This window comes from Miscanthus floridulus, chromosome 8 (assembly GCF_019320115.1).
Source record: "Miscanthus floridulus cultivar M001 chromosome 8, ASM1932011v1, whole genome shotgun sequence".
NCBI classification, from domain to species: domain Eukaryota; kingdom Viridiplantae; phylum Streptophyta; class Magnoliopsida; order Poales; family Poaceae; genus Miscanthus; species Miscanthus floridulus.
Genome location: NC_089587.1, coordinates 78,864,012 through 78,934,321, shown reverse-complemented (window position 1 = coordinate 78,934,321; position 70,310 = coordinate 78,864,012). Strand labels below are relative to the sequence as shown.

The 70,310-nt window shown below is 46.5% G+C and overlaps 5 protein-coding genes and 1 pseudogene across 8 annotated transcripts; 3 read left to right on the top strand and 3 right to left on the bottom strand.

The window, feature by feature from the left end:
• LOC136476778 (uncharacterized) overlaps nucleotides 1–1,409 on the top strand; it is a 2,055-nt pseudogene extending 646 nt beyond the window's left edge.
• A 133-nt stretch (nucleotides 1,410–1,542) lies between these two features.
• Nucleotides 1,543–6,143, bottom strand: LOC136476777 (uncharacterized). Of its 3 annotated transcripts, none has more exons than XM_066474727.1 (6): nucleotides 5,243–6,143; nucleotides 4,186–4,300; nucleotides 3,929–4,100; nucleotides 3,644–3,840; nucleotides 2,288–2,422; nucleotides 1,543–1,989 (listed from the first exon to the last, which is right to left on the bottom strand). In XM_066474727.1, the coding sequence occupies exons 1-5, from the start codon at nucleotides 5,890–5,892 to the stop codon at nucleotides 2,291–2,293; spliced, it is 1,266 nt and encodes a 421-aa protein (XP_066330824.1). In that variant the 5' UTR covers nucleotides 5,893–6,143; the 3' UTR covers nucleotides 1,543–1,989; nucleotides 2,288–2,290. The 3 variants fall into 3 exon arrangements, with proteins under 3 accessions (XP_066330824.1, XP_066330825.1, XP_066330823.1); XM_066474728.1 differs by having other exon boundaries at nucleotides 1,543–1,976; nucleotides 4,186–4,297; XM_066474726.1 differs by having other exon boundaries at nucleotides 1,543–1,976; nucleotides 5,243–6,142.
• A 10,420-nt stretch (nucleotides 6,144–16,563) lies between these two features.
• LOC136469450 (serine--glyoxylate aminotransferase-like) lies at nucleotides 16,564–20,961 on the top strand. The gene is made up of 4 exons (XM_066467641.1): nucleotides 16,564–16,686; nucleotides 20,080–20,162; nucleotides 20,250–20,460; nucleotides 20,530–20,961. Exons 1-4 carry the CDS (start codon nucleotides 16,564–16,566, stop codon nucleotides 20,665–20,667), a joined length of 555 nt encoding a protein of 184 aa, XP_066323738.1. The 3' UTR covers nucleotides 20,668–20,961.
• Nucleotides 20,962–20,990: 29 nt separating this feature from the next.
• Nucleotides 20,991–21,739, bottom strand: LOC136472695 (uncharacterized). Its single transcript, XM_066470397.1, has one exon. It carries the CDS (start codon nucleotides 21,673–21,675, stop codon nucleotides 21,253–21,255), a length of 423 nt encoding a protein of 140 aa, XP_066326494.1. The 5' UTR covers nucleotides 21,676–21,739; the 3' UTR covers nucleotides 20,991–21,252.
• Nucleotides 21,740–38,741: 17,002 nt separating this feature from the next.
• On the bottom strand, nucleotides 38,742–45,489 carry LOC136476776 (wall-associated receptor kinase 3-like). The gene is made up of 4 exons (XM_066474724.1): nucleotides 44,425–45,489; nucleotides 43,566–44,093; nucleotides 40,223–40,375; nucleotides 38,742–40,154 (listed from the first exon to the last, which is right to left on the bottom strand). Exons 1-4 carry the CDS (start codon nucleotides 45,356–45,358, stop codon nucleotides 38,908–38,910), a joined length of 2,862 nt encoding a protein of 953 aa, XP_066330821.1. The 5' UTR covers nucleotides 45,359–45,489; the 3' UTR covers nucleotides 38,742–38,907.
• An 18,252-nt stretch (nucleotides 45,490–63,741) lies between these two features.
• LOC136476775 (serine--glyoxylate aminotransferase-like) lies at nucleotides 63,742–66,412 on the top strand. 2 transcript variants are annotated; one of them, XM_066474722.1, is made up of 4 exons: nucleotides 63,742–63,895; nucleotides 64,747–65,628; nucleotides 65,716–65,926; nucleotides 65,996–66,412. In XM_066474722.1, the coding sequence occupies exons 2-4, from the start codon at nucleotides 64,769–64,771 to the stop codon at nucleotides 66,131–66,133; spliced, it is 1,209 nt and encodes a 402-aa protein (XP_066330819.1). In that variant the 5' UTR covers nucleotides 63,742–63,895; nucleotides 64,747–64,768; the 3' UTR covers nucleotides 66,134–66,412. The 2 variants fall into 2 exon arrangements, with proteins under 2 accessions (XP_066330819.1, XP_066330820.1); XM_066474723.1 differs by lacking the exon at nucleotides 63,742–63,895 and adding an exon at nucleotides 64,199–64,642.
• The last annotated feature ends 3,898 nt before the right edge of the window (nucleotides 66,413–70,310 follow it).

The following is a 70,310-nucleotide window of genomic DNA, read 5'->3' as shown; positions in this document are numbered from 1 at the left end:
CGCCCAAGGGCTGTTCGGCGACGGCGGCGGCGGAGACGGGCTCCGGACCGTGATGAGGATGGTGAAGCTCAACTCGGCCATCCAGAACCGGAGCGTACGGGAGCTCCTCGAGCTGCTCGGCGACGAGTGCCTCTACTTCTTCGGTAACCTCCGCTCCGTTGATGTTCCGCAGCTGGGCAAGGTAAAACGAGCTGAGATTTTTGTTTGAGGTTTTCCAACAGCTCAATCAAAAGTCCTGCTAAGCGAAGCTAAAACCAAGCCAAAATCAATGAAGCCGAAACCATTTCGTCTAGAAGACGAAGCCACAAAAACATGGTTTTCTGGCTTCAGTATTTTTAGAGAAGTCTAAGCCCTGCCAAAGAGGATCTAAACTTGTAATCCTGAACGATATAGCATGCCTGCAATCCTGCATTTTTTGACCCGGCCGTGACGACGTTGTTGCAGGACATGTTCCTGCTTCTCCACGCGCTGATGGTCCGGCACCACGTGTCGTTCGTGCTCAAACCGTCGCCGGACGAAGCAGGCTTCGACCTGGGCCTAAAATGGTCTCTAGGTCAGTCAAAACAACACTTGGTCAGTTCTCAGTTTGAGCATGACAGCATGGGCTAGGAAACTGAACCGTTTGCTCTCTGCAGAATGGAAGGGGAAGAAGCTGCCTTGGGACCTCGACTGCAACGTCTCCACTAGCCACGTCTACCGGGGCCTCCTGCTCATCAGGTAACAAAATTCCTAGCGTCTGGTTTAACTGAAACCCTGGGTAAGTTTACTGGTGTTTACCGTCTATTTTGTCCCGTAAAGACCATATGTTTCGCATACTTGCATATGCAGCAATGTCACGTCTAGGGATTAGGGTAGTTGCAGGGTCAAAGAATCGATTGAATCGCGTTTGTTTTCCTGCTGGTGCAGCCAAGTGAACAAGACCTGCGTGCCACTGCTTCAGAGGATTCTTGGGACCATCCAGCAGGCAAGCATCATGCGTGCATGGCAAACAGATAACAGATTCTGAAACAAAGTTACCACTGATGTACTCCCCCTGTCCTAAAATTGTTGATACTTTAGCTATGATGAACCTGAACAAATGTCTGTCCAGACCCATAACTAAAGTGTCAACTATTTTGGGACTGAGGGAGTAGCAATGACAAACTTGTTTCCAAAAGGCTAAACAGTTTTTGATTTTTATCATGACTGCAGAATCTGGACGCTGTAATTTTGACCATCGTGCACAAGGTCCTGCCAGAAGGTACACTTGACGAGAAGAAGAGCAGCACGATCGTTTTCTGCGTCATCATCGGCCTCCTGGTCATGATACTGTTCTACGCATTGTTCAACAACTTGTAGGGTTCATCATCATCACCAGGAGAACAAGAAACAAGCATCATCTAGCGTTGTACAGTTGCAGGATCTTGTAAATGGTCTGCATCATTGCAGAAACAGAAATACCAAATTCTGGAACATGGCCAGCCACGATGCACAGTAGTTGTTTGTTGTAAACAACTACTGTCCATAAGATGGATATGATGATACAGGGTTGAAGAAAAAGGATGAACATTCAGGATAACGATCTAAACTGTATAAGTTAGGTATCACCTACAACATAACATTGGGGGGTACAGATGTCTTGAGTCAACTTAGGACACTAGCAATGCAAGAGGCTTCCAGGTTAGCTAACGAGAAAGCGACTTCTTACCAGAAAACGCACCTAAGGTTGCTGAATTTACATCAGGCAAAGTACATCAGCTCTCGCTGTCCTTTTAAACTTCGCATCCAAGCTGCTCCCTATTTAACAAACTAGAAAGTCAGATGGACTACTATGTCTCACTAGATAATATGCCACAACTGCCATTCCCTTTTCCTTGCTACTGTAAATCAGTCTTGACCAATATGGAAGATACAACACTTTGAGCGGATTTCTTGTCTCCTTTCATCAGTGCCTACTACCAGGATGTTAGCCCAACTGAATCCAGAAAATGTATCACCTGCAGCCAACAGCTAAACAATCACATATTCCTGCATTACCATATGACATCGAAACTTCATAATGTAAGAGATCTACAGAGTAAAAATAAAATGACTAAATTTTGTTAAGTCAAAACTTTACAGTACCAATTTGACTGCTGTCAGTAGACTCCTTTTACTAGTGCAACATATTTAAAAGGGGGCAAACCAGGACCCAAAAGCAAACAACTGAAAGAGGATGGATGTTCTCCAACAAGTACTACTAGGCAGGGAAACATATTTGACTTAATATTACATAAGCATGCTATTAAGAGAGAGTCTGATAACTGACCAGTCAGATCTTAGTAGATTGCTTGTAAAGGTGGTCTGAAAGCAACTCAAAGACACCATGAGCAATAAGACTATCACATCCAAAGAGTTGTTTAAGTTTCGAGTCGCATAGTATCACTGTAGGATTCTCTGGATCCTGTAACCATAACAAGAGAAGAAAACCAATCAGACTACAAACCTGTTTGCGCTTATGCAGACACCAGACGGTTATACAAGTACCTATAATCTGTTTTTACAGAAAATATACAACAACAACAACATAGCCTTTCAGTCCCAAGCAAGTTGGGGTAGGCTAGAGTTGAAACCCACCAAGATCCCCAAGTCATGGTTCAGGCACTTCAATAGCTGTTTTCCAAGTAGTACTATTCAAACATAGATATCTAGGTATTTTACAGAAAATATACCCCAGAAAAATAGTTAACTAATGAAGCAAACCACAAATATGAATGGAGGCAATTCACATGGCAGCAAAACAAAAAAGGAAAACAGAAAAGGCAGGCGAAAATAGAAGGATGCATTATACTACACCATAGACAAAAGTAGATTTCTGCAGTACAGTAGACAATAATACAAATCACCTATTGCTTATGTTCAGATTTATCATTACTGAAATGTTAGGTGGCAAAATCATTGCTGGTAAATTACGTATGAAAACACCAAAGGAAAAGATGGGCTTATATGGAACATGCTTTGCTTATGCTTCACTCTTGTCATAGGTCAAAAGGGTAGGCAAAAAAACAACTTGCAAAAATAACGATTCCCATATATCGTCATGGTGTTATAGTATATTGAAAAGTACACTGACCCCATTTAATAGTTCAAGTTCAAAACTTAAACCACATGTGAAATATATACACTCGGTAACATGTATCTAGAAACAACCACTGTACGCATCTAGTTGATCAACCAACAACTACCATGCCACCAACCAAACTCAAATCTGATAGAAAATAGAAAGCAAGAGATCTACCAAGTAAGAAAAACAGATATTGACCAAGCAGGGTGTCCAACAGTTCAACTAACAAAAATTGTCATGAATTAGACAAGTTTTCATGTATGACATCAGTTTAAAGCGCAGGGAATGCAGTTACAGGTTACCAATATTGATGCATTTACATTTTCATCCCAAAAGAAATAGTAAGCCAACTTTCTGAATTCAAACATTATGCCCCTTTTTTCTACACAGATATTCTGGTACTATAAAACAGAGATAGACGTTTCTTTTGGCCTTCTTTAGTTTCCCAAGGTTGGACAAATTACTTGCAAAGCCCACTTGGAGTTTAATACTTTAGTATTGGACCCAACATTTCAAAAAGGAATAGTAGCACATAACAGTTCTGATAGTAATCATCCAAACCTCTAAATTATTGCTTTTAATGTGATCCCAGACACGCTTAACAGCCTCAGAATGGGCCATTTCTCTTTCTCCCGTACCAAAAAAGGTTGCAAGAGCATCAGAAACCGTAAGGGGAAGTTGGTTAACATCAGTTTCAACCGAAGGAATTGGTTCACCACCCTCTGGCTTCAATTTCTTTGCTGCTCGTTTCGAATCATCTGCAAGAATTTGGACCACAGGTTCAGTACACAAGATATGATTGTTTTGTAAAAGAAGTAGATATGGTGTGTCAGGAGAAACACCTACTTTTACTCTCCAGGGGACGTATATGCTTAGATAGAAGCTTATTCATCTGGAACATGTCTGTGCTATCAGTCTCAAAAACTAATCGGAGCTCATCATTGCATATAATCTTTCTCTTATTGTTAGGATCCTGCAAATTGTTCCTGCGAATGTACGCCCAAAGCTGCTTAACAATCTGCATTGATTAACAGTGTCAGGTTCCCTGCCATAATGTAGACATATAGACAAGGCATTAGAAAGATGTGCTAGAAAGACTGGACCTCAGTTCTAGCCATGGCTGGTTCACCAACGATAGCTTGCAGCTCTGGAGACACACCACAGACTTTGTTTAACCCTCCAGGACCACCTCTTCGTTTTGCTCCAGCACTAGCACTGCTACATTGCCACAACAAGAACAGCGAGTTCAGTGAACAGGCTCAACTCAACAAATGACAGCCGACGGTGACAATTGAGAACAGGGGACATATCCATATCTTATTCCAACAGAGTGAAGTGAGGGTCGAGATTTTTATCAGGAACATTGTCACATGCAGAAGAGTTTGGTGTTTGCAGAATAGTAATACGGATTTAGTACATAAAAAGTGCCATAAATTCCTTTCAAGTGAATCGACATAGCAAACAGAAAGGTTCCTTTCTAGTTCGTTGTACCTAAACGTAGAGCCCACTCTGCAAATCAAATTGGCAGTTATGGATAAGCTTCTTTGTTTGAAGCCGGTTGCTTGAAAAGCAAACATTTTGATGGGATTGAGTGAATCCATTTCAATGTTAATGACCTCATGGGATTTAATTCTGCATGAATGGTTGACATGACTACGGGAGCATTCAAAGGTTTTCACAGGTACACTCGCAAGATGATTGCCTCCCCTAAGCTTGGAACCACGGGGCATTAAATGTCTAGTACAAGCAGAAATGGCACCACAAAATTTCTCAAATGAACCAACTGGAGCGCTTGAAAACAAGTTCCTTCCACTTCACCCAACCCCACTAACCATATCCTGATATAAAATATTTCTGTCCACCAGAAACAATCAAGCCCAAATCCGTACCACTACAAACCGTGTGACCACCAAAAAAACATGTAAGCTTTTCCAGTTAATCCCACCTCAAATCACCAAACAAATCTAGAAAGGGGGAAATTTTCGATCCTAGAGGGGAAAATTTTCGATCCTAGAGGTTTAGGAGCTTCGCTTCGCGTAGAAGCTACTCTACCTAACTGAATGTAACCGCACGAAACACACGCATCTAGCATCTAAGTGGATACTCCAAACCCTAACTCGAAGGGGGGAATGAAGGGGAACTAAGTGCAGGAAGTGTCACCTGTCCTTCTTGGAGCCAGCCGGCGCCGGTGCCGGCGCCCGCGCACGGGGGCTCTCCGCCGGAGTGGGTGCCGCTGCAGCCGCTGCTCTCGCCGCTGCGGCCAACTGCTGTTGCTGTAGCTGGACGAGCCTCTGCAGCTGCGCCTGGTCGGCCTGCGGGAAGGGCTGGTGCCCGTAGCGGTACGACGCGGGGACGTCGAACGGCGAGGGAGGCGCGCCGGAACGTTGGTGCTGCTGGTACTGCTGCGGGGCGGAGAGGAAAGACTGCATCTGGTGCTGGTGCTGCTGAGGGAAGAAGTGGGGAACGGCGGTCGACGGGGCGGGGGCCGACGACGCGACGGCGGAGGTGGAGAAGGGCAGCTGCTGCCCAGGAGCCTCGGCGCGGGCCCCGCCGCCGCCGGCACCGGCGGCGGTTGCGGGGTCGAAAGGGTCCTTCCGCGAGGCCGCGTGGTCCGGCGCCGGAGCGGCGGCGGGGCCGAGGAGCGCGACGAGGACGCTGCGGATGAGCTGCGCCTTGGGGGAGAGGTCGACGCCGAGCTGCGCCCCGAGCTGGCGCACCACGGCATCCGCCGATATCCCGGTGCCGCCCTGCGCGGCGGTGTGCTGGACGAGGGACTCCACGTACTGGGCCAGCTCCTGGTCGGACAACATCGGGGCTGGCTCGGGGCGGGGAGGAGGGGAAGGCCTGGCGTTTCCTCCCTCGTCGGTGGCGGCGGCGGCGGAGGCGGCGCCTCCACGCCCTTTTGAAAATTGAAACGGGTAGCGGGGGGATGCGGGATCCCTCGCTGCGGAAGGAGGCGCGTTTGGGTTTCGTGGGGTGGTGGTGGGCGGGGGCTCGCGGTGGTTCGGGCGCCTTCACGCTCGGCTTGGTGGTTTTGTGGTTTTCCGCCGCTGGGCTTGCGGCTTCCGGTCCTGGTGGAGGATGGGGATAGACGAAACGAGGGGCGCTTTTGCGATCCAGCACCTCGGATCTTTTATGGCTCCAAGATTGGGTGCCCGTGTACCTGTTGGAAATTTTGGGTTTTAGGGAGAGAATAACCTAGTAGTGGACTGGACTTTTTTTTTAATGCAAAGTGGACTGGACTTTGATATAACCTCAAACATATAGAAATCATTGAGACTCTTATTTATATCCACTGGTTTACAATAAACTAAGAGTTGACTTGAATATAACTTCTAATCATTAAGGCTCCAATTGTATCCACTAGTTTAGAATAACCTAGGAGTGGACTTGAGTATAGCCTCAAATGAAAAATCAACGAGACTCCGGTGTGTATCCACAAGTTTGGAATAGCGTAAGAGTGAACTTGCGTATAACCTCAAATGACAAGTCAGTGATACTCCAGTGTTTATCCACTAATTTAGTTTTACGTAGTGGGTTCTGTCTTGTCCATGGTAAAATTAACTCATGATTAAATTCATAAAGCGTCTAAGAAGTATTTGTGTCGTTTCGAGGGTTAGAAATCAGCAAGTAGATATAGATATATTGATTTAATTTGGAGGGGAGTATGCAGTCGAGGAAGGATGGATATCGCATGGTGGAGGTGGATAGGTAAAGAGGATAGGGAAGGCGGGACGTTGCATGGCTTGTAAGTCATGCTGAAACGGTTGCCATGCACAAAGTAACGCCAACGATGCACAGAGGGACATCATACTTGCACTAACAAAAAAAGTTTTTTTTTCAGAAACAGTCGCGTTACGTTTCATTGTTATCTGAGACTGTAACACGATTTAAGGATGGTTACTTTAGCACATAATCAATTAAAATCCGGACATCAAAATGGTAAAAATGACCGTTGTGATTTCTTGAGAATCACCAATGCGTGCCTTGTCGAGACAGGAGCGAAGCCAGCACATAACTATTTATATTATTGATATCGTTCATTGTATTATTTAAAAAGTAATATGATATGGCACTAAAGCTTGACATATAAACTTAAAAATAGTATGTGATACGATATGGCACTAAAACTTAATGTATATAAGCTTGCATGCCATGGTTCGAAATGTAACTAAGGGCGTGTTTGGTACGCGGCCAGAAGCCAGCCACAGCCGGGCCGAAAACGGTGCAAGGCTCCTTGTTTGGTTCCCTGTACCAAGCGGACCAGGCCCAACGCAGATTGTGTTTGATTTCACATAAGGGAGTCAGTCCCAAGGCCCACTACCTCAACTGCCATTTCAAGATCCTGTTTGATCCCCGGCCAGGCCCAGCAATCATGGAGAATAACACAGAAATGAACAACAGATAGGAGATATGTAAGAGTAATCCAACATCATCAAACCAACCGGCCTCAGACAAATTAGGTAATTAGCCATGGAGTCATAGCTGCTCTAACTTTACAAAAGTACCAATGAAGCAAGGTAAAATAACAACATCAACAACTTAATCAGTAAGCAGCAGTCCTTGAACAACACATAGGAGATAGGTAACAGAAATGGATGACAGAAATTAGTAAGACACAACAGCAGCTCATCCATCATCTAGTTGTAGTCATCATATGCCTAAGTGGGGCAGTCGTACCAGCCAATATTGCCCTCCTTCATCCATAGTCCAAACAGAAAGATAACAAGTGAGGTGATTAACACCTTCTTCCGCCAGTCAGCCTTAACATTACCATCAGAAAGGAGCAATGATTGGAGCAAAAGCATCATCAGGAACCAAATCATAGGGGAGGGGAGCTGCTGCTCCATGAGATAGATTGACATCTCTCATTGCTGCCTGAAAATCTCTAACAGCCTGTTCATAGTTGATATACTTCTTGTATATAGCATTTCTGACCCCAAGAACTTGCTTACTGCACTCATGCAAGTCAGGTAAATCCCTAGAGGCTTCCCATAGAAAACCACATAACAAGTTGACATTTATGTGAAAATAAATAGTGTTTTAGCCTCAGTCAAATGTAATGCATGAAACTAGCCATGAGTGTGAAACTTGAAGATCTACGGTTTGTTACGAAACAAATCGTTGATCTCGAGTCCCTCACTGATGACTAGCATCATCAGGTTCAAATCAACAAGTATGACATCACAAGCATTGTTACAAAAGATTGGCCCCAACTTTAGAATCTGGTGGTGTAATTCAATGTCTATATCATTGGTAGCTGCCATACAAATAAAAAACCAGAAGAATAGTAAGTTACAAATTGCAGGTAATAGAACAACCAAACAAATGCAAATCCAAGGTCATGGCTGCCATAGAACCCTATTGTGCACATCCACTCACTGCCATCAGCACAAGAAAGAAGGGCTATTGTTAAGGGAATGTATGTGCACACATAGGGTTTGATGACAATCATGAAAAACATCAAAGACCAGGTAAACAAGACAACGACCTCATGTATATATTGTTTGCATCATAGGCCTTATAGATTTCTCGCAGTTCACCAATCAAAAGAAACAAAACCAACAGTTCATAAGAGAATAAGGAACAACTGATCTCAAATAAATTAGCCAACAGAGGACATGGCAGTGCCTTACAACATGATTGTTCTGCCCAACAGTTCTGGGCCCAACAGTAGGAGATTAACATCAGAATCATGAATAGACATAAGCTTTGGCCATGGGACACAGCCATCCAACAGCAGCATCATAATTCATCTATGTTGCTACCACTATATGGCTGAGTTTCATGGCCAAAGACTAGGTAACAGGCTGGGTATCAGGCTCATGCGCAGGCTGGGTATCCCTGCCACATTGCATTACATATCCCATCTCTTCTAGTGGACATGGCAGTGGAGTCTTGAGACAGTAGCTCATGTACAGGTTGGATATCAGGCTGGTTTGGTGGCAACCAGTCCTCTGGTGGCACAGCTTGGTCAAGGCCACAACCTAGGATTCAGTTGTGAAGAATGCAATGGGCTATAACAAGCTTGACCTATGTCTTGTAAGGGTGGAATGGCTTGTTGTCTAAAATACAAAACATGTTCTTCAAAGCACCAAAAGCCCTCTCAACTGCGACCCTAAGTGAGGAGTGTCTCAGGTTGAAAAATTCCCTTGCATTGGTTGGGTAGTTTCTACTGTCATACTCAGACAGATGGTACCTCACCCCCTGTAGGGAGCAAGGAAGCCACTGCGGGAAGCATATCTTGCATCTACAAGGTAAAATTTACCTACAAGTGCACCAGAGATGCTCTTGGTGAATGTCTATGACATGGTAAGGACAAAAGTGTAGTGGACAGTTGGTTTCAGTTACCTTCAGGCACAATGAACCCATCATTTCTTTCAATGGCATCAGCAAGGATGAGGGCATCATGTATTGAGCCCTCCCAGCCAGCCAGTACATATGTGAACTTGAGGTCAAAGTCCACAACAACCATCACATTCTATGTGGGGTTTGATTTCATACCCCTGAAATCCCACTGCATGTGTCTAGACACCCTTGCCAACACATGGGTGCCATCAATGGCACCAATGCAGTCCTAAAAAATTATGTACGTGGGATAAGTGCATTGGTTGATACTTAGAGTGAGTTATGGTTTAACACTTAAAGTGACAGTTACCTGCATGTAAGGGTTCCATCTATGGCTTCCAAGGATCTTTGGATGAATGCTAGGTGTAGGAGGCTTAATCATTTTACTTCTAAGCTCACCAACAACATACAAAACTTTATGAAAAGTGCCTATGGACAGTCTCAATTGATCTCCTAAAGGCCTGGTGAACTACCATAAACCTTTGGTTGTGTCCAACAACATGAAGGAACATTGCTACTTGCTCCTCAATTGTGCACCCAGCCTTTTCAAGTACAAGACCCCTATCTCTAAAAAGGTTACAAAGAGCAAAAAAGGAGCTTTGGTCATCCTTATCATGGATAGGCATGTAACAGAACCGACCAATTATACGAAATTAAGTAAGAAAATCATCCACCGGAGCAGACGATTGAGCAAACTTAAGCCCGTATAACCTGGTAGTCCGTGAAATCATGAAGGATTTCAAACCAACTCGTGTCCCAGCCATGATCGTAATAAGTTTAGCGGTCACCAATCACATATTACATAAAAGTTTGCATACAGATACATCAGAGTTTAAATATAGTTATTACAAAACAAGTTCGAATAAAAAGTAGCGGAAGTCATTTGTTTAAAACCACACACACTCACACGGAGTTCAAATATAGTGCCAGCGAATGATCATCTCCAACAAAAGCATCAGATGAGACGTAAGGAATGACCATGCCCATGGTCCTAAGCATCACCCATCGCAGGATACAGGCAGTTGATACAGTAGCCATAGTACATCTGCCCATCTGCAACAAGTGGGAATAAAACCCTGAGTACGAGAAGGTACTCAGCCAGACTTACCCGACATAACCGAAAATAAATGACACCAAGGATTATGAAGGGCTTTATAGTAGGGTAGCTGACTCATTTGCAAAAGAAGCATTTTAGCATTTCAAGAACCTTTCTAAAAGCATTATTGCCAAGTTAATTATTATTAACCTGTCAACTAGGTTTGCACCTATACTAGAGTAAACATGTGATTAAGCAGACAATGATAACCAATGATCATTAAGCAACTTCCATACCGTCATATTCATTATAACTGTCCAAGTGTTCCATAACATTTACTACGATGAAGTCACTCAAGTCAAGTGCTCACTATCCAGGAGCGATGGCGATTCGAATCGATTCCTAACCAGCTGGTGATTTATTCCTTACACAAATCTCACTCACCCGCTAAAGTGAGATATTGATCACCGAGCCAACTTTCCAGGTATCTCGAGTTTGCCAGGAACCACATGTACCCGGGGGCCGACCGACTGCACTTTGGTCTTATCATCCCGCCCCCGTTTCCTACCACACCTGCTTCGGCACAGTGCGCTGCGGGCAATCTACTCGGCCCGAAAAATCTCCCAGCTTCGCGGTCGGAAGGTACTTTATCCGGCCAGCTAAATGTAAGGCATGCGTTCAACATGACTCGAGGCCCAACAACGGTCGGTCCTTAATCGACACAGACAGAAACACTACAGTTCAAAACTCTGCAAGTCTCCGTCCGGTCTCAACTTCATTTAACACTTAGTTATACCATGACTTCATAGTCATCCAAGCAGATCCAGGTAACCACCTATAGCTCGCAGGTGACAGGAAATCACCCGACTTCTACCGGTCTAAGCCAGCTAAGCATTGACTCGACTGCGGATACCAGGGTAACAAGGATATAGTATAACAAAGGTAAGCAAGGTATAATGCAGCAACGGTTGCAAACAACTCCTGAACGTAATGCATCAACTTAAAGTAAAGCATTTAATTAATTAATTGCAAACCAGGAGAAAAATGCTCCGGGGCTTGCCTCTCTCGAAGGAGCTCGGACGGTGATCGGGGCACTCCGGAAGTTCCTCAACGTCCTCCTCGTCGGCTTCTGGCACTTCCTGCTGCTGCGCCTCGAACTGCTCCTCGGGCTCCTCGGGTATGACGACTGGGTTCTCGGTCTGCGATCCTGTATGATGCAATGCGCGTAAGTGATTATGCAAACGGTGCATCGAAGGAGATGAATGCGATGGATATGTTTAATGCAAGGTAGTCAACATCATTCAAGAAACTATACTACAAGCACATGTCATCTACTGCATTCTCTTCTACTACTAATATGTTAAGTTAACATATCTTATGAAATGCTTCAAAGATACACCAAAGCTTTACAAATTTCTTAATCACACTTAAAGCAACACTTGCTTAAACCCTAATTAATAATAGGTTTGAATAGCAACATATATTTCTGATGCTCCTAAAAATCTGAGAAAATTACAGTAACATAATACTACTCTAAGTAGACTACCATAAAAATTTCATGGCATTTGGATAAGTAAACTATCCTACACAAAAATGACAAGCTATAGCATAAAAATGAGCATGAAATTACTTTGTACTATGAAAAGTGTCAAACAACAGAATTAGTATTTTTCCTAGGTTCTTAATAGCATATAATGACTGTACAAAAATTACCACATGCATGTTTTATACAAGGTTTGCTCTCTAGCAAAAATAACAAAAATCAGTTATAAAAGGAGCTTGAACTACACCTCTAAATTTTCCCACAGCACATGTATGAAACATATTTTTCCTAAGAAGTACATGACACAAGAAGATTAACAAACTTGGAATCGTATTTTTCTGAAGCCTATATATTTTTCTACATATTTTTCAAGTTATCAGCAATATTCAAGATTAAATAAAATCCTATAGAAAAGTATCCCAAAAATGACATGCAATAATTTTCCCTAGTAGATCTGGTGATAAGGAACCTAGCAAATTTTGTTTCAACAAATTTGGAGCAAATTTGACCATCCAAACATTTTTCAAACCATTTTTGGTTTCAAATAACAAATAATAAATAGAAATCAATTCATTTCAGAATGCTGGGCCGGCCCGAAGGAACAGCTGGCCCATGGCCATCACCGGCCTGCGCGGCCCAAGCGCGAGGGAGGGGGAAGTCGGCCTGGCTCGGGGCTCGGCCCACGGCCACTTGGCCTGGCCGGCCTGGCTGAGGCAGGGCCATGCCGGCGCTTGCGCTGGCACGGCGGCGCGGCTCGGCCACGAGGCCGGCGGCCATCTCCGGCCGAGGCAAGGCGGGCTAGCGGGCGCATGCGACGCGCGAGAAGATGGTGAGTGCGGTAGGGTAGCTAGGCGGGGCTGGAGAAGAGGAGGAAGGCGACTCCCATGGCGGCCGAGCACGGCGGCGCCATGGCCGTCGGTGGCGAGACTGAGGCGGCTCTACCTGAGCTCGGAAGGCGGCGCAAATGCGAGCACAGCTTGAAGGAGGGCGAGGCGGAGCTGCGGGCGCGGGATTGCCAGCCGAGGTGGGGAAGCCGCGGCGAATTCCGCCGGCGGGTGCGCGGCGCGGCGAGAGGCAGAGCTCGGGCTCGCGGCGAGGGCGGAGAAGGGAGGAAGTGCGGGCGCGAGTGAGCGAGCGCGCGGGCATCGGCAGGTCAAGGCGGGCGCGTGGGCGCGGTGCCAGGCCACGGCTGCCGCGCGGCGGGCGACGCCAGCATGCGGTCGCCACGCGGCGGACGCCTTCTGCCGCGGTCGGGACGCGGCGCGGCGAGCGGCAGGGGACGGCGCGGCGCGTGGAGGCAGGCCGAGCGCGGCGCGGTGCTGGGCCGGGGCGCGGTGGAAGCGCGAGGCGCGCGGGGGCTCTGCTGGGCCGGCTTGCGGGGCTGGGCCGGAAAGGAGGCGGCGGCCCGGAAAAAGGAAATGGAGATTTTCAATTTATTTTCAACAAATTTTTTTTTAAATGCCACCATTCAAACATTATTTTGAGCAAGAAAATGACCTCTTTTGAAAATGTACCAAAAATGAAAATTGCTTAGAATTAAATTCCCTACAATTTTGCTTTTATGACCAAAGTCCAATTCTATCTAGATTTTTAATTATAGAATAAAAGTTAAATTTTAACTCAAAACCCTAATTTTGGGGAAATATTTTTAAAGCAAAATTTGGCAATAATTCAAATGCAAACCTTGCTCCAAAAATTGTGCTAAACAATTCTAGATGATTTACAAGCCTAACCAACAATTTCTACTCAACTAGCAAGCAAGAATCAGAGCAAAACAACTCTAATAAGTGTATGCATCATTTTCTTTTCACAAACATGTTTCGTATGTTTCGAAGTAATGTTTCAGTTGTTATATGCAAGATTATGCGTGTATGAATAGGATGCTTGATGATGCACGATATGTATGATTAGAAATGCCTAAATGCAGGCATAACACCGGGGTGTTACAAGGCACTCTGCATCTGTGGAGTTGAAAATGGCTTGCAAGGTCTGCTTCCTATGTTGCTCAGCATCACTGCTAAGATGGTACAACAAAGGGTCTGGTTCTGGCCTGGACCTCCTAAGCCTAGTGACAACATAAGACACCATAACAACTACCAAGGCAGCAGCTTGATTGGCCATCAGCTCACGGTTTGGGCAAGATCCATCTACATGCATGAACATTCAAGACAAATAGAGTTCAATTGACCCTGGTTGGCCTCAACATGGATATGTAATCAGTCAACAAAAAAGTAGGCACGGCTGCATGATAGAACATGCCTCCCATGCAATGGACGTCATCATCGACCATAAGAATAGGTAAACAAATAGCATGAAATCATACTGAAGTCAGAACAAACGAATAGTTCAAGCCAAACCCTAAATCCAACATCGCATAACTAATCAACCGGCACCAACAGTTCAGATAAGCCACAAAGATAGGATCTTGTACAAATATATCGAAACCCTAGCATCACCCAAAGCAAATAGTATGGGGATTGGGGGTCGATTTCACCTCGGGGTGGTCGATGGAGGAGACGTGAAGCGCAAAACGAAGAAGAAGATGAGGCGATGAAGAAGAAGCAGATCCTGACGAAGAGGAAGCAGATCTGGTACACAGCACCACCACGCGCACCACCGGAACCGAGGAAGACGAAGGAAGAAGACGACCGCCTCCCGGAGTCCTAGCTAGGAAGACGGTGTGGCGCCGTGTCCGACTAGATTCGTGGTGGGGGAACGGAGAGGAAGCCCGCCGGGGAAGAACGTTGCCTCGCCAGACACCACACCTCAACACACCGTCGGTCTCTCACGGGATTTGGTGGACAAGCAAAGGAGAAGAAGGATGGGAGCTCGACGCCTAAGGGGCCGCCTATAAAGGCGGCGGATTTCACGGGAAGCGGGAGCACGCACGGAGGTTTCACACTTCCCGCGTGAGCCCGCCGCCGCCGCCGCCAGGAATCACCTCCAAATCGCCCGCGAGGAGCCGTACGCGGCCGAGCCTTAGAAAAACGGTGGGGGGGGGGAGCGTTTCCCTAGAGCCAGGCTGAGAGACGGCCCATAGACATCAAACACGCGCACTGCAGCTGGAGGGCGCATCCAGGCCGACGGGCCAACGCTCCAAACACGCCCTAAAGAACCACCGAGGACTTCTCCTGTGTAATAGCCAACGCAGCATGCGGTTGAACGGAGGGAGGACGGGCGGGGTATATGTCCTGTGCTGTGGACGCTGTGGTGGTGCATTTGATTTGATTTGCCACGAAGCACCAGCGTCGTGTCGTGCTGCATCGCTGAAGCCTGAAAGCCAGAAAACCCCAAACGCTACAGAATAGCCGCCAAGTCCAAGGTCCAAACCGGAAAAGCACGGGGCATAAAGCGCAGGCCACACCACCGCGCGCGCACAAGACACATGTGCCGTGCCCGTGCCGCTCCCCAAGTCGGCAGAGCCGCACCGAGCGGAAGGAGCCCGTCCAGATGGCAACCCCTCCCTCCCCTGCCGCTTTGCCCGCTGCGCGCGGTCCTCGTGCGCCCTGGACCCCGCGCCCCCACGGCCCCACCGCGGTGGTTGCCCGACCCGTGCCAAAACGACCCAACCCGCGCCCCCCAGGGCCCCACGCGGCAGCCGGCGCGCGCCGTGCCATCCTGGGGACTGGGGTTGGCGCTGGCCGCTCACCTGCTGGCCTGGCCTGGCCTGCTGCACGCCTCCGCTCCGTGGCAGGGTTGCCAGGGCAGCACTACTACTAGTAGGCAGCACGCGCGGGCGCTTTTCGCCTGGTTTTTCGTTTTCGCTGCAGGGGGCTGGGCGGGCGGGCGGGCGCGGCGCAGTTCCTGGTGGCTTGGACGGCGTCAAACTCTGACCGACCGGTTACATCACTGCTGCGCCACTGTGGCAGCGAAGCACGCTAGTACGGAGTGTCAGCGCGGAGTGGCATGCAGATGCAGCCAAAGCCAAGGCGAGGCGAGGCGGGCGGGTTGGCGTGACGTCCCCGCCTCCCCGGCTGTCTCGTAGTCGTGCCGCCGGTGCCGGTCGAGCGAGCAGGCGCAGAGCGGTGGCCGGTGGTGACGGCGGTTCGCGACGACAGGCGATGGCGCACAAAACAATGGCCCTGGTTATTCTCCAGTACGGAAGCAGAAGCAGAAGCAGAAGCAGCATGCATTCGTTTTTTCTGCACGGAGTAGGAGTAGCAGTGAGGCTGGCTCCCTCCGCCTGCGGCCTGCCACGGCACTCGCGCCGCGTGCCGACGAACAGCGGAACAGGGCAGGCGGTTGGGGTCTCGGTCCACGGTCTTCGCCTGCTGACTGGACTGCTCGTCATCCTCCGTCCCGCCCGCCCTTTTGCTTTCTCGTCCTTTCCCCCATCTCTTTTCGCGTGTTCCGAGGGCGAGGGCGCGCGGGCACGGCCACCCCCGGAGGCCGGAACACTCAACCCAGACGTCGGACAAGTCGACGCAATCATTGTGAAGCCCCAATCCGCAGCGCCGTTTGGCCGTTTCCATCCCAATCCCACCGGCCACCGCCACCACCACAAGTCCACAACACAAAGATTTCGGATTTTCTCGCAGCAGGACGCCGACGACCATGGACAATTGGGGTTGTCCTTGCCTCCTCTCCGTGTCGTGGTTGGCCAACACGGAGTCTGTGGCAGCCTGTAGGGATCGGAGGGAGAGGCCTGCAAAGGATCTCCGCCCTTTTTCTGTGTTTGTACGTCCATGGGTCCATGGGTGTTGAGCCGGTCCGCATGCCACATCTGGGAGAGCTTGCCGTCCATTAACTGCCGGGAGAATTCCTTATTTGACACTGGGAAAATGAGTCGTTCCTTTCTTGGCCCTGAAATTTTCTTCGTTCTCTATTTGACACTGACTTCAACTTTCGTTCCTAATTTGACACTGCCGTCAATTCCGTTAGCTAACGGTGTTAACTGACCGTTAAAAAGACGTTTTTGCCCCTAGAAAAAAAACGGCGAAGCAAATTTGAGAGGAAAAAAAACCTGCGCCCGCCTCTGATGCATGCGCCCAGCTACAAAAAAAAGGCGCAGGTTTTTTTTTCCTCTCAAATTTGCTTCGCCGCTTTTTTTTCTAGGGGCAAAAACGTCTTTTTAACGTCCAGTTAACACCGTTAGCTAACGGAATTGACGGCAGTGTCAAATTAGGAACGAAAGTTGAAGTGAGTGTCAAATAGGGAACGAAGAAAATTTCAGGGCCAAGAAAGGAACGACTCATTTTCCCAGTGTCAAATAAGGAATTCTCTCTGCCTGTCTGCCTCTGCTAGGTTGCCCGTAGGAGCAGCAGGGCTATTGGCCTATTGCATTGCGTTACTCCAACAAAGTTACGAGTACTGCGGCAGTACTCGGCAGTTGTGAGTCGATACAACTGGACGAGTCTAGAGTCTTTTTTCAGTTTATTAGGAGAAAAGAAATTGAGGGACTCACAGGTGATCTGATTTAGAACCACTGAATCAGGCTTATCTGTCGGTAGTAACTCGAGTCGTTCCCACTTAAGTTAGCTGTGTTTTCATAGTAGGATCCAAGTTTGTTTGTTTTTTTCCCCCAACACTCGTCGTTCCTTGGTTGTTCGGCTTCCAAGGCTGGCCCACATTTTCTCTAGCAAAGACAGACCAACCGGAGAGTCGTCAGACTCACCGTGGTACGGGCCGGATTAGAAGCCCAAACTGATGCTCCGGCAGTCTAGGCCCAGATTCATTCTTGAGAAATGAGCCCGCCCTGCTCGCGATCGCGAGATGCCGCCCATTATATTACTGGGCCAGAGAAGGCTCAAAGAGATCAGTGGATGGAAGAGACCTGCTCTGCTGTCTGCTCCGAGTTTGAAATATCCAAGTCTCGCAGAAGAATACCGAGCTGTATTCAGCGCGTACGGCGTACACATACGTATTTTGCTCGGCGTAGAGCAGACAACAAACAGCAAAGATGCTTCTAACCCCGTGCTCGTGCTCTCATCCGATCCCTCTTTACAACCCCATCACCCCCACCCGGCCTAGCTAGCTACCACGTCCCCAGCGTTTTTTTTCTTTTCAATTCCCTAATGATTTTCTCCCAGTCATGCTTGATTCATTTTGCCCGTTACATATACATTAGAAAATATATTCGTGGGATACAACAAATAAAACACATATACTCCTATATGGCGATATTATCACACCAACTCAACGAACTACCAACGAACCATCAGACAACCTCCATAACTTTCACTTTACAAAAAAAAAAAAAATCTTTCTGCAACTTTCCATTTTAAAAAAAAAGTTGCAAAGCTATACTTAACTTTGTGTATAACATTTTTTGCGGAACAAAATTTATCATAACTTTTTCAATGTATTTTTAGTAATTTTATAGACAACTTATCGTTTTTTCTATGTGATATTCGAAACCCAATTTTTGTTTATAGCCGCCAGCTGACAATCTTATCACAACAATATCTCATTATAAACTTTCTAGCTAAAATTTTATATAATATGTTTTTACAACATACCTTATACGCACAACTTTTGTTGTTCAATGTCTTTCAAAAAATTTATACACAAATTTTTACATAATTTGTTCATGATAAACTTCTCAACCCAGAGACCCTGTTCGTGATAACAATATCTCCCCAAACTGTATTTCCTTGCCCTGGTTGAAGGTAGTTATATCTTTGTCAGTTACAAATAATGTGGTAAATACTTGATAAGGTTTTTAAAATTAAAAATATCTCTGAGCTTCTAAAGTTTCCAGGGAAAATGTAGAGATATATTGGAATATGAAAATCGCAATTAAATATTTATAGCTCGTGCAAATATTTCTACAATATTCCAAAAATTAGGTTTACCTCTACGAAAATAGTAAAAATATCCAAAAAGATCTAGAAAATTATGAAAACATTATAAATGATGCGCAACTTGTTTTGAGAAATTTCTACAACATGAATGCTTTTAGGAATACTGTATGTTGCATCCATGCCGGTTGTATCTCTTTTTTTATCATCAATACATTTATTAAAATGTGCGGGAAATTTTTAGTTTTTTCTAGATATTTTCTTAATTTTCTAGAGCTAAACCTAATTTTTGAAAGCTTCTAGAGATATTTTCACGAGTTCTAAACATTTTATTCAGATTCATCATATCCTAATCTATCTCTAGAATGTTTATCAAAAATTTTAGAAACCTAGAGACATTTTCTGTGGTTTAAAAACCTCATCGATATTTATCTGTTTTTTTAACTAAAATGACAAAAACCGTTTTCAAAACCACTCAAACCAAGGCAGAGAGGTTATTTGAACGGGTTGAGAGTTCAACAGTAAGATGTTTCGAGGAAGAAAATCAGATCATGGCGATGGTCAGGAAGCTAAAAGTAAAAATGACTTTTTCTTCGAGACAAACCTTAAAAAGTCAAGTCATTGTAGACTGTAGTAGGCTATAGCATTTCTACCTACGGCAGGGCGGGTGAGAAGCCTAATAAATCGATCTCTCGAGTCACTGCGGCCCAAATTGATGCGTATTGAGCCGAGATATTTGTAAGACCGAAAGTGATGAGTGACTCGTGACTCCTGGTGTACAAACTCTGAAACATCACGGTCTCTTGGTCGTGGTCCTTGGCACAAGAAAGAAGAGGACTCAAGTGTATGCAGCGTGTATATTTGGCTTGATTGGAGCTGAGGCAGGCTGGCAGAGCAGACAAAGAGGCAACGTGGGATACTTCCAACCCCGTGCTCTTCACCTGATCCCTCGGTACAGCTCGCCCGCACTAGCTATCACCTCCCCCGTCAATTTTTCTATTTCAATTTCGCTCCCAATTCGTTGAATTTCATTTTTTCCGTTAGTGTGTGTATCCTCGCAAAAAAGTGTGTGTATAAAATTCATTTTCTTTTTGTGGGGGACGCTTCATTGCTTATATAGAGTCATTAGAATCAGACTGCATGCAGACAATGTTGCAAGAAGCTAGGGGAGGTAAACCAAATAAAATTTTGCGTAGAAGCCGGTGCATATTGAGCACAAAGAACTCTGATGGAAGTGAAGGCCGGCACCAGCTCATCGACGTCGTCAATGATTACAGTGACTTTTGAACGATGTTTTCCCTATGTTCTTCCATAACAAGGCTAACTCCAGCGAATCATTCCCTATGACCTCATCTTCGAGGAAGGGCTCGACAATGTCATCAAGAGGCACAACCGCCTTGGAACAGCCACGAGGTATGGTGGAGTTTCCTTGCATGCCCACCAGGTGCTCGACTCATGGCCATGGATCGGATTGATTCATTGCATGAATGTGAAATGCAGGTTCGCCGTGGAGGCCTGGGGGCTCAAGAACTGCTGCCAGAAGGAGGAGTGTTTCAGCGACACCGTCACTGCCGTCGTCGTGCCGCCATACATCGACAGCGCCGAGATCGTCAAGCACGCGTGGAAGCGGTACAACCTCAGCCTCGGCCTCGGCCTTAACAAGGTCGCCGGGAAGGTCTTCAGGATCGGCCATTTCGGCAACCTCAACGAGGTACGCACTATCCTAGCTGTGCACTGCAATTTGCAACATTGGCAAATAATTAATCAATCACTGTAACAGCTGCAACTGCTGGGATGCCTGAGCGGCGTGGAGATGGTGCTCAAGGACGTGGGGTACCCTGTGAAGCTCGGCAGCGGCGTGGCGGCCGCGGCGGCGTACCTGTTGAATTCCACGCCTCTCATCCCGTCCAGGATCTGAGAACAATGCAAGGGACAACAGCGCAAAGGCCGGCCGGCCGGCGATGACGAGCGGGCAGACAGACGAACAAACAAAATGTGCAGCTCCGCGCTCTGCTGCCTTGCAGAGCGGCTGGCTGACTGCAGTAGTAACGAACTATTGGAAATGCTCTCTGTATGTACAGTTAATTTCCACACTCTGCTGTTGCTACGGGGTATAATTTTGTGAACTACGGAGTACAGCTTTAATTAAACTTCAAATTATTCTCCGAATATATAGCCCTACCCAGATTTAACTGTGTTTGATCATAGTACTAATCAACTCTGCTTCTTGCCATCACGTAGTTTTGTCTTGAGTCTGAACTGAAATCAGGCCATACAACATGCCATTCTTACACACAAAAAGAATACTCTTACAAATTATTATATCTGCGCGTATTAAGTCTTTGCGTGATCATAGAACAAGCTGCACTTACTACATGGATAAGTCTTACAAATACTCTGTAACTCAATGTAAAAATGGTGGTAATGAATAGTACGAAACGCATCAAAATTTAGTATTGAACTGAAAACTCCAAGCAAGCACTGGCTGTTGCGCTGAAGAACTTCATGCAGCTTTGGCGAGCTGTCCGAGCTCCCTGTCGACGGCGACCTTGAGGAAGCTGCCTTCCTCGACGGCCATCTGCACGGGGAGGAAGCCCAGCCCGTTTGCCACGGCGAGCATCACCTCCTTCATCTCTGCCCGGAACTCGTGCATGTCCACCTTGCCGCTGCCGTCCCTGTCGAACCGCGCGAAGAGGCTGCGGTACAGCCCAGCGAGCTCGTCGGGCGCCACCACGGCGTCGTCCACGCCGAAGTGCTTCTCCAGCACGCGCAGGCTCATGAGCTCCCCGGCCATCTCGGCGTAGGTGAGCAGGCCGTCGTGGTCGGCGTCCAGCGCCGCGAACCGGCCGTCCACCGAGGAGTTGAAGGCGCCCTCGTCCTCCACGAAGCTCCGCACCGTGCTCCCGTCTAGGATCTCTACGCTCATTTTCGGATTCTCTCGGTGTTCTTGGGATGTGTTGGTGTAAGAGTTTTGCTCTGCTCTGGGCTTTGGTTGGTGAGATGGTATCGTCCTGGTTTTTTATAGGGTCGCGAGCGGGTCTGCCTGGAAGGCGCGTTTGGGCCGACGGTTTTTGCTGACGGGTTGGGTTGGGTTGGGTTGGGCCAGTGGGATTTGACGCCGGTAAGATGCTGTGGGCGCGAGTTGTCCCCGCTGGGCGATTGCTGTTTTTGTGCACCGGACTGGCGGTGCTTGGTAACGACGCGAAGTTTCATTTCTTTTGGCTCGTTCAGCCGTTTGTTTCATCGTGGCACTTGAGCCTGTGGAGAAAACGTGTGCCATGTCGTGACGGTTGTCGGTTGGGCAGTCCGACACCAACGACTTTTAGCGTGTGTCTGACCTTGGGATCACAAGGGACGATGGATTGGACCACGCACGTATATGTCCGTACGCATGTAAATAAGAGATGGGAAGGCTCTCTAACCTTCATTGCGCGGGAAACGTGTAGTACCACCAAACACACACGCGTGCGTGTACCCTGTATTTTCTGGAAAATATCCAGAAAATAGGTGCAACACCAGGGTTTGAACCCTAATGGGTAGCATCCCATAATGGGCAGTGTCCCACTGTACTGCCCTACCACTGGACCACAGGCCATTCGCATTTCTTATTTGTTATTTGGTTAAGGGGTTAAGTTCATCTTTTTTTGTTGAAGTGCTGGGTTGAGATGGGTTGAACATCTGACATGCGGGTCCCATATATTATTCTTTGGGTCCTTTTTCCTTACGTCCGCCACTCGTGCCCGCATGTTTACCGCTTGTTTGCAACCGTGCAGCCATGACCGTTGCTACTTCGCGCCGTAAGGCCGCTCACCATAGCTCCTTCGTGCTAGCGCAGCCGACGACATCGCTCCTCCACGCCCGTGTGACTACCGTCTCTCATCTCCTCCGCGCAGCCAAGGCCGCCGCTCCGCGTCCTCGAGGTCGTCGTCGCTGCTTCTTAGCGCAGTGAAGCCGCTGGCCTTTAGCTCCTCTGTGCTCGTGCAGCCCACCGCCGTAGCATGGCCTACCATCCCGCGTGGCCACCGCCGGTGCTGCACGTGGCCCGCTGCTGGCTGCTGCGCAGCCTACCTCTACTCGCACATGGATGCACGGAAGTGGGTTCAATTGATTTCTCCAATTTGGAGGAATCGAACAAGCCCGAACCTACGAGGAATATTCCCTTTGGGGATGAACCCAACTCACCTATTCTCCAAACCAAATAGGCAAAAAAAGGGACCCAACCCAATCCATCCCACATCAACCTTGGAACCAATCACACGCTTAATGGGTGAGGTGAACAAGCTAGCTAGTGAGCGCGCGCCAGCTGCCAGCAGAGGCACCAACACACACGCAGTGTGTTGACGGTAGTTATCATACATATTTTATCCGTCAATTAAAAATGCATAAGGGTATAAATGAATCACTAAAGTAGACTTAGGGGTTTAAACTGACAAATTCCGTGAGTTTTGGTGAAACTGTGTTTCCAGCAAGATTTAATCAGAAAACCGCTAAGGAGGACCTAATCGTCAAAGGAAAATACGGAATCCCATCATGGTACCTGCGTGGGAAGACTCTAGAAGGATCTAGAAGCCACGTCACCAAAGCGGAGCCCGAGTGGCTGACATGTGGGGTCGCCCAGCCCTACTGTTAGGCCGCTCTGTGACAGAACCGCCCAATTTATACAAGATCAAGTACGGCTGTCCCCGTTAAATATGTTGACACACGCGTACTTTCACCTATATAAATCCGGTAGTCCACCGAGTGTCATGAAGGACCTCGGTAAATCAACATCATAACCAAGATCGCATGATTAAGCAAATACACATCACATACACAGAGTTGCAGCGAAAATAATATTACAAATGGGTATACAAATAATAGTACAAGTTTGGGTTTCAAAACCGGTTAAGGGAAAACAATATAGCTTTCAAATGATTACATTAATATAAGTTCCAAATACATTGCTAGCATAAGTGACATCCTCTGATAAAATCATATAGACGAGAAATAAATATAGAGTCACCGAGCCCACCGGTGGTTAGCCACCATCTTCAGTAGGCCGAGAACTTCACCTGCAACATGATAGGATAAACTATGAGTACTCAAATGTACTCGGCTAGACTTACCCGTCCTAAACCAGAAATAAAGTGACACCAAGGAGTATGTAAGGCTTTATAGGTGGAGCTAGCTTGATAAAATTTTGCATAAAAGCCACTAGTTGAGCTATACATTTTATAATTCGGTAGCCAAGTTAATTATAGCTATTCATCTCTAGATTAGCAACTAACCTGTGCTAAACATGTGGAATCTTATTTAGTAACATGCAATAGTAACCATAGCTGGTGTAACATTTCCATATTCATCATAACCATTAAATTTCATCAATTAATGCTACGTTGCCGCTGCTCAGTCAAGTTCTCACTATCCGGGAGAGATGACTCGAATCGATTCCAATCAGCTGGAGAGTTATTCCTAACACAAACCCAGACATACCTGCGCCAAGGTAGTCTTAGGTCACCTTTGGTACAACTCAGGTACAGTCATGGATCCAAGCAGCGTCGCACCCTCAGAGATACTACCAGTCTGCCAGGAAGTTCAGGCTCGGCCTGCCCTTGGACTCACGCCACTGGCTCCCCGTACATCCTTACTTCCTCCAGTGTGCGTACTTTCACTTATCGGGTCCTGGCCTGAGTTGAGCTACTCGGCTTCATGGTCGGAATGATTTATCCAGCCAACTAAGTGCTAGGCATGCGTTCAACATGACATGAGGATGTCCAGCGAATCGGTCCTTAACCGACACAGACGGGGATAAATAGGCACCAACACCTCCATGCCTTGTTGGTTCTCTATCACAATCCCGCCCGGTCTTCTTTTATTTATCAACACATGGTTATTTCCACGATAGCAAATATAGCCAACCGTATTTTGGTATCCACCTATATCTCGTAGGTGATAGAAAATCACCCAACTTCTTCCGGTCTAAGCATTACTAAGCATACATTCGATCCTGGACCTAGATAGGGTTCAAGGTATATTTCTGGACAAGGTAGTTCTATGCATCAAGTGGTTTCAATCAAATCTTACAACCTAATACATCGAACATAAAGGACTCAAGTGATATTTGTAAAACATAGAAGACTTAGAATGCTCCGAGGCTTGCCTAGATCCAACACTAGGTTAGTATTTCTTAGAAGACACTCGCTTGGCGAGCATCTTCCATCTCGGCACTTGCTTAGTCCTTCCGTCTTCTGGATGGATTCACCAAACTCCATCTTCGAGTTCGGCTCCAACATCACGTTCTTCTCGTGGTGCATCTAGCGTACCTAGATGAGATGCAACAATACAAGTGCATGAATGCAAAGAATGGCAATATGAGATGCCTCACATAAAAGTATTCAAGATGAGCACAAGGTTACACCGAACATATATAAGCACTCCACGTTACTTAATTAAACATCCCACAACCTATCATGCTAGGATAGCAAGGAAGGTAGCACCAAACATGACACAAGTTTCACAAGGTTTTAGGTATATTAACTTAACACCATCAAAGGCATGAGCCACATTTAGCAACACATAAAGCAAAACAAGGTGAAGCAAAAAATTTTAGGTACAAACACAGATTCTGAACAGCAACACCATAGTCACTTGTTTTAATCATATCTAGAGTTCTAGGCATGCAAAAAATGTGATTCAAGACTTTCTAGAAAGCTAATGAAATTATCTAAAACTTTGTTATTAACACCAAAAGCTGATTCGATAAATAACAAGGTCAAAATACATCATGAAGTAGAGCTTATACAACTAAGGATAGAAAACTGATAGTAACTTCAGAAATGCATAACTAGAGTTCTAGACATTCAGCAAACATGATTCTTAACTTTATGGAAATATTATTAAGTTATCTATAACTTTCTCATTATCATTTAAGATGATTCTACAGCTAACAAGGTTAAACAACATCAAGAAGGCATCTCTGTCCAGATTTGGACAGAATGTGCCATTCCACTTTGAATAGCAATCACTAGAGTTCTAGACCACCAAAAATAATGATCTAAGACATTTTAGAAAGCTTAGGAAAAGCACTACAACTCTCCTATTATCACCAATACATGATTCCATATTTACATAAGCCAAACAATACAATCATTCAGATCTATCCAGAGGACATGCAAAATCTAACTGCAAACTTCTAAAATCGATAACTCCTAAACCATCAGGCCTCAAATCATGAAATTTTAGGACAAGAAATATAAGGAAATTATCTACATCTTTTGTATTCACCATATCTACAGAAAACATTATTTGCATCATGAAAATATCACCACCACAAAAACTGTATATGCAGCCATAACAATAGAGATACAACTATATGCATTTACCATTTAGGTTGTTAACAACTAACATTTTGTTGCTATATATGTAGCTCCATGCAAGTCCTAACTATAACCAAGCAATCACATTACCTAGCACCAATTATTAGAAGTATTACATGGCATAAACATAAGTATCTACTAACAAACTTTCATTAGCTTTTCTATATATAAAAACCTATATATTAATTATAGGTGATGTTGCAAACATCTCATTTGGATCTCAAATTTTTATGAGATATAGATGATGACAAAACATGATTACTGTACAAATCTTACATGCTCAGATTTTATAATTTAATTGCTATGAAAAAGACAAATCTTAATTATTAATAAACATGTGAGAACAAGATAAATCTAAAGATCATTATTTTCTATAAACATATAGCCATATTAGGGTTTCTGAGGCCACATTATCACCATGCAAGGGCAAAGGAACCACATTTCACATTTTTGCACATATAAATTATTTATAAGCCATTGAAAACCATTTATCATGCATTAAACCAGTTAAATCAATAACTCAATCATACTACATCCAATGACCATAAAATTTTTACCACATCACACACATAGTATCAATAGCCAACCATAAAAATTTCATATTGGAGCAATACAACTTTAGATATGAGAATAACAAGCAAAACAAGCTAAAATTGCCTATTTAACAAGATTAAATCAAAACATTATAAAAATAGTACACAACTAGCATGCTTAATATTTTTATTAGCTATAGCATGTCATCACAAGATTAACACAACTGGAATTACCATTTTTGGACTTCTATAACTTAAGATATGCATCCGACAACTTAAAATGATTTTTAAAAGCACTTTGCAAGAATAAATAAAAACAAAAGAAACTTTCTACTAACACATATCACATTATGAATTTAATGCATAGATCTACTCTCAAGGATTCCAAAAAGTCCTCATTTGCTATTTTATGATTTTTCTATAATTTATTATGATTTTCCAAAGTTTCAGCCATAAAAGAAAAACAGATTTGCACTGAGGACCTCGAACTTTCATGAAAACAGATTCCAGCGAATAGGTCCTTCTAGGCACTATTCAACTGAGTCACAGACTTTGCAGTTAGGCCCTTCCCTTTCATTGAATTCTTGCACGAGGTCCTTGCCGTGAATCAGAGCAGAGGAGGCACGGGAGCTTGCCAATGCCGGCCGGAGGAGGCTCATCGGCGGCGATGGAGTGGCGGCGGAGTACCAAGGAGTCCACACATATCCATGGGACAGCTTAGCTTAGCCCAAGGGGGCGCGGCCACGGCAGCAGTGCCCCGACGGCCGGCGAGGATGGCTTAGGGTCGACCGGCCTTGGCCAGTAGGGGCCGGCAGCAGCAGGGAGCACCCAGGGGTCCGCGCGCATCCGTTGGTAGCCACGGTTTAGCCTGAGGTTGGCCTGGCCACATGGCACCTGCGGCGGACGTGCCTGTGAATGCGGATGGTGGCGTTGTAGCAGAGAAAGTGGCCGATAGATGCGTGCTGTGGATGTGGGGCTGCTGAGGCACGGTTCCACTTGGACGGAGGCGAGCGTGAGCGGTTGGACGTGGCACTGTAGAGCTCAGCTTAGAAGTCGGCCATGGCGGGCACGCTCCAGCGCACGCGTGTAGTGCAGAGGGCGAGGGAGCAGGAGCGAGTGAGCGAGAGAGAGAGAGCTTCAGGCACCATTGCCCGACTAAAACCTCCAACTTCTCCCCTCTCTATCTCCTAATCCAAGCAAGATCAGCTCAAGGCACTATGGTAAAATTGGTAGAGCTACATGATATGAACAACTTTACTTAAGAGCTCAAGGCCAGATTCTGCATGGTTGAAGAGATCCGGGGCTCCAAAGATTAGTACTTGAAACTGAAATCACGATTCAGACATTCAGTTTAAATCCACGAAGTTCAGTGAAAACTAGCAGTTTTGGGAATTGATTTTAACGGTCCAAACGTGCTCCAAAAGTGATAAAACTTATTTTGTTGTTTCCAACACAAAGTGTACTTAAACTCATAGTAAGGAACCCACTTGAGCTGCCATATAAATTTGGAAGATAAAATGTCACAAACTTGCCATCACGCTGCTACAGATCGAGGACTTAGAAAAATTTCAGAGGGGTCAAAACAACACTGCATTCAAATTTGAGACCACTATATGAGACACTTAGAAGTTGAATCAGGTCTTAGTCCAAAAATAAAGTTTGTTGTACTCTACTCAAACTTCAACTTTTATTAAAGGTCAAACTTCATATCTGGTATAGAAACCATTGCTTCATCTTGGTCAAAGTAGCACCTCGTTAAACCCTAGAATTAGGGTTTTTGACCAATTGAAGCATTTTCTTCACATTTTCTCAACACAAACCCTTCATGACTTTTGTTGTAGAGTTCAATTAGAGTCATTTGGGCAAGGTAGCAAGGTTTGGTCAACATCTCATATTCCCATTTTCTCAATAAAGCAATTCAATCAAGGTTATAACTTATCATTTCATGTGACTTCTTGGCTCCAAACTTCACGAAACTTTTTCACTGGTCAAGATGGATGCATGTTGATGTAATGTACATGAAACAAGCATGTTTAACATTACTCTTGCGAAATCTTAACAAGGGTCCACATGTAAGCAAAGGTGTGTTGTCCAAGTTCAAGTTGGAACTCAATTTCATAGATTGGACCACAACACCTTCATCATCATTTCAAAATTATGAACTAGAGATCATAATCATTGCTTGACATATCCTACTTACTTCCAATTTCGACTGCTTAACTTGTGACTAACACTCGGGGTGTTACACGCCTGGCCCCTGGTGGGCCCACTTGTCAGCTAGCTTCCTACGTCGGTTTCCCACTGCCTTTGAGGATGCATCTAGGCCATTGCTTAAGTCGGTTTGATCCAAGGGCTCACATTGGACCCTCAGGGCTATATAATCTAGCCCCTGCCTCTCCCCCAGGCATAATGCTCATTTGATCCTAAGAGTTGAGAAGCCAGGAACCCTAATTCATATGTCCACCAGGATCAGAGCTAGCAATCAAGAGAAGATTAGTCCTCTATAGGATCTAGTCTAGTTCTAGACATAGAGAGATAGAGTGTGAGGGAAGATTTCTAGAGGAGTACTGGCCTGTCGGTGCTCTCTCTATGGCTTGTACCTAGCGGAATCAAGTCCTTCTTGAGCTTGCTTCTGAGATTTCTCTGGTAATCGACTTCTAATTCAAGTAAGCATCTTGTTCATATTGTTCTTTAGGTTTGTGACTCTCTTTTGAGTACTTTAATCCTTGTAGCTCCTGGGTTAAAGTAGTATTCATAGTGTAGGCGTAGTGCTTAGACTCGGTTATTCATAGATGTACCCTATTTTTCAGATCGGTGGTAGCTCGCGAGGGTGACTTTTATAGCCTCGTTGAATCCTCTGTAGTCCACCTCCCGTTAATAGGACTAGCAGGACAGTATTGCTATAGAAAACATACTCTATCTGTGTTTTCTCTAGTATTATCCCCAGAATTGAACAATAGAAGACAAAGCTTACCGAAGTTAGAACTAGAAGACCTTAGTAGTCTCCTCTATGCTCCTATTATCTAGCCTTGATTGTGAAGTTGGGATAAGTTAGATTTGGTTATTCTCACACCCGTTTCTTTGGGTTTGATATAAAACTGGGTTACTCTCGGTGAAGTGCTATATCGGTATAATATCCGTGCGCTTGCGGATTATTCTGTGTGCATCAATTTATACCAACAAGCATTTCTAGCACCGTTGCTAGGGAACAGTTGCTGAGTTAACTTCGAACCTAGCTTATTCTTGTATTATACTTTTATCTTTTCTTTTGTTCTTTTTACCATGGATCTAGAATTCACCCCTATTTACCAATATGGTGCACCCACGAGCACAACCTATAGCCAAAAGAGTCTTCAATGCCTATCCTAACACCTGGCTATGAGCTGTGCCCGTGTTTAGTTAATATGGTTCAGGATCAACCCTTTTTGGGTGAAGATGATGAAAACCCCTATTCCCACCTAAATGAGTTTGAGTAGACCTGTGCATGCTTGCGTATTGCGGGCATATCAGACGAAACCTTACGATGGAAGCTTTCCTTTCTCCTTGACGGGAAAAGCTAAACGTTGGTACAATCTCACTATTGGGAGTAGACAAGGAGATTGGGGAGCCCTATGTTCTAGCTTTTGCTTGCAATTCTTTCCCATCTCTAGGGTAGTCAAATTTCGTTCAGAGATTCTATCTTTTAAACAAAAGAAAAACAAACCTCTAGGCATGGCATGGGAACGCTTTAATACTCTTATCAATACTAGCCCTGACCTTGCCATTCAAGACCCTATTCTTCTTCAATATTTTTATATGGGTCTTGATAGGTTATCCTCAACACTTCTTAATACGGCCTCAGGAGGCTCGTTCTTGCATGTCTCCGCAAATGCAGGGAGAAGCATTCTTATGAAAATTTTAGAGAAGATCCCTGAGGAAGAAGAAGACAAGCCATTAGAGGAAGAATCCCAAATAATGCACCCGAATCTTTACCAGACCCATCACCAACTTCAGTTGTCCCAAATCCTGAACCACCCGAAAAGGAGGAAACTCCGATTTCAGATTTTATGCTAGAATTCGAGGATGAACTTTTTGATGAATATGGAAACACCTTGAATTACCATACTATGAGGAGACGCTAGGAGTCTAGGAAATCATCATTTCATGAAGAATCTTTAGATCCTTCTGAGGAAGCTTTCCTTAAAAAGACTACAAAAGAGCTAGTATCTATTATAAGCAATGAATGGTTAGAAGAATCAGAGCTTTCCTCTGATGTGATTCGGTTAGATTAACCTTCTATTTTCATTCGTTGCCAAATTAATAAAGCTCCTTTCGATGCTCTTTACAATCCAGTTGTGGGTATTAATATCATGTCTGCATCTTTTGCTCTTGATTTATTGGAACACATGCCATTAACCCCCACAACAAAGTTATTGAAAGGTCTTTCAGGACACATTCTCCCAAGGTTGATAATTTTGTATGTCCTTCCTATCTAGGTAAAAGGAACCAAGGTTCATCTAAGCTTTTATATCTTTGATATATGGAGTTTGACCTGTTGATAGGACAACCAATTGAAGACTTATCCAAGAAGGCCAAACGGGACTTGAGAAAAAAACTTTAAACTATCTATACCCATTATTCATTCTTTAAATGCTGAGAGTGAGCCAATTCTCGAGGAAGACCCAAGGGAAGAGGTTAAGGTTGCATCTCTTGATTATTTGATCGAACCCAACCTTGAAGATGATGCCTAGTTCTTCATCGAGGAGGAAGATGAAAATCCGATGGAATCCAAACTTTTAGATGAATTGCTAGAACCACCTAAGCCCACCATTGAGCTTAAATCCCTTCCTTCTGGTCTTAGATATGTTTTTATTAATAATGATTAGGATTCTCCTATGATCATAAGTGATAAACTCTCTTAGGAAGAATCCCTACGCTTGCTAACTATCTTAGAAAAGCATCATTCTGCCTTTGGCTACTCGCTCCAAGACCTAAAGGGAATTAGCCCTACTCTTTGCACCTATCGCATCTCTACAGATCCTAACTTTATACCTTCTAGGGAGCCCCAGCGTAGGCTTAATAATGTGATGAGAGAGGTTGTTAAGAAAGAGGTTTTAAAACTCTTACACGCCAGGATTATCTATCTTGTGCCACATAGTGAGTGGGTAAGCCCTATTCAGGTTGTGCCTAAAAAGGGAGGCATGACTATAGTTAAAAATGAAAAGAATGAATTAATCCCCTAAAGAACCGACACTGGATGGCGGAAGTGCATATATTACTGAAAACTTAACAAGGCAACAAAGAATGATCACTTTCCAGTGCCCTTCATTGATGAAATGTTAGAGCGCCTGGCGAACCACTCTTTTTTCTGTTTCCTTGATGGGTATTCAGGTTATCATCAGATACTGATCCATCCAGATGACCAAAACAAAACCACCTTTACATATCCATATGGAACTTATGCTTATCGTAGAATGTCTTTTGGATTATGTAATGCTCCAGCTTCTTTCCAAAGATGCATGATGTCTATATTTTCTGATATGATTGAAGAAATCATGGAAGATTTCATGGATGACTTTTCTGTTTATGGAAAAACTTTTGATGATTGTCTTGAAAATTTAGACAAGGTTTTGCAAAGATGTGAAGAAAAGCACTTAGTCCTTAATTGGGAAAAATGTCATTTTATGGTTAGAGAAGGAATAGTGCTAGGACACTTGGTGTCCGAAAGAGGGATAGAGGTAGATAGAGCTAAAATTGAAGTAATTGAATAGTTACCTTCTCCTGTAAATATCAGAGGGATCCATAGTTTCCTTGGTCATGCTGGTTTTTACCGCCGCTTTATAAAAGATTTTTCACATATTGCTAGATCACTTACTAATCTTTTGGCCAAGGACGTTCCCTTTGAATTTGATGATGCATGTTTGAAATCTTTTAACATTATTAAGAAACCACTCATCTCTGCACCAATCATTCAACCCCCTGATTGGTCGCTTCCTTTTGAAATTATGTGTGATGCTAGTGATTATGCTGTGGAGGCAGTTTTGGGACAAATTAAAGATAAGAAGCATCATACAATTGCTTATGCTAGCAAAACTCTGACAGGACCATAACTTAATTATGCAACAACTGAAAAAGAACTCCTGGCTGTTGTTTTTGTTATTGATAAATTTAGATCTTACTTAGTAGGAGCTAAGGTGATTGTTTATACTGATCATGCTGCTTTAAAATACCTGCTCACCAACAAAGATGCTAAACCTAGATTGATAAGATGGATTTTGTTACTCCAAAAATTTGACTTAGAAATAAAAGATAAAAAGGGAGTAGAAAACTCTGTTGTCGATCACTTGTCTAGAATGCAGTTTGAGAATTCGCAGGAACTACCCATCAATGATTCACTGCAGGACGACATGCTCTTCAAGGTCACAAAATTCAACCCCTGGTACGCAAATATTGTTAACTTTATGGTTGCAGGTTATGTACCACCAGGGGAGAACACACGGAAGCTTATCTATGAAAGTCATCTCCACATATGGGATGAACCATACCTCTTTAGAGTTTGCTCTGATGGCCTGCTTAGAAGGTGTGTACCGGCAGAAGAAGGCATCAAGATCATAGAACGATGCCACTCATCACCATATAGAGGGCATTATGGTGCATTCCACACTTATTCTAAGATCTAGCAAAGTGGATTCTTTTGGCCAACCATATATGAAGACACGAAGGACTTCATCAGGAGGTGTGGAACATGTCAGAGGCACGGGAATATTAATTCAAGAGATGCCATGCCACTCACCAACAACCTCTAGATCGAGCTCATCGCTGTCTGGGGAATTGATTACATGGGACCGTTTCCAAAGTCAAAGCACTGAGAATATATCTTGGTGGTAGTTGACTATGTCTCTAAGTGGGTTGAAGCCATGCCATGCAGAACTGCTGATGCAAAACACTCCAAAAGGATGTTTGAAGAGATAATATTTCCAAGATTTGGAGTTCCAAGGATGGTGATTAGTGATGGAGGAACTCACTTCACTGACAAGAATTTTCATAATTACTTGTCAAGGCATGAGATCTGTCACAATGTCACTACTCCGTATCACCCTTAGACAAGTGGCTAGGCAGAAACATCAAATAAACAAATCAATAACATTCTACAAAAGACGGTCAACGAGATGGGAACTGCATGGAAAGATCGATTTCCTGATGCATTAGGGGCTTACAGAACGTCTATAAAACACCAATTGGGATGTCACCATATCAATTGGTCTATGTGAACACCTGTCATCTACCTGTTGAGCTAGAATTCAACACTGGGCTATCAAGCGATGGAACATGGACTTTGAAGCCATAGGAACTAAGAGAAAGATACAACTCTCAGAGCTTGATGAATGGCGTGAAAAAGCATATCATAATTCCAAGATTTAAAAGGAGAGAATAAAAAGATGGCATGACAAGAGGATTAAGAAGAAGGAGTTCACCCCCGGAGATAAGGTATTACTTTTTAGATCCAGGGTTAAATTATTCGGGCATGGAAAACTTCGAAGCAAATGGGAAGAACCATTCAAGGTGATAAGCACTTCGTTGCATGGAGCCATAACACTTCAAAATGATGAAGGTACACTATTTAAGGTAAATGACCACCGTCTCAAGATCTTTCTAGAACCTGAAAAACCATCCAAGAATTTGGATGAGGTAGATTTTCTGATCTTACCATAGATTTACACCACTGCCATCCTCCGTAACGTTTCGTAATGCGAAAATATACTTTTCAGGATTAGATAGGAGTTTGAAACCACCACGAGAAAAATCACCCCGCGACCCTGACATGAGGGGCCAACCGGCCCCACCTAGAGGCCACCCGGCCCACTATCAGCGCCTCTCGTGTCCTGTCAACTCTCTCGTGTCTTCTAGATCCTTCCTCTTTGCAATCCCGTAGTTTTTCGACGCATTCTATTATTTTCTCATTATGAGACCTCATGTGGATAGATCTTGACCCCTGTCTCTAGTTTCTCCCCCTATATAAATGAGCCTCTGCCTGCTCCAAAGCCATCCCATCAGAGCTTTCCCTCTCAAACTACAGTGAAGCTCCCCTCCTCTCCTAGTTCCCATGGCTAACAAGTAGATCATCCACTTCGGGACCAACCCAAGGAAGCCACTGCCTGCAGATGAGTCTCTAGCCATCATCCCAGTAGGAGAACCTCTGCCCCTAGCCATTGTTCCTCCCAAGCATGTAGCTCCAGTTCCTCCAAGAAGAAGCTATGAACAGTCCTACTACGCCCAAGTTTGTCAGCCGACACTCCCTCCGTCGCATGAGCGCCTGCTCCTAAAGGACAAGCCACAGCAGATGAAGGGCCCGATGATCCAAGTGCCAAAGGATATCAAGCTCTCCTTCCCTCGAGGCCCAATGAGACATTGATGAGTGTGAAGACCAACAAGTTCGGGGATGTCACATGTGCCAAGTATACTACGGCCATACCCCGAGTAGCTTTTAATGGCGTTCGAGCTGCACCAGGGCAGATCAAGATCATTCCACCGAAGGAGACGCCAAAGAGATCTGCCCTAGCTCTGCTAGAGAGAGAAGAGAAGCGTCAAAGGATGACCATGGCATCCCTTGAGAAGAAAGTTGATCTCTTTACTCAGGCCGTCACAACCCTCCAAGAAAAGACCCATCTCCTCACTAGGACTATTGAAGCCATGCATAATAGGATGTAATTAGAACATCTCCAACGGAAGAATTTGAAAAGTGAAATCTCTATCCTTTCCCGCTGTCTTGGGGATAAGAAGTAAAACTAAGTAATAGATCAATTAATAAGGCACAAGTGTTAGGTTAAGTGTGATCGTGTTTAATGTTTAGGTTTGTCGCTTAGCTCAGATAGTTAAAAGTTTGTGTTAGCCAGATAAAAGTGTGTGCTTAATGTGTGCTTGTGTAATAAAGTGCCTTATATTAATGAAATCTTATATGCTTGCTATTTCTTTCGGATATGTGTTTATCTCCACATGTTGTGCATAAAGGTATACAAGAAAATAAGTGTGGGGGAGACACACCGTGACAAAAAAGACGAGATCCAATTGCGAAGATCATGAAATTCGGGAAGTAATGGACCAAGAACCGTGCTCGCCAAAGTTCGATCGAGACGGGCCTGAGATCGAGCTGCTCGGCCTCCTACATGAGCCACCCAGCCCATCACTGTGCCGCCTCGCCTCGCGCTTTGTCCACGGTCAGGTTTGCAGCCCATACACTCTATTTTCATATGTTTTGCTTTCCGTTTCGAACCGAATTGAAAATCACTTGATAAAACAACTTAAAACATGAGGAAAGGTTATTTTAGTCATGACTTAAGGATAGACTCACATAATACTTTTCCTGGAAGTCATGCTACTGTTGGGAACTTATTATTAGGGACCCCATGTTACTTAAGTTGTTGTGGAATGAGACATAGTAGAATAATGAGAACTTGATTCTTGATGTCCTGTTATTGGAGAGTTTTATTTCAAAAAGTAAAATGAATAGCTACACCTCTCCTTTGTGGTAAGCAATATCCCACCAGAGCCATACATGATATATAGACTAGGAAAACCTTCTACATATACTACTTGTCATTGTATTGAGTTTGATCAAGCCTTGTGACCCTTGTTGAGAAACTTATCATGCTCCCAAGATCAAGATCACGTACACTCCACATATATCTGTTGCTCCTACACTGGGGGTACGCAACACCATATTTTTCATCCACCCAAAAATGTTCTACTCCTATACTGGGAATTGACACAAAAATAAGTTTGATAGGATAAATGCTCCAAGTTCTTGTAAAAATCTTTCTTGAAAAGTTTCAATTGCAGAAAAGAGGCATGTGGCTATGCAAAAGTTATTCAAAGAAAAAGTATTGAAAAAATGGACAAGTGTCCGAGATATTGAAAACAATGGGTACTCAGATGCCCGCTTGAAAAAAGAGAGAAAGAGATGAATAAGATAGCCCATGTTTCCTTGCAAAGTGTTTTTTCAAAGTTTTAATCAAGAGAGATATGTTTTAAGGACCATAGTAGAATTAGGTTAGCCACCATATATATATCCACATACATGCACATCTTGATCTAAGAGTATGACATCTTTCTCTTTGGATCCTTGTTTTGACTTTACAATATATGCAATGCAAGTATGTTTTCATATTCATCCCTTCCTAAGCTCCACATAAGCTTTTAGAAGTAGACAAAAAGAAGGCAAAATCATCAATGCCTTGGTGAGGATCCAAAAATACCACATATACAAAGTGATTTGAGAGTACTACAAAAGGAGAAGGTAAGCTATGTTTTGTTTTCAAAAATCTTAAAATATTTCTCCAATTGACTTGACTGACAGAAGATGGTGATCTGTTTCAAGCTGTTCCATTCTTCAATCGCCCAAAGTTTCATGGTAGATACTTTGAATCCTATGGTACATGCATAACAGGGAATGGTTTTATGTTGATGTCTTGTCCTAAGGTTATGTATTGAGTAATCCAACCTTTTATCAAGGACGAGTAAAAGCCTAAGTGTGGGGGAGTTGTTGACGGTAGTTATCATACATATTTTATCCATCAATTAAACATGCATAAGGGTATAAATTAATCACTAAAGTAGACTTAGGGGTTTAAACTGACAAATTCCATGAGTTTTGGTAAATCTGTGTTTCCAGCAGGATTTAATCAGAAAACCGCCAAGGAGGACCTAATTGTCAAAGGAAAATACGGAATCCCATCGCGGTACCAACGTGGGAAGACTATAGAAGGATCCAGAAGCCATGTCATCGAAGCAGAGCCTGAGTGGCTGACATGTGGGGCCGCCCGACCCCACTGTTAGGCCACTCGGCCCTTGGTGGGCCCACCTGTTAGCTAGCTTCCTACGTTGATTTCCCACCGCCTTTGAGGATGCATCTAGGCAGTTGCTTAAGTTGGTTTGATCCAAGGGCTCATGTTAGACCCTCAGGGATATATAATCCAGCCCCTGCCTCTCCCCCCAGGCATAATGCTCATTTGAACCTAAGAGCTGAGAATTCTAGGAACCCTAATTCATATGTCCACCAGGATCAGAGCTAGCAATCAAGAGAAGATTAGTCCTCCATAGGATCTAGTCTAGTTCTAGAAATAGAGAGATAGAGTGTGAGGGAAGAGTTCTGGAGGAGTCCTGGCCTGTCGGTGCTCTCTCTACGGCTTGTACCTGGCGGAATCAAGTTCTTCTTGAGCTTGCTTATGAGACTTCTCTGGTAATCGACTTCTAATTCAAGTAACCATCTTGTTCATATTATTCTTTAGGTTTGCGACTCTCTTTTGAGTACTTTAATCCTTGTAGCTCCTGGGTTAAAGTAGTATTCGTAGTGTAAGCGTGGTGCTTAGACTCGGTTACTTATAGATGTACCCTATTTTCCGGATCGGTGGTAGCTCGCGAGGGTGACTTTTATAGCCTTGTTGAATCTTCTATAGTCCACCTTCCGTTAATAGGATTAGCATGACAGTTTTGCTATAGGAAACATACTCTGTCTGTGTTTTCTCTAGTATTATCCTCAGAATTGAACAATAGAAGATAAAGCTTTCCGAAGTTAGAACTAGAAGACCTTAGTAGTCTGATGTACGCTCCTATTATCTAGCCTTGATTGTGAAGTTGGGATACGTTAGATTTGGTTATTCTCACACCCGTTCCTTTGGGTTCGATATGAAACTGGGTTACTCTCGGTGAAGTGCTACATCGGTATAATATCCGTTCGCTTGCAGATTATTCTGTGTGCATTAATTTATACCAACACGGTGTCAGGTCATACACTACTAGTTTAGAATATATTATAATTAACATCTTTAATACCAAATAAATGCACTATCAAGATATATTTTATAGTAGATTTTAATAGAACTAATTTGACGTTAAAGATGTTTGTGCATTTTTCTACAAACTTAGTCAAAGCTAGAAAAGTTTGACTTATGATGAAACTTAAACACATTACATTTTGTAATAGAGGGAGCATGTTACGTGTAAACTTGGTAATGGTGTATGTTTAGGTAGTAAAATACACTCTAGAATACACTGTATACATATACAGATCATCTATGTAGCACAATATCATGTGAGGGAACAAAATGTACCATGTTCCTCACTGAAAATAGATGGTTACTATAGATGTGTTCAATACACTCTAGAATACATTGTATATATATATACACATAATCTATGTGGCACAATATCATGTGGGGGGACAAAATGCACCATAGTTCCTCACTAAAATAGATGGTTACTATAGATGTGTTCAACATCTAAGCAAACACTAAGTTAACGAGCCATACTAGATGATGCCGCAAATTCTTGCTCCAAGCTGTAGCACCTAGACATCATTGGAACTATTAAATGTGTATCATTGACTGGCACATCAATGTGTTCATGTGTGTCTTGAGTTCCTGAGCATAACAAAGGTTCTATTTCTCCATCCTTTTCAATTAAAAGATGTGTTTTCTTCCTTAGCCTCTTTGTTCTTAGAAATTGTAATCTCATATCTACTTCTTTCATACTTGGTCTATGCCCTCCTTTGGATCTTAAGCACGCTTCTATAACTGAGGCAATATCATTAATCTCTTCTTGGTCTGCCTCTTCCATAATTTGAGAATCTATTATTTCCATGAGAGCCCCTTCCTGCAGTCCTTCAACAAAGTAATGTGCTAAGCTTTGTTTTGCGCCCGATTCATTGATAAAAATTGGCTTCTTTCTTGTCAAAAGTTCCACAAGTATCACTCCAAAACTATACACGTCACTCTTCTCAGTTAGTTGACCTGTATGATAATACTCTGGGTCTAAGTAACCAAATGTTCCTTGGACAATTGTCACCACATGTGTTTCATCAAGTGAAAGAGATCTTGAAGCACCAAAATCAGAAACCTTTACAGTGAAGTTGTCGTCCAAGAGTATATTGGAAGACTTCACATCTCTATGGAAAATTGGTATTGCGGCAGCTGAGTGTAGATAAGCAAGTGCTCCTGCTGCTTCCAGTGCAATCCTAATTCGATCATCCCATGATAGCAAGCATTTTACTGCAATATTTTCATGAAGAATGCCATATAGAGTGCCATTCGATATGAATTCATAGACTAGCAAGGGTACCTCATCTTCTAGGCAACAACCAAAAAGTTTCACCACATTGCGGTGAATGATTTGAGACAAAATAGCAACCTCATTGATAAACTGATCTATCTCTGTTTGCTCCACTATTTTGGATTTTTTTATGGCCACAACACGTTGGTCAGACAAAATCCCTTTATAAACTGTGCCATGCCCTCCATGACCTAGAACACGAGTAGCATCAAAGTTGTTGGTTGCTTCCTCTAGTTCATCCAAAGTGAATATCTTTGTTTTGTTTGCAACGCTTTCATCTGATATTAGTTGCTCCAAGAGCAGACCTTGATTTTTTTTGAAGTATGCTCTTCGGATTTTCCTTTGGATATCTTTTTTCCACCTACCGGTGAGTACAATCGCACCAAGTGCAAAACTTATGGATCCAAGGCCACAAGCAAGCCCAATTGCAATCCCTACATCCATTAAATGTGAATGTGAATATTTCGTGTTTTTAATTTTGATAGATAAATACATGACTCACCGAGAATTAGATTACGCTGCTTAGCTGACATGACACATTTGTGTTTTTTTGGATCATACTCTTTCCAATGATGGCAACTTGTACAATTGAAGCCTCCATTAAAGTTGTGGCATATTCCATTGCATTTGTTTGGAATAGCGCACTCATCAATATCTGTATCAGTAAGATGGTTATAAAGTTTGGTGATGCAAGTAAAGCATGCATGCATTTATTGTCATTTAAAGAAAAGTAATGGGATGTGTGATCATGTAGAACCGTTGGTGGTGCTTGTCAGACCCTTTATTTGTTGTGATTTGTCGAAAACAATAGTCATTGGATCTGTTCTATTTATAACTAAAATCACCCCCTTTATATGTCATTAACAAATAGTCAATAACCCTACAAATCTATATCTAAGTTATCCGCTTTTGCCCGAAAAATAATATAAAGTAAACCCTAAATTTTCATACAAGTTACCCACCTCTACCATTTTGTAAGATATCATAAATTAACCTTCCACAAATTTGCATCTAATTACCTATATGTTTTATTACATAAAATAAACTAAAATAATCCCTTAAATCCATGTATACATTATCTAAATATGTTTTGTGAAAAGAGATATTGTAACCCCTAATACTCTTCTAAAATATCCATTCCTACCGCTATAGGTATATATAAAATACTACTCTAAATATCCATACATGTTATGTCCCACCATATAGACATGCACAAAGCTATATACAAGCAAACATTTCCACAGTTTAACAAGTACAAAAAAATATTTCCTTATCAACACAGTGACACTAATAATGTACTTAAATTATATTAATAATTTACAAAAATAAATTATGTGAGTTGCTACATTAGACAATTCATACATCTCAACTAAAAAATTATGACATATATACATTTATAGTCCAATTGTAAGCATTTGTTATTTAAATAGGTATACTACTCAAAACATAATCCTTAGAAAAAATTCAACATCTTAAGCGTTGAGCAGTAGGCTGAACAATTGTATATGCTATTTGAGCAATAGGCTAAACAAGTGTATATGCTATTGTTGAAGGCACGCTGAACAATTGTATGTATTATTGGAGAAACCTAGAGCATATCTAGCGGGTCCACTAAACCCAACCCTACCCTAAATGTGAGGGTTGGAAACAAAAAAGGTCTAGCGGTCCAACTACTCAAGCCCTCAAATCTGAGAGGCCCCCAAATCCCTCCACTCACCCCTTCTCCCTAGGGTCAAGTAGGTTCCCTTACATTTTGTTTTCTGTTTTTTCACCCACCACCGTCTACCTGCCCAATTCCCTCTACTCTCTCTACCCAACCAGGCTACCACCATGTGCCTTCTTCCTGACCATTGTCGCCTCAAGGTTGCAATCAAATCTAGCAACCTCAGTCCCTTCTTGACCCTTCCTCCCACCTACTGAGACCTCTCTCATGCATGTCGGTGCCAGGAGCGAATGGCGCATACTAAATGGTCTCAACAACTATGTCCCATCACAAGCTAGATCTGATCCCTCTCCCTCGCTGACATACCCTCTCCCAAAAATCTGTTATGCCCATCTCTAAAAAAATTGTTCTGTGATAGTGCTACCCGAACTCCAAGCACTTGGGCACAACAATAGAACTCTCCTTCCCACACTGGATGTAGGGCTCAATCACCAAAACCAATATAATACTTTGTCTCTCCCCATCAGAACTCATGTGTGACACAAAACTTTACTTGTCAGTGGGATGAAACACTGACAATTTCAATCTAACATGAGGATACAAAAAATTGAAGCAACTAAGCGAATATTGATAAGCATTAGAGTCATGACACGCGGGATACAACCAGACCTAGCATAACTCAAGCTAAAGTTACAACTAATCACATTAAAATTCACCTAAGGTGTGATGCACATGGGAAATATGAATATGGATGGAAAAACAATTAATTGGTAACTACAATGTAAACTATATAGTAAGGCTATATAGTAACTATCATGACTACTAGAGAATACAATGCAAACTATATAGTAAGGCTAAATGAGCCCGGATACATTGTGGATAGTGGATGCACCCACCATAACCAGCACTCCATCCATGTATTCCAACCGTGTGCCCCCAGGTGGCCTACGTAACCCACACCTTCTATTCTTTTAGGTTTTGACTTTTGAGCTAGTTGCAATTAGCTGCAACCAATCACAACTCAGTTGCAAGTAGGCTTAGTCACGAATCGTAACCAACTGAGGCCCTGTTTGATCCCTTGGGCTAACAACTAGTTGCTAAACTTTATCCCTTGAGGATCTAAACATGTAGACTAATGGGTGGGCTAAAGTTTAGCCAAAGCCCCAACTAGTTGTAGCTCACTAGTCCATAGGGTCCAACTATCAGGGGCCAAAGTTTCACCTGCCGTGGAAAAAAGACTCCGATACTCCCACACGTACCCTATCCGCAATGCACCAGACCCATTCCCCCTTGTCCCGTAGTCGTCCCTGCGGTCTCGGGGCTCTGCTATGGCCCTGCTCACCGGTCGCTGCTCCATCCGGCCCCGACGACTAGCGCCAGTCCCTCTTCTCCGGCGCGTGTGAGGCTCCGAGGTGACCCGCACCTCCTCTCCCTCTTCTCCGGTGTGCACGAGGACCCATGACACATGGCCGGTGCGTGCGAGGACGCATGGCCGGCGCTGCCCCCTACCTCGACCCGCACCTCTCCCTCTTCTCTGGTTGCCGCCTACCGCCCGCTCTTCTCTGACCGCTACCCGCCGCCTCCAGCAGGCCGTCCAGTGCAGCCCCCACGCCTATGGCCTCCAGCCGGCCGGCCGCCGAGGCCCCCCAGCTCGCGGACGCCTCTAGCTAGATCCGGGAGAACATTGGTGAAGACGAACTCAGGGGCATAACAGACTCTGTATTGAGATGGTACAACTTCTTAGCGAGTGGATCCAAATAGGGCTGGGCTAATCACTAGTCAGCTAATCACTAGTTCTAGTCTAGCCAAACAGACCCTAAGCCAGTCATAGCTCAGTTGTAACTAGACTCCAGTCGCGACTTGTGACTAGTTGCAACCAGGCCCCAATTGTGAGTCGTGACCAACTACAACCGGTTATAACCAATTACACCCATGAGGGATGGTGGGCTGAGTTGGTTGGTTCAGTTCGGTTGGCCAGTCCCCATTTTCTATGGCAGGTACGCCCGAAGTGTATCACAACCATAGAGAGAGAAAAAAAAGCAATTAGTTGGAGATCCTATCCATAACTTGTAATATTTTTGTCTCTTAAAATTTAGCATGTGTAATAGCATGATTAGATAGATTAGTATTAGAGAAACAAGAAACTTAGTGCAAATAAGTTTATATAAGAGAGAAATATAACCTGTACAACTATTTTTAAGGTACGGATTTCCTTGAAAGCCATCGGAACACTTGCAGCGGTACCCATCATGTGTTTTGCCTCGCATGACTTCTTTGCAGAAACTGTTGTCACTTATGCACGCATATGTAGCCTTATTCAACATAGCTTTCTGACAAGTTATATTTGCTATAGCCCATTTTATTACTACATCCTCCTGAGAGAAATCAAAATTATCATCCACAACCTCCTCGTAAAATGGTTGTAAACTTTGATATTGACCATCATAGTTAGTGATGACTATTCTCTCCATATTGTTGGAGCTTGTGTCATTCAGCATGTTTGTAACTGTCATAAGCCCATCATCGAGTGATAAATTGGTCACACGATATTGTGCGTACCGTCGATCTAGAATAGTAGTGTTGTTACTTGTGCAGTTGAGTCGTAGGTTATCATTTGCGAAACAGCCTTCTTCAATCCCAAAAGGAAATGGAATGGTTATGTTTCCACATAATCTCGTACAGTTGTCATTGGGTGCCTTTGGATTGTAATCTGCTTCATGGTACACAAAGTGAGGAATTAGGATTAATCCAAGGAAAGTAGTAAGTCATTTATTATTTGACACGAATAAACTAGCCAGTTTAATTAGTTCAGCAGCAAAGGCATTTGATATGTATGACAATAAATACTGCAAGTGCAGGGATCAACACATTATTTTAATCTTGAGTAACACAACAATATAATCCACATGCATGTGTGACAAAATTTGTGGGTGCTTTCAGATTGGTAATAATAGAGATAATGCAATAAATATAGAAAATGTCTACATGCCACTTTAAAATATTAAGTCATGCGAAAAAAAAGCAGAGAGAGGCACACGAACCTATGCAGCCATCTACAACATAGGGGTTGCCTTCCATTTGACCAGGGCAGAAGCAATTGTAGCCTCCTCGAGATACTGGTAGATCCTTGCAGATGCTTTCACTATTACATGCATAGGTATCCTTGTTCTCTTGGGATTGGGCACTTGCGCAGCTTGGTTTGTCCGTGATTGCAATGTCAAGTAACATATCTCGAACATTGCTTGTATTCACCCAACTTGCATAAAGATCACCTACAACGAAGTCATAGTATTCCGAAAAGATGACCTTGATACTCGCCTCATCTAGCAGTGCAATCGTACTATTGCGGCGGCCAAGCTTGAGAGTAAATGCTTGCCGGCACGTTAATGACCACCAGATGACGCAGCAGCCAAGCCCTTCACAGGCACCGTAGCCCATGTTTGCCCTCTCCATGATCTCTCTGTTATCTGTACAAATACTCATGCAAGAACCAATGACATCTGTCGTATTATCACCGAACATGTAGATGTCGACACCACATCCAACTACATATATACCGTTTTCATCATCAATAACAACACCAGTAGGGGCCTCCCAGGATTGAGTGTAGGTGTCCACACCTAAGCCCATGGTGATATTGTAGCCAATAGCAGAAGCGTAAGCCATATTGCGGCCGACATGTATAGAAGTCACCTGAGTTGAGTTTCCTAGGAACAGCCTGGGAGAACCAGTTGTGTTGTCGCAGGTGAGCTCGAAGCCTTGCCGGAAGCAGCCCGGCCCTATCCCAAAGGGGTACGAGATTTCGACATCCCTGCAGTGGGAGGGGCAGTGCGCCAGGGATGCTTTGGTAGGGATACCAAGGTGCTCATTCCCTGTCCCGGCGGCATGGACCTTGGCCGGCGGTGCTCGCGCCACGACGGCCAAACACATGAGCACAGCACATGCGCGAGCTAGTAGGACTCCAGTGGAGCACATCGTTGTATCGGAGATCTGCAAGGGCTTGTTTCTGGAGATGGTCAGATGGAGGATGGTGTGGTGAGTGGCGTACTGTGTCGATCTACACAGTTTTATGCTGAGACTGTAACAACTGGTAGCTCCACAAAGAACAATAAAAATCTCTCTTGCGTTGGACAAGCATTCCAGCTGGTAGCGATGGTATGGAATTTCAGGGCAAGTGTCCCATCTGATGTTACGGTCGTCGCTGGACCAAGAAGACTTGCCGAGGGAGATGTGGAGTATGTATTAATGGAAACAATGATGTCCTTGTTCTCGGATCTCCGTGCCTAAAAATGAGAGAAAAGTCATGAGTTTAGAGTTACTGTTACTAACAGGAAGATTCCTTCACGCAACTATCATAAGATACGTCGTGTCGATTCGCTTAAGACATGTGCTAGAAAGGATAAATTCTACAAATTCTCACAAAAGTTAGAAATGTCTAGCTATTGTTATCGGTGTTGACCTATAAAGTCTTCTCTCGAGTTACCATAAAAGATGCCTGCAACTGAGACGATGTTTCATAATCTTATATCTATTTTTTATAGAAAAATTAATAAACAAAGAAATGTACTAAGAAAGCTATTGCTCGTTGACTCTACATATATTGCAATCCTTACAGGTACAGCTAGCGATAACGGGAAGAATTTATATCATGAAAAGACTGGAAACCACCGCCAGGGCTTACATGTTTCCGCAGGCGCAGGTAAGGTAGCCGTCAGCAAAAACCTCGGAAGTAATTCATTTTTATAGCTCACTTGTTCTGTAGCAAAAACTAGTGGGGCTTGCATGACCGGCGTTATATACGTCTTCTCACGAGTTACCATCCGTGATGTGATCTGAATCGATTTTTAAGATGTTCTGTGCTTTTTGTTTAATCAAAGAGGGTCGGGTTGAAGGGGCAAGTATGTGACCTTGGTACTTTTTTCAACTCTAACGAAAAGGTAGAGCACACTGTAGAAAAGGGTAAAGTTCACTTTAGGACCTCCAACTATCGTAGAAGTATGGATTTTAACCTCCAACTTCAAAACCGGATAACATTGGCCCTCCAACTCTCGAAAAAGTTCACTTTAGGACCCTGGCCGGTTTCCCAGGCGGTTTTGCATGGCACTGTAGCAGTGCTGACGTCAGTGATGACGTCAGCACTCCTTTTTAATTTGCAAAATTGATATCTTTTTATTCGGAGCTCCAAATATAGCAAATAATATATCAATTTTGATCGTCTCGACGAGCTCTTTGCAATGGTGTACTCCGTTTTGTTGTTTGAGATAATTTGATTTCATGAAAAAATAAATATTTCTACAAAACAAGTTATGCAATTAAGCTGACGTAAGCAAGTATTTTATATACTTTGTATATTTGTATATGTACAACACCAACGTAGTCAGTATATAAAACAGGGAGTTGGACGGTCAATCAGACCTGCCACGATCGCTTAGATATTTTTGAATTAACCTTCCCTAGCTGTGGTTAACTAACTGTCAACATATGACACGATCAAACGATATGTTTACTGCTCCTAGTGTAGTTTTTTTCTGTTTTTGTGGTGAAATTAAGTAGCTAGTGGTAGTAGTAGTATTATATTTATCTTGTACCCAAATCCGATACAGTATACGATTCGTGTACACCTGTCCTTTTTCCTTTCCTACGGCTACTATTGCAGCACACAGGAACTGGACGACCATTCGGCCGACCTGTACGTATCTGTTTCCTGGCTGGCATGGCATGAGTATGACCGCATGAAGTGGCAGTGGATAGCTAGATTGAATTGAGGGAGCAGGTAGCAGCAATAGTGAGTGGCTTACTCGTGGTCTAGAATCTTGTGCGGCATCGGTAAGTTGAGCGCGTGCCCCCGCGGGAAGGTCGTCCGGGCGAGGATCTCCGTGGCGTCGGCGTTGCGGTGCGCCTCGTCGCCCTCTCGCCCGCCCGACGCGAGGTGGCAGCACACGAAGCAGAAGCTCGTGTCGTGCAGCCAGAACCGGACGGACACGGCGCCCTTGTTGAATTATTGCAGAAATATTTGCGGACCGGGCGGACACGAAGCAGAAATATTTCTACAAAACAAGTTTTGAATTATTGCATTTCAAAAATGGTCAAACTTATATATTCTATGGTCAAATGAACCTAAAAAGACAACATTTCGTGTTACATAATAATAAAAATATTATTTATCTAACAAATTCCACGAGTTCTGTTATTCTAACTTGTTTTGTAGAAATATTTATTTTTTTCATGAAATAAAATTATCTCAAACAACAAAACGGAGTACACCATTGCAAAGAGCTCGTCGAGACGATCAAAATTGATATATTATTTGCTATATTTGAAGCTCCGAATAAAAAGATATCAATTTTGCAAATTAAAAAGAAGTGCTGACGTCATCGCTGACGTCAGCACGGCTACAGTACCATGCAAAACCGCCAGGGAAACCGCCCAGGGTCCTAAAGTGAACTTTTTCGAGAGTTGGAGGGTCAATGTTATCCGGTTTTGAAGTTGGAGGTTGAAATCCATATTTCTGTGATAGTTGGAGGTCCTATAGTGAACTTTACCCCTGTAGAAAATATGTACTTGGACAACTTTGATTGTGCCCTATGCACAATTTGCACCGAAGAAATTCTGGAGCACCTCTACATGCACGCTCTTTGCTAGAAGCTCCTAGTTGAGCATTACCAATTTTCACTTCCCACAAGTTTGTGCTCAAGATTTTAAGCTCTGGAATTGTTCAAAGTCCAGTTCAACATCCCATTCTTCATGGACTTCTTCATTCTTTTATGCTGGTGCATTTGGGCGGAAAGGAATCGCAAAGTGCCAGTTAAATTTTATTAAACTGCCGGAAACGTCAAATTTGCCGAGTGTTTTTAGGTTTGCCGAGTGTATTCCCTCGGACACTCGGCGAACAAGTTCTTTGCCGAGTGTTGCGCTAAAAACACTCGGCAAAAAAAAAAACACTCGGCAAAGAGGGGGTTTGCCGAGTGTTTTCTTTTTTGCACTCGGCAAAGAAATAAAATCTTTTTTCTGGAAAAGAAGGAGAAGAAAAAAAAATGAAAAAAAACTTTGCCGAGTGCCCAGATCTAGGACTCTCGGCAAAGGAAAAAACCCTACTTAATTAACCGGATCTGCCCGCGCCCTTTCTCCTCCTCCCTCCCCAGATCCTCCCGCGCCCTCTCTCTCCTCCTCCGCGCCCTCTCTTTCCTCCTCCCTGCCCAGATCCGCCCGCCCCCTCTCTCTCCTCCTCCCTCCCGGCGGATCTCCGGTGCCGCCGCGCCCGCGCCCTCTCTCCTCCTCCCTCCCCAGATCCGCCCGCGCCCTCCCTCTCCTCCTCCCTCCCCAGATCCTCCCGCCCACGCCCTCCCCTCCCCCTTCTTCTTCCCCGGTGGGCACCCCTCCGCTCCCTTCTTCCCCCGCCGGCGTGGAGGGCCAAGGCGAGCTCCATGCCGACGGATCCGCGGCGGGTGGTCCTCACGACGGCGACTGGCATTGGATCCGGCGAGGAGGGCCAAGGGGAGCTCCACGGCGGCGGATCCGCGGCGGGTGGGCCTCGCGACGGCGGCATGCATCGAATCCAGCTACTGGGGCTCGGATCCGGCAACGATGGGGTTGCGGCGGCCGGCGTGGGTCCGAGGTAGGTCAGCTCTCCCCATCTCCCTCTCTTTTCCTCTCTTCATCTCCCTCACTCTCTCCCTTGCCGGTGATCAGATCCACGGCGGCGGCGGGCGGATCCGGCGGGAAGCAGCAGCGTGGAGGCGGCGGATCCGGTGGGGAGGTGCCCTCCGTTGGCGGATCCGGCAGGGAGGAGCACGCCGGCAGGCGGCGTGGTGGTGGCCGGCGGCGGGGTGTGGTGGTGGTGGTGGTGGTGGTGGCGTGGTGGTGGTGGTGGTGGTGGCCGGCGGCTGTGGTGGTGGTGGTGGCCGGCGACTTGTTTTTTTCCCCGAAAAATATTTGCCGAGTGTTTTTTGGGGACTCGGCATAGTCTTTGCCGAGTGCCCGACGTTTGACACTCGGCAAATAGCTCTTTGCCGTTGAAATCTTTGCCGAGTGTCGTTTGCCGAGTGTAAGCTTTGCCGAGTGTTTTTGGGGATTTGTCGAGGGCCCTGTATCCGGTAGTCTGTAAGGCTTGTTTATGAGGACAACACAGTTTTATACTGAGACTAACAATAACTGGCTCTAGAAAAAGTTACAAAAATCTCGCGTGCGTTGGGCAAGCAGTCCAGCTAGCAGTAGCTAGTATTAGTGGAAGGACGACCTGGACTTGGAATTTCAGCGCAAGTGTCGCATCTGATAACGGGAAGAATTTATATCATTACATGTTCCCGCAGGCACAGGTAAGATAGCCGTCAGCAAAAACCTCGGAAGTAATTCATTTTTATAGCTCGCTCGTTCTGTAGCAAAAACTAGTGGGGCTTGCTTGACCGTCGTTATATAAGTCTTCTCACGAGTTACTATCCGCGATGTGAGCTAAATCTATTTTTAAGATGTTCTGTGTTTTTTGTTTAATCAGAGAGGGTCGGGTTGAAGGGCCAAGTATGCGACCTTGGTACTTTTTTCTACTCTAACGAAAAGGTAGAGCACACTGTAGAAAATATGTACTTGGACAACTTTGATCGTGCCCTATGCACAATTTGCTCTGAAGAAATTCTGGAGCACCTCTACATGCACGCTCTTTGCTAGAAGCTCCTAGTTGAGCATTACCAATTTTCACTTCCCACAAGTTTGTGCTCAAGATTTTAAGCTCTGGAATTGTTCAAAGTCCAGTTCAACATCCCATTCTTCATGGACTTCTTCATTCTTTTATGCTGGTGCATTTGGGCGGAAAGGAATCGCAAAGTGCCAGTTAAATTTTATTAAACTGCCGAAAACGTCAAATTTGCCGAGTGTTTTTAGGTTTGCTGAGTGTATTCCCTCGGACACTCGGCGAACAAGTTCTTTGCCGAGTGCTGCGCTAAAAACACTCGGCAAAAAAAACACTCGGCAAAGAGGGGGTTTGCCGAGTGTTTTCTTTTTTGCACTCGGCAAAGAAATAAAATCTTTTTTCTGGAAAAGAAGGAGAAGAAAAAAAATGAAAAAAAACTTTGCCGAGTGCCCAGATCTAGGACTCTCGGCAAAGGAAAAAACCCTACTTAATTAACCGGATCTGCCCGCGCCCTCTCTCCTCCTCCCTCCCCAGATCCGCCCGCGCCCTCTCTCTCCTCCTCCGCGCCCTCTCTTTCCTCCTCCCTGCCCAGATCCGCCCGCCCCCTCTCTCTCCTCCTCCCTCCCGGCGGATCTCCGGCGTCGCCGCGCCCGCGCCCTCTCTCCTACTCCCTCCCCAGATCCGCCCGCGCCCTCCCTCTCCTCCTCCCTCCCCAGATCCTCCCGCCCACGCCCTCCCCTCCCCCTTCTTCTTCCCTGGCGGGCACCCCTCCGCTCCCTTCTTCCCCCGCCGGCGTGGAGGGCCAAGGCGAGCTCCATGCCGATGGATCCGCGGCGGGTGGTCCTCACGACGGCGACTGGCATTGGATCCGGCGAGGAGGGCCAAGGGGAGCTCCACGGCGGCGGATCCGCGGCGGGTGGGCCTCGCGACGGCGGCATGCGTCGAATCCGGCTACTGGGGCTCAGATCTGGAGACGATGGGGTTGCGGCGGCCGGCGTGGGTCCGAGGTAGGTCAGCTCTCCCCATCTCCCTCTCTTTTCCTCTCTTCATCTCCCTCACTCTCTCCCTTGCCGGTGATCAGATCCACGGCGGCGGCGGGCGGATCCGGCGGGGAGCAGCGGCGTGGAGGCGGCGGATCCGGTGGGGAGGTGCCCTCCGTTGGCAGATCCGACAGGGAGGAGCACGTCGGCAGGCGGCGTGGTGGTGGCCGGCGGCGGGGCGTGGTGGTGGTGGTGGCCGGCGACTTGTTTTTTTCCCCGAAAAATATTTGCCGAGTGTTTTTTGGGGACTCGGCATAGTCTTTGCCGAGTGCCCGACGTTTGACACTCGGCAAACAGCTCTTTGCCGTTGAAACCTTTGCCGAGTGTCGTTTGCCGAGTGTTTTTGGGATTTGCGAATGCCCTGTGTCCGGTAGTCTGTAAGGCTTGTTTATGAGGACAACACAGTTTTATACTGAGACTAACAATAACTGGCTCTAGAAAAAGTTACAAAAATCTCGCGTGCGTTGGGCAAGCAGTCCAGCTAGCAGTAGCTAGTATTAGTGGAAGGACGACCTGGACTTGCGCATCTGATAACGGGAAGAATTTATATCATGAAAAGACTGGAAACCACCGCCATGGGCTTACATGTTCCCGCAAACACAGGTAAGGTAGCCGTCAGCAAAAACCTCGGAAGTAATTCATTTTTATAGCTCACTCGTTCTGTAGCAAAAACTAGTGGGGCTTGCTTGACCGTCGTTATATAAGTCTTCTCATGAGTTACTATCCGCGATGTGAGCTAAATCTATTTTTAAGATGTTTTGTGTTTTTTGTTTAATCAGAGAGGGTCGGGTTGAAGGGCCAAGTATGCGACCTTGGTACTTTTTTCTACTCTAACGAAAAGGTAGAGCACACTGTAGAAAATATGTACTTGGACAACTTTGATTGTGCCCTATGCACAATTTGCTCTGAAGAAATTCTGGAGCACCTCTACATGCACGCTCTTTGCTAGAAGCTCCTAGTTGAGCATTACCAATTTTCACTTCCCACAAGTTTGTGCTCAAGATTTTAAGCTCTGGAATTGTTCAAAGTCCAGTTCAACATCCCATTCTTCATGGACTTCTTCATTCTTTTATGCTGGTGCATTTGGGCGGAAAGGAATCGCAAAGTGCCAGTTAAATTTTATTAAGGAATTTCCCCTGTTACTATTGCGGTGGCCAAGCTTGAGAATAAATGCTTGCCGGCCCGCTAATGACCACCAGATGGCGCAGCAGCCAAACCCTTCACAGGCACCGTAGCCCATGTTTGCCCTCTCCATGATCTCTCTGTTATCTGTGCAAATACTCATGCAAGAACCAATGACATCTGTCGTATTATCACCGAACATGTAGATGTCGACGCCACATCCAACTACATATATACTGTTTTCATAATCAATAACAACACCAGTAGGGGCCTCCCAGGATTGAGTGTATCCTGGGAGCTAGTAGGACTCCAGTGGAGCACATCGTTGTATCGGAGGTCTGCAAGGGCTTGTTTCTGGAGATGGTACACAGTTTTATGCTGAGACTGTAACAACTGGTAGCTCCACAAAGAACGATAAAAATCTCTCTTGCGTTGGACAAGCATTCCAGCTGGTAGCAATGGTATTAGACTGACTCCAACAGAGCTACTCAAACCCAAAAATAAGTCTCGCACAGTGCTTTGCCTATCAAATACCGGTTCCAATGGGTGACCCAACCACACGACGCATTTTGGCTACCAGCCCAAAGGAAACGCAAAAAAGCGTCGCCTCTCTCCTCGCTACGCAAATCTCCGATGGTGGCCCGCTCGCCGCCGCGTCGGAGGAAGCGCCGGTGCCCAGCCTAACCCCACGACTCACCCGCGCGAGGGCTCGCGCGCGTGCGCGGCATGGCCGCCGCCGCCGCCCGCGTCGAGCGCCGCCGGGCCTGGCTGATGCCGCCGCGGCCACCCTGGGCCCGAGCTCGGCCGGAATTGAGGCCCCAAGGCGCCCAGCCCCTTCCTGCCCGCCCGGCGCTGAGGAGGCTCTGCGGGCTCCACCTTCGCCGCTGCTGAAGCCCGGGGCTGCCGTCGGAGCCGCGCCCTCCGGATCCGAAGCTGGGGCACGGAGGGATGAGGACCGGGGGCCGCCGGCGTGGTTCACCGCCCTGGTCGCCGTCGGCCTCTACATCGTCGTGCGGTCCGCCGCCACCTTCTTCCTCTGGCTCCACCGCGCGTTCCTGCGCCCGGGCAGGGACCTAGCCGGGCGGTACGGGACGTGGGCGGTGGTGACCGGCGCCACAAACGGCATCGACCGCACGGTGGCGCTGGAGCTCGCCCGCCAGGGGCTCCACCTCGTCCTGGTGGGTCGGAGCCCCGACAAGCTGGCGCGGGTGGCGAAGGAGGTCCTGGCCGCCGCGCCGTAGCCATCGTGCAAGGTGCGGAGCGTGGCGTTCGACCTCGCCGTCACCGGGGATGACGCGCAGCGCGGGGTGGCGAGGGTGGCGGCCGCCGTGGAGGGCCGCGACGTGGGCGTCCTCGTCAACAATGCCGGCGCGACGTACCCGTGCGCCGCCTACTTCCAGGAGGTGGATGCGCCTGTGTGGGAGGCCGTGGCGCGGGTGAACGTCGAGGCCACGGCAGGCGAGGTAGGCAGCTCGGCGTCGTCCTCAGCCGTGCGGTCATCCTCCGCTTTGGGATGGGCTCTGCTTTTGCGTCGCTATTGGAGAGGGCTGAGTTATGGTCCGGCCGGGGCCCGTGTCGCCTGCCCTCACCGCTGCCCGATGGACCTCATCGTCATGCCGGGCCTGATGCCGGTTGCTGATGACGCTGCGAGCACCTTGGTTCGGAACGAGCCATTCGCGTACCAACGGTTGGTGTGGAGCAGGCGCCGAGTCAGATCGTGGCGTAGCTGCGGCCTCCTGTGCCGCGCTTGGCGGCTGTAGCGGTGAGCGGATGGAGCGGTCCATCTGGTGCATCCCCACTCCCCTGGTGGGGAGAGAGGCCACGAGTCAGAGTCGCGATGCAGAGCTTTCCACCTGTTGAATGGCGGCGGCTTCCACCAGCGCTCGGAGGTTCCGGTGGACCGCCCGCACCTAGGGGTCGACGGGCTCGGGAACGCTCTTGGGAGTCGATGTTCTGGCTAGCCCGAGCAAACTATGGGGGATCGTTCCCCTCGTCCATGATGTCACGCTGGACCTAGCGGGCGCGACCCTGGGCGCCGCTCGCCGGGTTACGCGCATGGGGCGCAACGTGCTGCACCGAGCGCGTCGGCGCAGGTGGCGGCTGGTTCTGCCGCCGTTGTCGTAGCTCCTCGCCGTGCTCTTGTGCGAGCACGAGGGCCCCCACACGAGGGTCCGGAGGGGTGTGAGTCTGCAAGGACTCCGCTAACACCGGCGGCTGTCCCAGAGCGTCCGCCATAGCGCACTCCCGGGACAGATGGTGGCTAGGTGCCACATCACCGATGCTGGAGCCGTCGCTCTCAACCTCATCATCCAGGAGTTCATGGAAAGTGGTGGGAGCATAGCTCGCCATTGCCATGAATTCGGATGTGAGAGGGGGCGGCGCCAGCGTCCTTCGGAGCTCCCGAGCGTACACGTCCGCGGGGGATGCGAGGCCGTAGGGGAACCGGTCGCATGGCGATCGCGGTGCAGACAACGGGGTCCCTCTGGATAACTGGCGAAAGATAGTAAATAGTGAGTAAAAAACAGTATGTACGTTACTCACAACGGGGTTTGAGAAGAGCGTATGCTAGGAACGAAGCGCAGGTGCCTCGTCGTTGAAGTTGTTGGGAGTTCCGGAGCCGACGGAGGACGCCCCTCCGACGAGCGCCAGGATGGGTGCCTCCTCGTGGAGGTGGAGCACGCCGAGCCGGTCGGCGATGAAGTCCAGGCTTCCGAAGAGGAAGGCCTGGGACAGCTCGAAGATGGGTGGAACCCACATCCCAACAGGTGGGAGTGCGGGAAACTCCAGCGAGCCGAAGCGAGTCGTATCGCTTGAGCTAGCCATGGCGAAGATGGCGGAAAAGTGGGCCATCCGATGACCAAAAGCGTGAACGTACAACGTCTTCCCCACGGACGACGCCAACTGTCGGTGCAGAAAGTGACCAGCACATAAATATTTATAGTTTTGCCATACGTTGTGATCGGATGTGGCCTAGCACTCAATGACACAGGGTTTATACTGGTTCAGGCAACGTTCCCTACATCCAGTTTGAGTCGGTTGGTAACTTTATTCCTAAGCCCAGGTGCTCGAAGTTTGCTATGGGGTTACAAACGAGAGGGAGAAAGATGAGGGGTGCAGGAGGTCCGGTCGAACTCTAGTTTGAAGGGCCGAGAGTGACGGGAGCTCCGCTATGTGCTAAGTGTTTGAGCGTGCGCTCTGTGTAGCTTTAGAGTGTCTAAAGCTAGCAGAGGGTGAATCGATGTGAGTGAACTGATCTGACTTGCATCTCCCTGTTGGAAGAGAGCGCATCCCCTTTTATAGATGAAGGGGACGGCCTTACAAGCGAGAGAGAGAGAGAGAGTACGTGTGCTACTAAGTCTTGTTGCTCACACCGTCGGGTACAAGATGATGGTAGGCGCCCACAATACTATTGTTGTCAGACGCATGTGGGAGGTTTTACTATATTTACCATGGTAAATGACGGCGCCCACAACACTATTGATGCCCAGAGGTATGTGGGGAGTCTTTACTGTGTTCGCCTGGTATGAGAATTGATGGCGCCCATAACACTGTAGGGCAAAATATCGACGCCTACAACACTGCTTGGGTTCTAACATGCCTGGAAGGTTGCAGGGTACCCTTCTGACATGCCCTATTGGTACTGTCCTATAGGTGTATAGGGTACGGTCCCTGGTATTGCAGTTGACTTGAGTGTCCTGCTTTACTTGCTCTGCCCGTTTTCTGGTCCTCACCGAGCGGGCATCCCCGGTCGGTTGGTTCGAGTCGGCTCTGACTGCGCCAGTCGGCGAAGAGCTGTAAGCAGGGGTTCGGTGCATCCCCGGTCAGAGACGCGGGTCAGAGTCGGAAACGGTGTTTGGCCAGGCCTTCCGGTCGGAGAGGCGGGCCGGAGTCAGAAGCGAGCGCTGTTCCTCCTTGGCTAGGCCTTCCAGTCGGAGAGGCGGGCCAGAGTCGGAAGCGAGCGTTGTTCCTCCTTAGCGAGGCCTTCCGTTCGGAGATTGGATCGCCCTTCTGGCCTGTCGTTTAGGTATTTGGGCTGGCCCAGGAGTTGCGCGTTGTTCGCGACGCCATCTGCTGGGCCGAGCCTTTGCTGGGAAGCCGGTCCATGAGGGACCCCGGGTTTATAAACCCGATAGTATCCTTACCACATTGCATTACATATCCCATCCCTCCTAGTGGACATGGCAGTGGAGTCTTGAGACAGTAGCTCATGCACAGGCTGGATATCAGGCTAGTTTGGTGGCAACCAGTCCTCTGGTGGCACAGCTTGGTCAAGGCCAAAGCCTAGGATTCAGTTGTGAAGAATGCAACAGGCTATAACAAGCTTGACTTGTGTCTTGTAAGGGTGGAATGGCTTGTTGTCTAAAATATGAAACATGTTCTTCAAAGCACCAAAATCCCTCTCAACTGTGACCCTAAGTGAGGAGTGTCTTAGGTTGAACAATTCCCTTGCATTGGTTGGGTAGTTTCTGCTTCCATACTCAGACAGATGGTACCTCACCCCCTGTAGGGAGGGAGGAAGCCACTACGGGAAGCATATCTTGCATCTACAAGGTAGAATTTACCTACAAGTGCACCAAAGATGCTCTTGGTGAATGTCTATGACATGGTAAGGACAAAAGTGTAGTGGACAGTTGGTTTTAGTTACCTTCAGGCATAATGAACCCATCATTTCTTTCAATGGCATCAGCAAGGATGAGGGCATCACGTGCTGAGCCCTGCCAGCCAGCCAGTACATATGTGAACTTGAGGTCAAAGTCCACAATAGGCATCACATTCTGTGTGGGGTTTGATTTTCTACCCCTAAAATCCTGTTGCATGTGTCTAGGCACCCTTGCCAACACATGGGTGCCATCAATGGCACCAATACAGTCCTAAAAATTATGCACGTGGGATAAGTGCATTGGTTGATACTTAGAGTGAGTTATGGTTTAACACTTAAAGCGACAGTTACCTACATGTAAGGGTTCCATCTATGGCTCCCAAGGATCTTTGGATGAATGCCAGGTGTAGGAGGCTTAATCATTTCACTTCTAAGCTCACCAACAGCATACAAAACTTTGTGAAAGTGCCTATGGACAGTCTCAATTGATCTCCTAAAGGCCTGGTGAACTACCCTAAACCTTTGGTTGTGTCCAACAACATGAAGGAACATTGCTACCTGCTCCTCAACTGTGCACCCAGCCTTTTCAGGTACAAGGCCCCTATCTCTAAAAAGGTTACAAAGAGCAAAAAAAAGAGCTCTGGTCATCCTTATCATGGATAGGCACTCTGCATCTGTGGAGTTGAAAATGGCTTGCAAGGTCTGCTTCCTATGCTGCTCAGCATCACTCCTAAGATGGTACAACAAAGGGTGTGGTTCTGGTCTGGACCTCCTAAGCCTAGTGACAACATAAGACACCATAACAACTACCAAGGCAGCAGCTTGATTGGCCATCAGCTCACGGTTTGGGCGGGATCCATCTACATGCATGAACATTCAAGACAAATAGAGTTCAATTGACCCTGGCTGACCTCAACATGGATGTGTAACCAGTCAACAAAAAGTAGGCATGACTGCAAGATAGAACATGCCTCCCAGTGCAATGGACATATCATTGACCATAAGAATAGGTAAACAAATAGCATGAAACCATACTAAAGTCAGAACAAACGAATAGTTCAAGCCAAACCCTAAATCCAACATCGCATAACTAATCAACCTGCACCAACAGTTCAGATAAGCCACAAAGACAGGATTTTGTACAAATATACCAAAACCCTAGCATCATCCAAAGCAAATAGTACGGGGATTGGGGGTCGATTTCACCTCGGGGTGGTTGACGGAGGAAACGCGAAGCGCAAAACGGAGAAAAAGAAGATGAGGCGACGAAGAAGAAGCAGATCCCGACGAACATCAAACACGCGCACTGCAGCTGGAGGGCGCAGCCAGGCCGATGGGCCAGCGCTCCAAACACGCCCTAAAGAACCACCGAGGACTTCCGCTGTGTAATAGCCAACGCAGCATGCGGTTGAACGGAGGGAGGACGGCCGGGGTATATGTCCTGTGCTGTGGACGCTGTGGTGGTGCATTTGATTTGATTTGCCACGAAGCACCAGTGTCGTGTCGTGCTGCATCGCTGAAGCCTGAAAGCCAGAAAACCCCAAACGCTAAAGAATAGCCGCCAAGTCCAAGCTCCAAACCGGAAAAGCACGGGGCATAAAGCGCAGGCCACACCACCGCGCGCGCACAAGACACATGTGCCGTGCCCGTGCCGCTCCCCAAGTCGGCAGAGCCGCACCGAGCGGAAGGAGCCCGTCCAGATGGCAACCCCTCCCTCCCCTGCCGCTTTGCCCGCTGCGCGCGGTCCTCGTGCGCCCTGGACCCCGCGCCCCCACGGCCCCACCGCGGTAGTTGCCCGATCCGTGCCAAAACGACCCAACCCGCGCCCCCGGAGGCCGGAACACTCAACCCAGACGTCGGACAAGTCGACGCAATCATTGTGAAGCCCCAGGCCCCAGCCCCAATCCGCAGCGCCGTTTGGCCGTTTCCATCCCAATCCCACCGGCCACCACCACAAGTCCACAAACAAATATTTCGGATTTTCAACCTCTTCGTTGGTTGGTTTAAGTAAAGACTTATCAGTCAGCCAACAGTGTTTTTCTCTCACAACAAATCAGCACTAATCAAACTTATCAACCCAACCAACGAACGGGCTGTTTCTCGCAGCAGGACGCCGACGACCATGGACAATTGGGTTGTCCTTGCCTCCTCTCCGTGTCGTGGTTGGCCAACACGGAGTCTGTGGCAGCCTGTAGGGATCAGAGGGAGAGGCCTGCAAAGGATCTCGCCCTTTTTCTGTGTTTGTACGTAGTACAAAGGGCTCTCGCCGCGTTCATGGGTGCTGAGCTGAGCCGGTCCGCATGCCACATCTGGGAGAGCTTGCCGTCCATTAAAAGCCACATCAACTGCCTGTCTGCCTCTGCTAGGTTGCCCGTAGGAGCAGCAGGGCTATTGGCCTATTGCATTGCGTTACTCCAACAAAGTTACGAGTACTGCGGCCGTACTCGGCAGATGTGAGTCGATACAACTGGACGAGTCTAGAGTCTTTTTTCAGTTTATTAGGAGAAAAGAAATTGAGGGACTCACAGGTGATCTGATTTAGAACCGCTGATTCAGGCTTATCTGTCGGTAGTAACTCGAGTCGCTCCCACTTAAGTTAGCTGTGTTTTCATAGTAGGATCCAAGTTTGTTTGTTTTTTCCCCCCAGCACTCGTCGTTCCTTGGTTGTTCGGCTTCCAACGACGCTAGGATGATGGGCTGGCCCACATTTTCTCTAGCAAAGACAGACCAACCGGAGAGTCGTCAGACTCACCGTGGTACGGGCCGGATTAGAAGCCCAAACTGATGCTCCGGCAGTCTAGGCCCAGATTCATTCTTGAGAAATGAGCCCGCCCTGCTCGCGATCGCGAGATGCCGCCCATTATATTACTGGGCCGAATAAGGCTCAAAGAGATCAGTGGATGGAAGAGACCTGCTCTGCTGTCTGCTCCGAGTTTGAAATATCCAAGTCGCGCAGAAGAATACCGAGCTGTATTCAGCGCGTACGGCGTACACATACGTATTTTGCTCGGCGTAGAGCAGACAACAAACAGCAAAGATGCTTCTAACCCCGTGCTCGTGCTCTCATCCGATCCCTCTTTACAACCCCATCACCCCCACCCGGCCTAGCTAGCTACCACGTCCCCAGCGTTTTTTTTTCCTTTCAATTCCCTAATGATTTTCTCCCAGTCATGCTTGATTCATTTTGCCCGTTACATATACATTAAAAAATATATTCGTGGGTTACAACAAATAAAACACATATACTCCTATATGGCGATATTATCACACCAAATTTATTAATCAACGAACTACCAACGAACCATCAGACAACCTCCATAACTTTCACTTTGCAAAAAAAATCTTTCTGCAACTTTCCATTTTTTTTAAAAAAAAGTTACAAAGCTATACTTAACTTTGTGTATAACATTTTTTGCGGAACAAAATTGATCATAACTTTTTCAATGTATTTTTAGTAATTTTATAGATAACTTATCGTTTTTTCTATGTGATATTCGAAACCCAATTTTTGTTTATAGCCGTCGGCTGACAATCTTATCACAACAATATCTCATTATAAACTTTCTAGCTAAAATTTTATATAATATGTTTTTACAACATACCTTATACGCATAACTTTTGTTGTTCAATGTCTTTCAAAAAGTTTATACAAAATTTTTTACATAATTTGTTCATGATAAACTTCTCAACCCAGAGACCCTGTTCGTGATAACAATATCTCCCCAAACTGTATTTCCTTGCCCTGGTTGAAGGTAGTTATATCTTTGTCAGTTAAAAAGAATGTGGTAAATACTTGATAAGGTTTTTAAACTTAAAAATATCTCTGAGCTTCTAAAGTTTCTAGGAAAAATGTAGAGATATATTGGAATATGAAAATCGCAATTAAATATTTATAGCTTGTGCAAATATTTCTACAATCTTCCAAAAATTAGGTTTACCTCTACGAAAATAGTAAAAATATCCAAAAAGATCTATAAAATTATGAAAACATTATAAATGATGCGCAACTTGTTTTGAGAAATTTCTACAACATATACATAACCAACATGAATGCTTTTAGGAATACTATATGTTGCATCCATGCTGGTTGTATCTCTTTTTTTTTATCATCAATACATTTATTAAAACGTGCGGGAATTTTTTTAGTTTTTTCTAGATATTTTCTTAATTTTTCTAGAGCTAAACCTAATTTTTGAAAGCTTCTAGAGATATGTTCACGAGTTCTAAACATTTTATTCAGATTCATCATATCTCTAGAATGTTTATCAAAATTTTTAGAAACCTAGAGACATTTTCTGTGGTTTAAAAACCTCATCGATATTTATCTGTTTTTTAACTAAAATGACAAAAACCGTTTTCAAAACCACTCAAACCAAGGCAGAGAGGTTATTTGAACGGGTCGAGAGTTCAACAGTAAGATGCTTCGAGGAAGAAAATCAGATTATGGCGATGGTCAGGAAGCTAAAAGTAAAAATGACTTTTTCTTCGAGACAAACCTTAAAAAGTCAAGTCATTGTAGACTATAGTAGGCTATAGCATTTCTACCTACGGCAGGGCGGGTGAGAAGCCTAATAAATCGATCTCTCGAGTCACTGCGGCCCAAATTGATGCGTATTGAGCCGAGATATTTGTAAGACCGAAAGTGATGAGTGACTCGTGACTCCTGACTCCTGGTGTACAAACTCTGAAACATCACGGTCTCTTGGTCGTGGTCCTTGGCACAAGAAAGAAGAGGACTCAAGTGTATGCAGCGTGTAGTGTGGATAGTATATTTGGCTTGATTGGAGCTGAGGCAGGCTGGCAGAGCAGACAAAGAGGCAACGTGGGATACTTCCAACCCCGTGCTCTTCACCTGATCCCTCGGTACAGCTCGCCCGCACTAGCTATCACCTCCCCCGTCAATTTTTCTATTTCAATTTCTCTCCCAATTCGTTGAATTTCATTTTGTCCGTTAGTGTGTGTGTATCCTCGGAAAAAGTGTGTGCATAAAATTCATTTTCTTTTTGTGGGGGACGCTTCATTGCTTATATAGAGTCATTAGAATCAGACTGCATGCAGACAATGTTGCAAGAAGCTAGGGGAGGTAAACCAAATAAAGTTCTGCGTAGAAGCCGGTGCATATTGAGCACAAAGAACTCTGATGGAAGTGAAGGCCGGCACCAGCTCATCGACGTCGTCAATGATTACAGTGACTTTTGAACGATGTTTTCCCTATGTTCTTCCATAACAAGGCTAACTCCAGCGAATCAGTCTCAACTACGATATGTTCTCTGGTGTCCCCCCCGGGATTAACCGAATGCCATCCTTGAGCGCCTCCACTTCCGTCAGTATGGCTGAGCCTACCGAGTTGATCCATCTAACTGACGTCGTCAGGAAATTGCCATCTTTGCTAATATGCCACGCACCACAGCCCCGGTCGCTCCCGTGCATGTCTCATGCAGGAAGGCATCATCCGGATAAATCTTCAGAGTACCTTGCTCCGGCCGTGTCCATCGTGCAGTTTGCTGAATCCCGCTGTCAATGCTACTTTGGTTGGTGGTAAAGAGTTGAAAAAAGGCCTCCAGTGCCCATTCCACCGCTGCTCCCAGGTCGATTGGTGTCTTGCCATGCCGGCGATCATTTCCGCTAAGCCACGAAACTACCACATGCCGAATAGTATTACACCTCTATCTTCCTCCTTGCAATAGGAATTCTCTAACAAGTCCCTTGTCCAGGATCTTTGACATAGCCGGGGAAGATTGATGCCCGTGAAGGTCCTAAGCTTATCTCAGAAGCAGACAGCATAAGTACACCGTGTGAGGGCGTGATATGTAGTTTCGTCCTCCATCCCACCAAAACCACACGTCCCTATTAGCTCTATACGTATGCGTTGGAGGTTTGCTTGGCAACGAACGAAATCATGGGAAACTGTCCACCAGAAAACCCTGACCTTATTCGGGGGATGGGGGACCTTGCATCTCCAAAGCTTTGCCAATGTGGATCCTTGTTGGCTGCCGAATGTGATGTCCGGCCTTCACCATGGTCCCTCCTTTTTTTTGCGAACGTGTCCTCGTGACAAGTGTTTCATTAGGTAGAAGTAGAGTTTCAACGGTTACAACCATTCCAGGTAACACCATGGTCTCTCTCTTGGGTTTCTTTTCTCCACTAGCGTTTAATTAATGATTTAATTCAAAGAAGATGACGAGGAGGGGACGCAGAAGAAGGAAGGGCAAAAAAATCGTGCTGGATTTCCACGGACACCGGGAGCCAAGCGGAAGGGATAACTTTTCCCGCGCGGGGGCGTGACGTGGCCGCGTCGGCGCCTCTGGCCTGCAGATTGGCACCCACCGGAGGAGACGAGATACGGCAATACGAACGGATATAACTGATATTACATTTGTTTTCATATTTCTGTCCGAATTCGGATTCGAATACGGATATTGTCAACCTTGACGGATATGATACGATTGGATATCGACATCATAAATATGCGATTTGATTATTCGGATACAGATATGGTATTGGATATTGAATATCCGGACTCAGATACAGACAGATCTGAACTCCACTAAACGGATTCGGTCTCGGATACGGTCGGAAAATATCCGTACCATTTTCACCCCTAGTTACAATGTCAGTTAATCTCGCACCGGGAGCACCAACAGCTTCGCCTATTGCCGACTGCATTTCGCAGAACTTTGCAGGATTCCTGGACATCACACACGTTTTTTTTGGGGGAAAAGGACTGACGAACCTGAACTGAATCTTTATACGAGAAGCGCCGAGCTCTGTCAAAATACGAGTATCTCTGTGCACTTGAAGCCGTCAGTTGAGTGTTGGATGGGAGCTAGGATATTAGGGCCGGAATTGGCGGCAGCGCCTCGTCGTCCACAGAAGTTGGAGGAGCGTCGCAAGCCACTCCACTCCGCTCCAGTCCAGGAGGCTCTGAGGGCCTCTCCCTCCAGGATGTGGCTTATCTGCCACGCGGGATGGCATTGGCTCCTATCCTATATAGCCGTCGTTGTCATCCTATCCTCCCGCCAGCCTCCCCGTATTTGACATACGATACGTGAGCGCCTCGGCTTCCTTCCCCCAGCTTCCTCTTCCTCACTCCTGTCCGCACAGGGGAGCAGGCGACGGCAGCACAGGTACGCGCTTGTCTTGGTCTCCGTCTCCGTCCCCGATCCACTGCAATCTTGTTTCCGTTTGGATTTGTCATCGACCATGATGATGATGATGCGGTCTGTCTACGTACGGAGTAGCTAGCATGAATTGAATTACGCGAGAAATTGTTCTCGTTGTTTTATTAGATGGTTGCGCTGGCGGCTGGCCTGTACATCTCTGAATATTGTCTTTATTTTTTTTCTTATATATGTTGATCGAACTTGTATGTATCTGAATATTTGTCATAGACATGTAGTGCCAAGTGTTTGCGTGGTTCACTGACATGTAGCCTCAAGGCGTAAGGATAAGTATAGGTTTGGTTGCCAAGTTCAGTGCACTGCTATGCTGAAAAACTCGCACATGACTGGAAAAAGATCTTATCTGTTGCTTGCCTTGGATAAAAAAGTATTATAGTGCATACTATGTCAGTGTTTAAGTCATTGCCATTGCACAAGTAAATTAGGAAACAAGTAGCTAGCAGGCTGTACACGCAAGCACAATTCAGATCAGAATCAGAAGGGTGAAAAACATGGATTGCTACATAACAGTTCGAGACAAAACTAACGACTTCTGTAGAGCTAATAGCGGGCCGGCCTGTATCGATCCAGGCCCATTGGCAAGCCCACGCAAGCTTGCAATTTTGTATTAGCCAAAAAAAAAAAAAACACGTCAGCAGGGCTGCTGCTTGAGAATTGAGCTTGACCATTGTAGGCCCACTGGCGTTTACATATGTAACAACTCCATTTTCTTCTTAATGATATATACTTGCTAAGCATGGTCGTGAAAAAAAGAGAATTGAGCTTGACTGACCGACTGACTCGTCTCCCTGCACCAGTGCTGCAGCAAGCTAAGCTACGATGGCGGACTACGTGTATGGCCCCGGGCGGAACCACCTGTTCGTGCCGGGTCCCGTGAACATCCCGGACCCGGTGATCCGCGCCATGAACCGGCAGAACGAGGACTACCGCTCGCCGGCAATCCCGGCGCTCACCAAGATCCTCCTCGAGGACGTGAAGAAGATCTTCAAGACGACCACGGGCACGCCCTTCCTGATCCCGACGACGGGCACGGGCGCGTGGGAGAGCGCGCTGACCAACACGCTGTCCCCGGGGGACCGCATCGTCTCGTTCCTCATCGGGCAGTTCAGCCTGCTGTGGATCGACCAGCAGCAGCGCCTGGGCTTCGACGTGGACGTGGTGGAGAGCGACTGGGGCCACGGCGCCGACCTCGCCGCGCTGGAGCGGAAGCTCCGCAATGACACCCTCCACACCATCAAGGCCGTGGCCATCGTGCACAACGAGACCGCCACGGGCGTCACCAACGACCTCGCGGCCGTGCGCAGGCTGCTGGACGCGTACGCGCACCCGGCGCTGCTGCTGGTGGACGGCGTGTCGTCCATCTGCGCGGTGGACTTCCGCATGGACGAGTGGGGCGTGGACGTCGCGCTCACCGGCTCGCAGAAGGCGCTGTCGATGCCGACCGGGATGGGCATCGTGTGCGCTAGCCCCAAGGCGCTGGAGGCCAGCAAGACGGCGAAGTCCGTGCGCGTGTTCTTTGACTGGAAGGACTACCTCAGGTTCTACGAGATGGGCACGTACTGGCCGTACACGCCCTCCATCCAGCTCCTGTACGGACTCCGCACCGCGCTCGACCTCATCTTCGAGGAAGGGCTCGACAATGTCATCAAGAGGCACAACCGCCTTGGAACAGCCACGAGGTATGGTGGAGTTTCCTTGCATGCCCACCAGGTGCTCGACTCATGGCCATGGATCGGATTGATTCATTGCATGAATGTGAAATGCAGGTTCGCCGTGGAGGCGTGGGGGCTCAAGAACTGCTGCCAGAAGGAGGAGTGTTTCAGCGACACCGTCACTGCCGTCGTCGTGCCGCCATACATCGACAGCGCCGAGATCGTCAAGCACGCGTGGAAGCGGTACAACCTCAGCCTCGGCCTCGGCCTTAACAAGGTCGCCGGGAAGGTCTTCAGGATCGGCCATCTCGGCAACCTCAACGAGGTACGTACTATCCTAGCCGTGCACTGCAATTTGCAACATTGGCAAATAATTAATCAATCACTGTAACAGCTGCAACTGCTGGGATGCCTGAGCGGCGTGGAGATGGTGCTCAAGGACGTGGGGTACCCTGTGAAGCTCGGCAGCGGCGTGGCGGCCGCGGCGGCGTACCTGTCGAATTCCACGCCTCTCATCTCGTCCAGGATCTGAGAACAATGCAAGGGACGACAGCGCAAAGGCCGGCCGGCCGGCGACGACGAGCGGGCAGACAGACGAACAAACAAAGTGTGCAGCTCCGCGCTCTGCTGCCTTGCAGAGCGGCTGGCTGACTGCAGTAGTAACGAACTATTGGAAATGCTCTCTGTATGTACAGTTACTTTCCACACTCTGCTGTTGCTACGGGGTATAATTTTGTGAACTACGGAGTACAGCTTTAATTAAACTTCAAATTATTCTCCGAATATATAGCCCTACCCAGATTTAACTGTATTTGATCATAGTACTAATCAACTCTGCTTCTTGCCATCACGTAGTTTTGTCTTGAGTCTGAACTGAAATCAGGCCATACAACATGCCATTCTCCAGCACGCGCAGGCTCATGAGCTCCCCGGCCATCTCGGCGTAGGTGAGCAGGCCGTCGTGGTCGGCGTCCAGCGCCGCGAACCGGCCGTCCACCGAGGAGTTGAAGGCGCCCTCATCCTCCACGAAGCTCTGCACCGTGCTCCCGTCTAGGATCTCTACGCTAATTTTCGGATTCTCTCGGTGTTGTTGGGATGTGTTGGTGTAAGAGTTTTGCTCTGCTCTGGGCTTTGGTTGGTGAGATGGTATCGTCCTGGTTTTTTATAGGGTCGCGAGCGGGTCTGCCTGGAAGGCGCGTTTGGGCCGACGGTTTTTGCTGACGGGTTGGGTTGGGTTGGGTTGGGTTGGGTTGGGTTGGGCCGGTGGGATTTGACGCCGGTAAGATGCTGTGGGCGCGAGTTGTCCCCTCTGGGCGATTGCTGTTTTTGTTAAGGATGGCAACGGGGACCCGATACCCGATACCCGACGGGTATTTGATCCATTAGGGGACGGGGATGGGATCATATCTTTACCCGCGGGGATCTAAATGGGCAAGAATCCATACCCGACGGGTATAGCGGGTACGGGAACGTTCCCTGTTTACCCGTCCCCGTTACCCGTTGGGGAACCCGACTATTTGAGCTGTCATGCGAGTATTAGGCCCAAAGAAGCTCAACATAGATATTTTGGTCCAAATCTGAACAATCATATATATAATTTGTGTGTTCTAGGAACCCTTGTTCAATTTTTCCTCACCATATCCGCCAACAGCACAAGCATGCCTATCTCACGAGCGCTCGTGCCCCTCGCTTCCTCAGTTCGGTCTCTCTGCCACCTTTGCTCGTCGTCCTCGCAACCTCGCTCCTTCTCCTCGGCATCTCCGAGACTCCGACACTTATACCCGGGTGAAGAAGAAACGTCTCCGATTGCAAAGCTGCGACCCCAAGTGTCCTTGTTTATCGGATATGCAGTACCCGTCGGGTATCTGTTACCCGACCGATACCCGACGGGTACGGGGATGGGCAAGAATCAATACCCGAGACAGTTAATGGGGATGGGGACGGGATGAATTCTCCGTAGCGGGGAAGAGAACGTTCCGACGATACCCGACGGGTATATACCCGTTGCCATCCTTAGTTTTTGTGCACCGGACTGGCGGTGCTTGGTAACGACGTGAAGTTTCATTTCTTTTGGCTCGTTCAGCCGTTTGTTTCATCGTGGCATTTGGGCCTGTGGAGAAAACGTGTGCCATGTCGTGACGGTTGTCGGTTGGGCAGTCCGACACCAACGACTTTTAGCGTGTGTCTGACCTTGGGATCACAAGGGATGATGGATTGAATCACGCACGTACGCGTCCGTATGCACGTAAAGAAGGGATTGAGACGCTCTCTAACCTCCGGTGCGCGGAAAATGCGTAGTACCACCGAACACACACGCATGTGTGTACCCTGTATTTTCTAGAAAATATTCAGAAAATAGGTGCGACACCAGGGTTTGAACCATAATGGGTAGCATCCCACAATGGGTAACGTCCCACTGTACTGCCCTACCACTGGACCACAGGTCATTCGCATTTCTTATTTGTTATTTGGTTAAGGGGTTAAGTTCATCTTTTTTGTTGTAGTGCTGGGTTGAGATGGGTTGAACATCTGACATGCGGGTCCCATATATTATTCTTTGGGTCCTTCTTCCTTACGTCCGCTGCTCGTGCCCGCATGTTACCGCTTGTTTGCAACCATGCAACCACGATCGCTGCTACTCTGCGCCGTAAGGCCGCTCACCATAGCTCCTTCGTGCTAGCGCAGCCGACGACATTGCTCCTCCATGCCCATGTGACTACCGTCTCATCTCCTCCGCGCAGCCAAGGCCGTCGCTCCGTGTCCTCGAGGCTGCCGTCGCTGCTCCTTAGCGCAGTGAAGCCGCTAGCCTTTAGCTCCTCTGTGCTCGCGCAGCCCACCGCCACAACATGGCCTACCATCCCGCGTGGCCGCCGCCGGTGCTGCACGTGGACCGCCGCTGGCTGCTGCGCAGCCTACCTCTACTCGCACATGGATGCACGGAAGTGGGTTCAATTGATTTCTCCAATTTGGAGGAATCGAACAAACCCGAACCTACGAGGAATATTCCCTCTGGGGATGAACCCAACTCACCTATTCTCCAAACCAAACAGGCAAAAAAAGGGACCCAACCCAATCCATCCCACATCAACCTTGGAACAATTCACACGCTTAACGGGTGAGGTGAACTAGCTAGCTAGTGAGCGCGCGCTAGCCGCCAGCAGAGGCACCAACACACACGCGGTGTGTTGACGGTAGTTATCATACATATTTTATCCATCAATTAAACATGCATAAGGGTATAAATGAATCACTAAAGTAGACTTAGGGGTTTAAACTAACAAATTCTATGAGTTTTGGTGAATCTGTGTTTCCAACCAGATTTAATCAGAAAACCGCCAAGGAGGACCTAATCGTCAAAGGAAAATACGGAATCCCAATGCGGTACCTGCATGGGAAGACTTTAGAAGGATCCAGAAACCACGTCACCGAAGTGGAGCCCGAGTGGCTGACATGTGGGGCCGCCCGGCCCCACTGTCAGGCCATCCTGTGATAGAACCACCCAATTTATACAAGATCAAGTACGGCTGTACCCATTAAATACGTTGACACGCGCATACTTTCACCTATATAAACCTGGTAGTCCGCCGAGTGTCACGAAGGACCTCGGTAAATCAACATCATAACCAAGATCACATGATTAAGCAAATACACATCACATACACAGGGTTGTAGCGGAAATAATATTACAAATGGGTTCATAAATAATAGTACAAGTTTGGGTTTCAAAACCGGTTAAAGGAAAACAACATAGCTTTCAAATGATTACATTAATATAAGTTCCAAATACATTGCTATCATAAGTGACATCCTCTGATAAAAGCATATAGATGAGAAATAAATATAGAGTTACCGAGCCCACTGGTGGTTAGCCACCATCTTCAGCAGGCCGAGAACTTCACCTGCAACATGGTAGGATAAACCCTGAGTACTCGAATGTACTCTGCTAGACTTACTCGTCATAAACCAGAAATAAAGTGACACCAAGGAGTATGCAAGGCTTTATAGGTGGAGTTAGCTTGACAAAAATTTGCATAAAAGCCACTAGTTGAGCTATATATTTTATAATTCAGTAACCAAGTTAATTATAGCTATTTGTATCTAGATTAGCAACTAACCTGTGCCAAACATGTGGAATATTATTTAGTAACATGCAATAGTAACCATAGCTGGTGTAACATTTCCATATTCATCATAACCATCAAATTCCATTAATTAATGCTATATTGCCGCTGCTCAGTCAAGTTCTCACTATCCTGGAGAGACGGCGACTCGAATCGATTCCAATCACCTGGGGAGTTATTCCTAACATAAACCCAGACATACCTGCGCCTATGGATGGCGGCGTTGCAGTGGAGAAAGCGGCTGGCAGACGCGTGCTGTGGATGTGGGGCTGCTGGGGCACGCTTCCACTTGGATGGAGGTGAGCGCGAGCAGTCGGACACGATGCTACAGAGCTCAGCTTGGAAGTCGACCATGGCGGGCGTGCTCTGGCGCACGCGTGTGGCACAGAGGGCGAGGGAGGAGGAGCGAGTGAGCGAGCGAGCGAGCGAGCGAGAGAGAGAAAGAGAGAGAGAGAGCTGAGGGCGCCAGGTCTCCATTTTCTCGAGCAGGGGGCGAGGTGGTGTACATGCAGGCGAGCGCGCGAGGCACGCGGCAGCGAAGCGCTGCTGCCGGTCGGCCACGTTCACCCCTATTGACAGCTTTAGGCA

Coding starts and splice junctions, on each gene's coding strand:
- LOC136476777 (XM_066474727.1), bottom strand. CDS start 5,892: ATGTTGTCCGACCAGGAGCTGGCCCAGTACGTGGAGTCCCTCGTCCAG. Junction 4,301..5,242: donor GCTGGCTCCAAGAAGGACAG/GTGACACTTCCT, acceptor GTGGCAATGTAG/CAGTGCTAGTGCTGGAGCAA. Junction 4,101..4,185: donor CAGCCATGGCTAGAACTGAG/GTCCAGTCTTTC, acceptor TAATCAATGCAG/ATTGTTAAGCAGCTTTGGGC.
- LOC136469450 (XM_066467641.1), top strand. CDS start 16,564: ATGGACAATTGGGGTTGTCCTTGCCTCCTCTCCGTGTCGTGGTTGGCC. Junction 16,687..20,079: donor TCCGCCCTTTTTCTGTGTTT/GTACGTCCATGG, acceptor GGCTAACTCCAG/CGAATCATTCCCTATGACCT. Junction 20,461..20,529: donor ATTTCGGCAACCTCAACGAG/GTACGCACTATC, acceptor TCACTGTAACAG/CTGCAACTGCTGGGATGCCT.
- LOC136472695 (XM_066470397.1), bottom strand. CDS start 21,675: ATGAGCGTAGAGATCCTAGACGGGAGCACGGTGCGGAGCTTCGTGGAG.
- LOC136476776 (XM_066474724.1), bottom strand. CDS start 45,358: ATGTGCTCCACTGGAGTCCTACTAGCTCGCGCATGTGCTGTGCTCATG. Junction 44,094..44,424: donor TGTTGTAGATGGCTGCATAG/GTTCGTGTGCCT, acceptor ACCATGAAGCAG/ATTACAATCCAAAGGCACCC. Junction 40,376..43,565: donor CCTTAAAAATAGTTGTACAG/GTTATATTTCTC, acceptor TTACTGATACAG/ATATTGATGAGTGCGCTATT.
- LOC136476775 (XM_066474722.1), top strand. CDS start 64,769: ATGGCGGACTACGTGTATGGCCCCGGGCGGAACCACCTGTTCGTGCCG. Junction 65,629..65,715: donor CGCCTTGGAACAGCCACGAG/GTATGGTGGAGT, acceptor TGTGAAATGCAG/GTTCGCCGTGGAGGCGTGGG. Junction 65,927..65,995: donor ATCTCGGCAACCTCAACGAG/GTACGTACTATC, acceptor TCACTGTAACAG/CTGCAACTGCTGGGATGCCT.